The following is a 72,089-nucleotide window of genomic DNA, read 5'->3' as shown; positions in this document are numbered from 1 at the left end:
TTTTCCATGTACCATTACTAATCATTATTTTTATTGCCTTGTGATCTGAGAAGGCTGCATTCATTATTTCTGCTTTTCTGCATTTGTGTGCTATGTTTCTGTGCTATGTTTCTGTGTATGGTCAATTTTTGTGAATGTGCCATGTGGTGCTGAGAAGAAGGTGTATTCCTTTTTATCCCTATTTATTTTTCTCCATATGTCTATTAATTCTAATTTTTCTAAGATTTCATTCACTTCTTTTACCTCTTTCTTATTTATTTTTTGATTTGATTTATCTAAATTTGATAATGGTTGGTTTAAGTCTCCCACTAGTATGGTTTTATTGTCTATTTCTTCCTTCAATTCTCCTAGTTTCTCCATTAGAAATTTGGGTGCTATATTATTTGGTGCATACATGTTGATTAATGATATTTCCTCATTGTCTAGAGTCCCTTTTAACAAAATATAATTACCTTCCCTATCCCTTTTGATCAGGTCTATTTTTGCATTGGCTTTATCAGATATCATGATTACCACTCCTGCCTTCTTTCTATCAGTTGAGGCCCAGAAGGTCTTACTCCATCCTTTAATTCTGACCTTGTGGGTGTCAACCCGCCTCATGTGTGTTTCTTGAAGACAACATATGGTAGAGTTTTGGATTCTAATCCATTCTGCTATTCGTCTACGTTTTATGGGTGAGTTCATCCCATTCACGTTCAAAGTTATGATTGTCATTTGTGGACTCCCTGGCATTTTGATTGCCTTCCCTAATTCTAAACTTTTCTTCTTCGGCTCTACCTTTTAGTCCAGTGATTTACTTTGAATCAGTCCCCTTGTCCCCTCCCTTGATGTTTCCCTTTTTAGTCCCTCCCTTTTTCTTCCCTCCCCCTCCCCCCTCTCTTTCCCTCCCTTTTTGTTCTCCCTCTCCCCTTCCCCCCTCTCTTTCCCTCCCTTTTTGTTCTCCCTCTCCCCCTCCCCCCCTCGGTTTTCCCTTCTCCTTACCATTGTTGGGTAAGATAGAATTCAAGATCCCAATGGATCTGGATGTTTTTCCCTCTCAGAGTTGATTTCCCTGAGATTGAGGTTTAAGTAAAAAAAAAAAAACCCTCTCTTCCTCTCCTTCTTATAGGAGTTTTCTTCCCCTCCCCTTCCCATGTGAATCTTTGTGTGAGAACGATTATTCTATTTGGTCTTTCTTTACCCCCTATTTATACATTACATTTTCCCCACATATTAGTATACATAGATTGATATAAATGTAGTCCTTATAGAAGAGAGTTTGAGTAAAAGAAGAAGATAACATTTTTCCCCTTTCCTTAATATTTACCTTTTCAGGTATTCCTTGCTCTTTGATTTTCGGTATCAAACTTTCCACAGAGCTCTGGTCTTTTCTTTGCAAAAAGTTGGAAGTCTTCTATTTTGTTGAATGCCCATACTTTCCCTTGGAAGTATATAGTCAGTTTTGCTGGGTAGCTGATTCTTGGTTGGAGACCCAGCTCTCTTGCCTTTCTGAAGATCATGTTCCATGCCTTACGATCATTCAGAGTAGAACTTGCAAGGTCTTGTGTGACCCTGATTGGCATTCCTTTATATCTAAATTGTCTTTTTCTGGCTTCCTGTAGGATTTTTTCTTTTGTTTGATAGCTTTGGAATTTGGCAATTACATTCCTGGGAGTTGTCTTTTGGGGGTTTAGTGTAGAAGGTGTTCTGTGAGCTCTGTCAGTGGCTGTATTGCCCCCTTGTTCTAGAATCTCTGGGCAATTTTCTTTGATTATATCTTGTATCACCATGTCCAGTTTGGTGTTTATTTCTGGCTTTTCTGGGAGTCCAATTATTCTTAAATTTTCTCTTCTCCCTCTATTTTCCAGATCTATCACCTTGTCGGTGAGATATTTTATGTTCTCTTCTAATTTCTTGGTGTTTTGGCTTTGCTTTATTAGTTCTTGCTTTAAAGCCTGGTTTTCTTTTACAGTTTGGTCAAACTGGTTTTGTAGATGCGTGAATTTCTTTTGCATTATTTCCCACTTTTCCTCCCAGAGGGCTTCCATCTTTTTGGTCATTTCTGATTCAAATTCTTCATGGGTTTGTGGAGAGTTTCTATTTCCTTTGGAAGATTTTGGAGAATTTTCTTGTATATCTTCTTCTATCTGCTCTGTATTTTGTATTTTGGCTCCATAGAATGTGTCTAAAGTCGCCTCTTTCTTCTTATTTTTCTTGGTATTTTGGGGCTTCTGTGCTTCTGTGGAGTTTGCTGCCATCTCTGAATGTGGAGGATTAGCTGTTCTTATCTCTGTCTGGTGATCAGAGGCTTTAGTCCGTGGCAGATTGTCCCTTCTATGAGCTTTCCCTGGGTTAAACTGAATATGCCTCACTGGAACTGGAATGGAAGGGTCGGACCACGAGGTCACACTCTCCCCCCGGCTCGCTTTCCGGAAGTTGCCTTCAGAATCGCTGGCCGTGAGGCTGTTTCCTCGGCCTGCGGGGGGGATGGGCTGCAGCTAACCCAAGCTCTGAGGGCAAGGACTTTCACTGAGACTTGGATAGCAGGATCCAGCCCGTGAGGCTGTCTTGCCCGCCCTGAGGGTTGCTGTTGTTTCGACCAGCTCTCTGCAGCGGAAGCCCCAGGCAGTAACTTTCACCCGGACTGGGTAGAAGGCCCTGAGGGTTGTGGTTCGGAGGACTCTGCTCTCTGAGCCCGGCGGGGCTGCGGCTTCCCGGAGCCTTGGACTCTGCGCTCCCACCCCTGAGGTCCGAGTGATCTCGGGTTCTGGCTTTTGAGGGGAGCCGTACCTTTTGAACCGGGTCCAGGTCCAGGAGGAGCGTTCCCAGGGTCTGTGCTGTTGATCGTTTTGAATTTCGGTGCCTTAGGAGCTTTTGGTTTGAGATCGGTCGGGAAGGGTTTTCCGGAGATCTGAGCTTTAGCTTTCTCTAAGCCGCCATCTTAACCGGAACCGTTGTTCAACTCTTAACCCTGCCACCTTGCTTCCAGATTTACCTACTTCAGGAGAACCATTACACAGTTGTGAAACATTAGTGTCCATGTCAGAAAAGCCTCAAGATAATCTCTTGAACACTCCCTTAGACAATGCAGATCTGATTTTATTTACCAATGGTTCCTCTTTTATGAGGGATGGCATACTAACGTTACACTGGAGCTGCCATAGTCTCAGAATTTGCCACTGAATGGTCAGTTTCACTACCTTCTAACATTAGTGCTCAAGGAGCAGAACTCATAGCTCTAAAACAAGCTTGTATAATTGCCAAGGATAAAAAGGCAACAATTTAGACGGATTCTAGATATGCTTTTGGCATTTGTCACTCAGTCGGGATGCTATGGCTCCAGAGAAGATTTTTAACCTCAGCTGGAAAATCCATAGCTAATGCAGAAATTATTAATGAAGTTCTTTCTGCTCTCCAGCTGCCTGAAGCCCTAGCTGTAATTCATTGCTCTGCCCATACAGATGGCACTGACCTTGTCTCTAGGGGAAATGACTGAGCAGATGCTGCTGTAAAACTAGCAGCCAAAGAAGGACCTGGATTAATTTTAACATTAACAACCACTGATAATTTAAATTTATCACTTTCCTATAATGAAAAGGAAGTGGAAAAATGGAAACAAAAATTTAAAGCAAAACAGATTAATGGAGTATGGGTGTCATCTGAAGGAATACCCCTGCTCCCTAGAAGTTTCTATAACCAAATTTGCCAATCTATTCATAAAAATGGTCATTTTGGCACCCAGGGCATCGTGGACTCTGTCAAGAGAGTATGGATAGCCCCTGGTATAATAACTACTATAGCCTCTAAAGTATGTTCAGCCTGCTCCATTTGCCAGGCATATAACCAACATGCATATCATGGAAAAGCCTTTGGGGGACGTCCTCTGGCTTACACACCTTTTGAACATCTACAGATAGATTTCATAACGATGCCAAAGGCTGGACGTTATAAATTTTGTCTAGTAATTGTAGATCAACTAACCAGATGGCCGGAAGCATTTCCTATGACCCGAGCCACAACAGATTTTGTTGCAAAGATACTTTTAAAGGAAATTATTCCTCGTTTTGGCCTGACAGCATGTATTGACTCCAGTAGAGGGAGTCATTTTACCGATTCTGTCTTAAACCAAATATATTCTTGCTTGGGGATAACTCCAAAATTCCATGTTCCATATCACCCCCAGAGCTCAGGCCAAGTGGAGAGGATGAATAAAGAACTTAGGACTATGATTGGCAAATTATGCACTGAGACCCATTTAAAATGGCCTGAAATTCTCCCTCTGGCCCTATTTTATCTTAGAAGCAGGTCTAGAGGAGACTTGCATATTTCACCATTTGAGATGCTTTTTGGACATCCACCTATACAGGCTAAGCCTTTCTCCCTGGCTTATACATCACTATTAGGGGGAGATATTACTATTGCTTCCTATATACAGGAGTTACAGCACAAACTACGTGAACTTCATGAATCCGGAGCTGCAGTACAAGCCAGACCATTAGACTTTTCTCTGCATGACCTGAACCCAGGAGATAAAGTTTATATCAAGAATTTCAAGCAAACTGGAGCAACTCAACCTTCATGGGAAGGACCATTACAAATATTATTAACTACTCCAACATCTATAAATATTGGAGAAAGAGACTCTTGGATTCACTGCTCACATGTGAAGAAAGCATCTTCTGCTGAGACTGATTGACTCTATCCTATCATATGAATTGTGACTCTATCTTATATGAATTGGAGATAATAATCTATAGACAAATGGATGCTGCTTTTTCTAGAACACGTTGAATTACTGATTTTTTTCTTATTTTTCTTATTTCTTTTCTTTTATTTTTCGATCAGAATATTTGATTTTTTCTCATTTTTTTGTACTGAAGATACACATAATTAATATTAATATTATTTTTTTTCTGCAGTAATACAAGTTAATATATATACTCTTGCTATAATATCAATATATGCCTAAAAGCTTTAAACTATGGGAACCTGCCATTTATTGATAAAATATTATAGGACTGTGATTAATGTTTGTGTCTGATTCCAGGAAATGGGATAAAAACAAGGAGCACAGACTAAACCTGAATAGTGCCAATAGAGCACACAAGAAATATTAAAGTGAGACTCGAGGTTGCGACGCTTAACTTATGTTTAAGTCATAGGACTTCCTTGTATCTACACTCTTTACGAAGTACTCAAACAAGTACAAAGCTTGACTATCATGCTGGCTCCCTATATCCCTGAAAAAAAAATCAGACGAGGGAATGACATTTCCCCATCAAAATAGAATTCTAATTCTTTTCTTCTTATATTATGGCAACTTCCTGTAGTCTTGGCTACAAATGGCTAAGTGAAATATTACTGCATTCTGTCCTACATACTTGTGGGATAGAAATTACTTTAAACTGGACCTATACAAGGCCTATTTTGAATTTTTCTTATGTTTTTGATTATTTTTTTATTCTTTTGATAATTGACACATACACCCCCATAACTGAACATTACATTCTGAGCTAAACTTGATATTTTTTTTAATACTTACTTCAGGGGGGATTGTATTTTAATTTAAAATCTAAGGATTTTTTTATTTTTGAATTTTTTTTGTTTGAGATTGTATTTTTATAAAAATCCAAGAATTTTGAATTTTGTTTAAGATTTTACTGTTATAAAAAAAATCAAAGATTTTGATTCTGTTCGAGAAAAGATCTTCAAGAAAGAAGCTTGAAACTTTTATATCCAGAGAATGAACTGTTGCAGAAAGATGCCAAAAACCTACACTTCATCAAGAAGATCAAGAATGAACTTTGGATATGATTGATTGGACTGAACTTTTGATTGAACATTTATTGTAATTGTACACATTTATGCCAAAAGGAACTTCCCCTAATTTGGCTTTCTGTCAATGCGCCTAGCAAAACATTGGTTTTGCTTTCTTTTCTTTTCTATTTCCTCTCTCACTATTCTAAATTCTCTTAGAAAATTGAATATTGTGTATATCTATACTTAGAAGTGCATTTAGAACTACAAAATGATTATGTTAAATGATCAATGGGGAGACTAGGCTCCCAATGATCATCGGGGGGGATTGTAAACCTTAAAATTTCTTAGACTTATGAATGTTGGAAATTTCCCCATTTCCAACATTCATTAGGTAGGGAGGGTCCTTCCCCTCCCTCCCTAAGCCTACTTTAGGACAGAAACCTTTTGCTAAACAATGGAAAGGGCTTTGACCTATGCTTAAGCATAGAACAGGAAGTTCTTTGAGTCATGATTGATTTTAGAATTGATACAATAGAGATACTTGGAATGACAGAACCAGGTCTTGGAACTTACAATCTCCACCCTACTCAGTCCTAACAGGATTTAGGAAGGGTTGCCGCATAGATCAAAATTTAATTATTTGAGAATATGACCTTCAACAGACATGTGCAAAGGGGCAGACCTCTGGGCGGTCCTGGGTTAAGCTAGAGCCACCATTGGCACAGGGAAGACATGGACAGTGATTGGTAGATGTGAGAACTGAGGGGAGGGAACTGAGATGATTTCCTTAAAGATAGTGGGATCTGAGGACTGGCGGGGTGGTTGGAGAGGTTTGGCTCTGAGAGGTTGTGCTCTGAGAAGGCTTGCTCTGAAGGAGGCTGGAGGTGGAGGCCCCTGAGACTGTTTCTCCATTTTGGTCACATGAGTGATAGGGACTGATCTCTTTTCTTTGCCTCAGCTATCTAAGGCCTTGGGTCTTTTGGCCCAGCCTAAACAGAGGGGGTATTTAAGCCCTATTCCCTTCTCTCCCCTTTCTCTCTCTCTCTCTCTCTCTCAATACCTTTCTTCCTCCTGTTTGTAATTAAACTCCATAAAAGGTTGACTGCTGACTTGAGTTTTCATTTAGGAATTACATAGCTGAATTCCTTGGTGACCTTAAATTAATATATATCAGTCTTTTAAAGTGATTTCCTTGTCACAACCCAGAGCTAAGCAGAGGTTCAGACACATAAGAAGCAATTAGTAAATATCATTTTTCTTTCCATATGTATAAAGAAATGTGTTTATAATGATGTATAAATATACAGATATAAGTATATATACATATACATATATATATATATATGCCTTTGTGTGTATCTACCTCTATATATACATCTCTATCTAAGGCCAGGTTACTTATTCATCAAACCTCCTCAAACATCCTTCTAGTTACAAATGGGCTTGTCACTGTAATTTCTCAGCTCTTATGGCACTTCCATTGATTTTGTTTTTGAACATCTTTTCTAATCCAATAGACTTTACTAAATTATAATCCTCCTGGAAGCAGAAACTGTCTTTTCCCCTTCATATACAATACTACACATAAAGAGAGACTTCATTTTGTAGTATTAGAAAGGGAGACCTATATATTAAAGTCCTCCTTCTAATGTTCATACTTGACACTTGAAGCTTACTGAGTCAGTAAAATCTTAGTGCTCCGGACAAAACTCTTCAACTAAATAAATGGTAGTGAAGGTGCCACCTTACTTTGATAAAGGTAATTCTTCAGTGGGAGAGCTTTTCACCTTTGGATTCTTTTTAATTTTCAATTTTTTTTCTTTATTTTCATTAATCCCACATAAGTTTTTCAAAGTCAAATGATTTGTGTTGTCTCCTTTTCCCTCCTCAGGAATCCTTTTGGCAATTGTTTTTTGACATTTTAAAATTCAGATTTTCTCCCTACACTCTTTCCCTCTCCTTAAGGTGATGATTATTCTGATATAGATTATACACATACTTTCATGTAACACATATTTCTATATTTTTCCTGTCACATACAATAGAAATCTCATAAAGGACATATAGTAGATGATAGGTTTTGATTGGCACTCAGATCCTAATAGTTGCTTCTTTAGCTACATATACTGTTTTCTTCATGAGTGCCTTGTAGTTATCTGGGAGACTTTCTTTGTTAATAATGTTTTAGTCCTTCACAGTTAACCATTGTATACAATATTTCTGTTATTGTTGTTCTCCTACACTGTTCTCCTGGTCCCACTCACTTTTCCTAAAAGCATCCTGTTCATTGTTCCTTATGCCATAATAGAATTCCATTATAACTACATACCACAGCTTGTTCATTCAGTCCCCAAATGATCGACAAATACTCAGTTTCCAGTTCTTTGCCACTATAAAAGGAGTGACTAATAATATTTTGGTACAGGTAGGTACTTTATCCTATCTTTGATCTACTTGGGATACTGAGCCTATAGTGGGATTACTGGGGAAAAGGGTATGCATTGCTTATGGGACTTTTGGTATGGTTCTCTATAGCTCCAGAATGTTTGTATCAGTTCACTGTTGCACCAACAGTGTATTAGTGTTCTAATTTTCCCACATCAACTCCAACATTTATCATTTCACTTTTTTTGTGTATTAACCAATCTGAAAAATGTGAGATCATTTCTCAGAGTTGTTTTAATTTGCATTTCTCTCATTGGAAGTGATTTGGAGCTTTTTAAAAATATGGTAATGGATAGTTTAATTGCTTCCTCTGAGAACTGCCTGTTCCTATCCTTTGACCATTTTTTGATTGGGAAATGTTTTGTATTCTTATAAATTTGATTCAGTTGCTTTTGTCAAATACTTGCTATAATCCCCCTTTCCCTCCTGCAAATTTATTATTCCCTTTCTAATCTTATTTTCATTGGTTATATTTGTGCATTTTAAAAAAATTAATGAAATAAAAATTCTTTTTTTAATAAAGTATGCAAATGAGTTCTCTATTTCATTTATTTTTTCAACTTCCTTGTCTTATTTTATTAGTTGTACAGTTTCCTTACTTTAAAATCTATTCATCTCTTCCTAGATTTTCAGGATTTCCAATTTAGTGTTTAATTGGGATTTTTAATTTCTTCTTTTCTTAGGTTTTTTTAGTTCCATGTCCAATTCAGTCATGATCTGCTCTTTCTCTGTATAAGCAGTAAGATGTGAATTTCCATATGATTTGGATGCATCCCATAAATTTTGACATATTGTCTTATCATCATTTTCTTTAGTGAAATTGTTGATTGTTTCTACTTGTCCTTTGACCCATTTGCTTTTTAGGAAAAAAAATTATTTAGTTTTCAATTTAATTCTAGTTTTTTTCTTGCCCTTTGTTAAGTGTAATTTTTATTGCATTATGGTCTAAAAAGTATACATTTAATAATTTTGTTTTTGTGCATTTGAATATGAGGTTTTTATGTTCAATTGTATAATTGATTTTTGTGGAAGTGTCATGTACTTCTGAGAAAAAAATTGATTTCTTTTTAATCCTTTTTAGTTTTTCTAGAAGTCTATCATGTCCAGCTTTTCTAAAGTTCTATTTATCTCCGAGTTCTTTATTTTTTTATTTTTTTGGTTGAATTTATCTACATCTGAGAAGGGAAGTTTGAGGCTCCCCACTAGTAATTTTTATTATATATTTTCTCCTGCAACTTATATAACTCTTTCTTTAAGAATATGGATGCTATGCCATTTTGGTGTATAAATGTTTAATAGTGATACTGGTTTCATTGTCTATGGCGTCTTTTGAAACATCATGTAATTTCTTTACTTATCTTCTTTGATTGGGTCAGTTTTTAATTTTGCTTTGTCTGAAATCATGTTTGCTATCCTTGCTCTTATTACTTTAGCTGAGGCATAGTATATGTTGCTTCAGCTTCTGTTTAGTCTGTGTTTGTGTGCCCCTCTTTTAAATGTGTTTCTTAGAGACAGCATAATGTGGGGTTCTGGTTTTTAATCAACTCGTGATCCTTTTCTGTTTTTAAGGGTAAGTTTTTTCCTATTCACATCCACAATTATGATTACAAATTTTGATCCCCTCCACAGGAAAGGAAGAAGAAATAGTAGTAGATAAAGAGATTAAAAGTGCCAAATCTAAAAAGGGAAAGGATCAAAGAAGATTTTCCTGGTTCAGGTAAGAAATATGCTTTTTATATATGGATAACAAAATTCTTAATGGACAAAATAATTTATTTCTGCTAGATTTTACCTTATTGATTACCATTTTTATTTCTATTCCAGTTATACAATAGAACATCTTTATTTATATAAAGTTTCTCAGTTGTTCACCGCTTGCTCAAATGGGGCTGGCATAAAGGAGAGGAATCCAACTCACAGCTTATGGATGTGGACCAAAGAGATACATTTCATTTTGAGTTTGCAAACACCGACACAGAGGGAAAAGTACATAGAATCTAAGTATATGCATTCAAACTAGAGTCTTATCACAACTTATATGATTGAAGTAAAATATTTTCTGATCAATAGATTGCAGATTTCTCATCTATAAGATGTTACAAGTTGACGTCTAGCTTTACTACCAGCTCTAAATCAGTGACCCATCACTCCTTACAAGAAAAATCATATACTAGTTGTGGTTAATATAGAGGAGGAAGAAGTGGAGAGATATACCAGGCACACACACCTCTTAATCTTAATTGACTTCCATATATTGTTTTTTACACATAAGCTAGGTTAGGTTTATCCTTTCTTTTGTACATATGCCAACACAGAAATGTAGCCTACCAAAACCACAATTTCAGCCACATTTAACATGTGATGTTATCTTTGTTTTGAAATTGAAATTTCTTTAGGCTTTTTTGCATTATAACAGAATGTATTTTGTGCTTTCATAATTATTTCTCTCTAATCTTGTTGAGTTCTAGCAATATTAAGGTATGCAATTGGTGGAAAGTCTTTTGTTTTAAAAAGCATTACAAACAAGTAAAGAATGTGCAAAAGCAAGGAGAAACTGATCAAAAGGTAAATTTTCATTACATTAAATTTGCCATAGATACTTAAGTTTGTGTTTCCCCATTTTAATTACTAGATAATGAATTTTATATAACTTTAATTAGAAAACCATAGATTAACTTATATATGGGATTGATATTCTGTCATAATTACCTAATCAGTGTGCATAATAATAAAATTACCTAAAGCGTAAGGAGCAACACTACCATAGCGGCAACTGTTTGGCCAAATCTTGAAATCTCCTTTTTGTTTCCAGAGAGCATTCAAGATTTCTCTCAAGGAAAGGGAATGATTCAGAGCTCTTGAAACATTTAACTTTTAACTTGATGTATTTAGATGTTTTGAGATCAAGGGATAATTGATTAAACTTTTTACAAAATAATATCACCTCAGTATTGTTGGTTGAAAAATTTCTAAGATTATGGCACAGAATGTTGATACTTAAACTAAAGAAAAATGTAAATTGACTTGTTATGGACTGAATATGTTAATGAGGCATGGTGGAAGTGACAACCTATAAGGATAATTTTCCCTCTATGAGACAGAAAGGATCTCTAAAGGCTGTGCATTATCTAAAAAATAACAGGTAGGTAAAATGGTAAAAGTTTAGCAAGAAATGCCACTGTCAGTTGTTGGCAAAATAAGAGGAGACAATTCCTTGAGTTCTTTTAATGGAATTTAAGCAATTTTAGCTTCATGGTTTTATTTAAGATAATGTGTGTATGTGTAAGTATGTCTTGATTTGTTGGGCCTGTGTTAGTAAGAAAAAGGGGATGAGGGCCTATTGAGAAAATGTCCATTGATATTCATACACATATATATTTTACACAAACATAAGATTTACAAAAATATGTGTAAATATATATATACACACACAAAAATACATACACATGTACATATGAGAAGTCCAACTAAGGACTTCATAACCTACCAGGCATCAGGAGGTTATTTCTGATGTGCCCAATTTTTTTGTACTCTAGCAAGAATAAAATTCTGAAATGCCTCAGATTAGGAATTCCTTTGAATCCTCCAAGGATGGGCATATCTCTTAATAGAGACTGAAAACAGGATTCCCCAAACACTGTTTAATGGAGGTGGGCTCTTGTTTTTAATTTTCCTTTACTCATGAAATAATAAATGACAATAAAATACAAACTTTGCTCTAGTCCCAAAGTGGAGAATAGTAGAAATGATGGCCAACTTGTCAAAACTAGGGGGAAAATAGTATTTTGCCATTTACTTTCTGAAAACATGCTACATCAGTTGAAACAGACAAGAAACTAGGATAAATTTTACTAGTCCCTGACTGGTTTTTTATTTGATATGGTAGCTTTGGTCAGAGAGGTATGATATACCAGACACTGTAAGAAAGAATTGGGAAATGAGGGTTTTTTTTTGTGTGTGTTTTTTTGTCTTCCTAACAACCATCACTAGATTCTAAAGTAGCTAAAACTTCCCTCAACTTGCAACCTAATAATGACTCCTCCCCTGCCCAGAAAACTCAGAAGCATCTCCCCCCTTGCCCTGCCAAGCTGCCTCAACTTCCTTTCTGGGAAGATACTGGGTAAAGTGGCCTGTGCTCCTGATCTGAATCCACTGGAGAGGAGACAAGATTGGCTGCCTATTGGTAGATTTTAGATCAATCTATTTTGGCCAAGGAGAATTACTGAATATACTTTGGGATGTAAACAGTTTCCCTCTCTTCTTGTCTTGCTTAGCCTCTTGGAATAGATTGAAATAGTTTAGTATTAATACATTCCCTTACAAAGCCATAACTCTTTTCTCTGTGTGAAAATATATTAAATATTGCCTATTTTAGAGCAATGCTATTTTTTTAAAAGAATTCAAGTATTTTCACTGAGAAAATAAAGTTCCTCCTTGTTTGCAAAGCTCACTTCAAATCTCTTGTTCATATATGAATTATTGATATGCAGAGAGGCAAAAGAAAAGAGTGAGGAGAAAGAAAACATGCCACACGGCAGACTTGAAAACAAAATTTACAAAACACGTGTTGCCAAATGAGGGATCATTTTGAAACAAAGGATCTCTAAGACCCCTTTGAGCTTTTACTGTCTATGGTGATATTAACATTTGGGCATTTAATAAGCTTTTCAATATTGTGTCTCTGGACATCTAGGTATTGGATGATGCCTCTGCTCCTTTTGGTGTACCCCCAAAGCCATTGATGTCAGGGTGGACAGAAACTCAAGTTAGTGATTGGTTAAGGAGCATTGGAATCAGAAAGTATGTTATGCAGTTTTCTTTGAAAAGAATAAGTGGTCAAAAACTCCTTAAACTGGATAATGATGGGCTAAAAGTAAGCTTCAGAATTGCCTTTTTTTTTTTACAATGCAATACAAATAATGAGTTTCCTAAGTATGACCTATTTGACAATCTTATGGTTTTAAGGAAATCATCTAATCTCCTTTTTGAATTTAATGTCAAAAAGTGATTCTTTGTAAATGTGATTTGTTAAGTTCTCTCCCTTTTTTAGCATTCTGGCCATATGATAATTCCTTTTTATTTTTCTTTATGACTATTATTATTTTTAAAAATCCTTACCATTCCTCTTGGAATCAATGCCATGTATTAGGTCCATGAAAGAACTGGGTAATGTGGGGTGAGGGGGGAAAGGAATAAGTGATTTACTTGCCCAGGGTCATACTGCTAGGAAGTATGTGAGGTCACATTTGAAACCAGGACCTCTTGTCTCTAGCCCTGGCTCTCAATGCACTGAGCCACCTGTCATTCTTTTTTAGAACTCTGTGTATAAACAAATACTAGTAAGCAGAAAAACAGTATTGTAATTTTTGAAACAGTCAGTTTAACCTCCACTGAAACAGATTCAAAAACAGTAATCATGGCAAATGGCAAGATTTCATTTCAATTGTAGTAAATAAAATATTACTTTTTAAAATACATTTTTAATTTCAAGTCCTGGTTAGAATGACACCTTTGTCATTGACTAGAAGTAGTTGATACAAGGAATATGATAACTGACTATATAAAAAGGAAACAAAAAACCTCAACTTAGATTCAGTTGTTTCCTAAGAAAATAGGATTTTGAGGGGGTTTTTAAGTATAACTTTTCTCACAACATATTTCTAGAATTTTCCCAAAATACACTATATAAGTCCCTTTAAGCTGTACATCTCTGATATTCTGACCCTCCAATTTGAATTCAAATTTTAATTTAATTCAATTAATTAGATCACTTGATCATTAAGTTATTAATTATTTTATTAATATTTATTCACTTTAATTGATTAAATTAATTTTGGGGGAATTAATTCAATCAATTCAACTGTATTAATTTTCACTTAAAAATGAAAAAAATTTGATTGCTCCAAAAGCAATCATCATTGGACTCCCAATCAGATAAATAAATAATAATAATTAATGCATGATAAATTATACTTAAAAGTATAATTATTATATAAGTCCTAACACTTCTCAAAAGGGTTAACTTATTCTAGTTCCTTAATATAGTTTAGGAATGTACAAATATAATTTTTTACTTCATCCAGTATGGATGGAACATTTTCCTGATATTTCAAAATTGAGTTCTTCAGAAATGATCCTACAGCAGTTTCATTTTCAGGTTCACTATATAAAGAATTAGAAAATCTATTCATCTGAATCTGTACATGCAAAATAACACCTTTAATTTTCTTTCCAAAGAACATTGGTGTCAAGACAAAGGAAGACTGCCAGAAACTACTTAAGGATATGAAGGAAATTCAAATGTCAGAAAAAAATTCATACACTTTAAAAATGAAATTGATTGAAAGAAGAGACACAGCTAAAAGCTATGGCCAAAAAGAGAAAATGTAATTAGTTCTGTAATGTGTACTAATAATTTCAAATCTACATAAATATTATTTATAGAGGATAATAATTTTGCATAGAATAATAATCTTTAATATACATATAATATGTATTACACATACTATATTGTGTTTCTGAATAAAATGATTATAATGGACATGTATTTTCTCATGTTTGTGGAGACTAATATGGAATTTCCTCAATATTACTAAAGTGTAAAAAGAAATCCTACTAATCTAACAAATTCTTAGTCCTTTTCAGTTGTGTTCACCTTTCCATTGCCTCTGCTAAGATCAGTCATGGAGAATTTATCTCAAACACCAAATTGTTACTTGTTTATTGTCCCAGAGTCCTTAATAGTTATAGAGTCCAAATCAAGATGGTCTTCTCTTCAAATCCAGCCTTCTCTAAATTATGTTAATTTTGCTTCAGAATCCATTAATGAACAAAAGAAATGTATATAGAAGTCTGAACATATTATAGATTTCCTATATACATACATATATATTACCCATGAGGTCTCCTTACCTTCTCTCATTAACAACTGCTACTACATTAGGTTCTCTTTAGTTTTTTTGGCATAATACTCTCCAAATCATACCTTAAGAGCTACAAAATATTGTTTTATATTCATCACTCTGTTTTAGAATGTTGTTCAGTTTTTTTATCATTTTCAATAATAATGAAAATAACATCATGAAATTTCCCCCCCTAAAATTTCAGTTCATTCTCTCATAAATGTATAAAAACTCAGTGAGAAAAGGATACCTACTTAGGATTCATATATGGTAAGGCAGACAGCAAGCACTTATAGCAAGGAATCCTTTGGGAGATGACTTACATAAAAATGTGTGAACAGAACACATGTGAAAAGGCAGTGAAATAGTAGAAGTCTCAAAACTATCCTCTTTAACAATATTACAATATGTAGCATATCAATTGGTGGTGCATGATCAGTCTGGATGTAACCAGATATGACCTTTTTGTATTAATAATGAATATTTTTGGTGAGTCAAAAGCTGTCTCTACCACACACACATAAAAAAAGACTTTCAAAATATGTTTTCATGTATGTGTACCTTGATGCAAAGCAGGAAGTCATTTCTGGTTGACCAGGTTGAAAGAGTAAAATTTATAAGATGTTTTTGTAATAAATTGTCACTCCTTCAGGAAAGATAGACTTTGAAACATAGGTCAAGAGGAAAACCTATTACTAGGATACCATTATCAGATCAAAGAGAATTCTTAGCAGCAGAATCTAAGTGTCGAAAGGCATGAGGATTTTAATCATTTCATGTGCTTTCTCAAATGGTTGTACTGATTCCCTGATTCACTCATTCCCTGAGTTCCATCAACAATGCACCATAGTGCCCACAGTTCCACAATCTCTTTCATTTTAATTTTTCTCATATTTTGTCATCTTTGACAATTGGCTGAATGTGAAGTAAGACCTCAGTTTTATTTTTATTTGAATTTCTCATATTAATAATTTAGAGGAAATTTTCATACTTTTTTATATTTTATAATTCTTTTCAGAACTACTCATATCCTTTGATCATTATTTTGGGGGGAACTTGGTTTTTGGATTATATATATATGTATTCATGTTCATATATATGCATATGTTTATGTAAATTATATAGTTATTTAATATCTGGATGTATAAAAATATAGATATATAATATCTATGTGTGTTTGCATATACGTATCTTTGTATCTGTTGTATTAGATACAAAATTTGTATGTTTGGTTTCATGTATATATACAGATATTTTCAAATATGTATATATATGTATTGATATTCATATGTGTATATAAATCCAAAAACATACAATGGTGGTTTTTAAAATCTCTTTTATTTGCTTTCCTTCTTTTCATGGGTGGATCAATTTTATTTATGCAGAAGTTTTTAGCTTCATGTTTTCTGTTATTTTCTAGCACGTTTTGGTTAAAATATATCTCTTGCTCATAGCTGTGAAAGGTATATAATTTAAAAAAAATTTTTAATGATACTAAAGTCATATATTTATTTAGACTTCATTATTGAATGTGGTTTAAAATGTTATTCTTAAGTAACATTAGTTACTTAAACTAAGTTAATTTAATATCTACCAAATTATTTTCTGTTTTTTTCCCCAACAATTTTTACCAAATAATGGGGGTTTTTTGGGCTGGCTTTCCATTATAGTCACAATAAATAATTCTGTTATAAGTAAGAAAAGTACCACAAATGCATAAGATTAACCACTATTTCATAATGGAAAGTCATCAAAGGATTGAAACTACAGTTCTCGGAAGAAAAATTACAAGCTGTCAAATCATCCATATTAAACATTACTACAAATCATTAATACAATTGTATTCAAATAACACAAATCGGGGTTTTTATCTTACAGTAAAGAAAATATCGTAAGGATTATAAAAGGCCAGAATTGCCAATTTTAGAAAAGTGCGTAAATATGAGCAAAATATGTTGTTCTAATTTGATGTAGCATTTACATTTGGAAAAACAATTTGGAATTAAGATTTTTAAGAAGTGACTAAAAATATCTATGCCTTTTGGATATTCTACTTTCAAGCATACTTTCCTAGGGAACCAAGAACCAAAACAGTCCCCCTGGCATCTAAATATTCATTAAACCCTTTATGTTGCTAGAGGCAGTTAGGTTAAGAAGTAGATGGAGAGCTGGGCATGGTATCAGAAGATACAGGTTCATGTCCAGTCTCAGTTACTTACTAGTTGTATGATCCTGGGCAAATCACTTTTCAGTTCCCCTAATTGCAAAATGGGGATAACAGGACTTAGCATGCAGATAGGATCAAATGAAATATTTGTAAAATGCTTTGCACAGTGTTGGGCAAATAGTGGATGTTAAATAAATGCTCTCACTGTTACCAAGTCATAAATGCAAGTGTTTTTTGGTAACTTACTCTTGGTAAAGGACTTCTCTTATGCTCTATGGTACTGACATCTATATACAAGACAAAAAGCATTCCTAGATCTGTGGAGACTGTCACTGGCACAAATATGAGGTAACTGACCAAGCCTTTGAAAGGTTGTATATGTTAATGAGTTCATTAATCTCCAAATACCTCTACAAAATATTTAATGAATTGACATTTTTATGTATTTTTGCTTCTGATTTTCTTCAATCATCTACTTACAAGTGAGGTCATTCAGTGGTTTAGCAAGAACAGCAGTAATATGGTTCTAAACTATTCTAAAATATTATTCTCTCATCTTTGAACCTGGCTGTTGTGATCGGTAGATGCCATCATTCTCCACTATATATCAAATTCTAGCTGTAGTCTCTTTTCATTTTGCTTCTCACAATAGCCTTGCCAGATAAAATGCTGTCTCTGGCATATCCAAAGCCTACCTCCCCTCCATCCCTCTACTTTCCAATCTGGGAACCAATTCCATCGCTGCTCCCAGAAAAGCTATATATTCCATATATTCTTCTGCAATTCCTCTCAACATCCTTGCAAATTTCTAAACTAGAATATCCACTCTTAGCTAATACTGGCTAACATAGTTTATCTTACTCTCTTTGAATGTAAAACTCTTGAGTGCAAGGATTATCTTTGATTTCATATTTGTATTTCTGATCCTTAGAGAACCTTGGCAATGCTCCCAGAAAAGTAAGCCCTTTTTTAGTCATTCTTTCCTTAATGAATTGAAAAACAAAATCCTAGCAAAGTTTTATATATCTTGAATATACAATTACCATGAAAACTCAGGAGCACATCTGGATAGAGTCTTAGCAGAATATGAACTTGACCACTTATTTTAAGTTAATCTGTAGTTTTCAGTAGTCTTTCCTCATGTTCTAGCATCATTACAAAGGTTTGAGGTCATCTAGGGATACCAGCATATCATAGAATTCTTGTCAATAATACTTTTTTCCATTATACATTAACAATGGCAGTTGTCCTTGTCGTAGTCAGAACTATATAAAAAAGGTAAAAATTCACATGAAGTATGAAAAAAAGGCTTTGTCTGCTAATATCATAAGAATCTGATAGTATTCACATTTTGGTCCTAATACTGTGAACCACAGGCTGACAAGATATCCATGACCATCCAGGGCATCTTGACTTTTTTGAAATTATAGCCTAGTATTTTTTTAATTTCTTGTTTCTTTTTCACATTCTTCTTTGTACTACCTGTACCATATAAATTCTGTATATGATAATGCCACTGACAAGCAGTTTTTTTGGATGGACTTTTTTTTTTGATGAACTGTGAATGACGACCTAATTATTCTCAACAGTTTAGTAATCTAAGACAATCCCAGTCACAAAAATGCTATTTGCCTTCAGAAAAAGAATTGATAAAGTCTTAATGTAGACCAAAAAACACTATATTTTGTTTTCTTAATCTTTTTCCTTTTGTTTTTTGAAATCTCTTTTATGAAATTATTAATATGGAAATATATTTTACATAATTACACATTCAAAATCTATAACAGATTGCTGACCACTTCAGGGAAGGGGGAGAGAATAGAGTAAGATGGAGAAAATTTGAAACTCAATATTTAAAAGAAAATCTTATTTTAAAAAAGCATAATATAATATCTAGTAGTTTCATCTATCCAGAAAATAATGAATATATAATACTTTAGGGGGTGGAAGAAGGATACTTAATGAAAGTAAAGGACTTTCAAGCATTCCTGATAAAAAGATGAGAGCTGAAAATAACATTTGTCTAATACAAGATTCAAGAGAAGAATAAAAAGGCAAAGAGAAAAGAGAAATACTAAGGGATTCAATGAGGTTTAACCATTTACATTCTTACATGAGTACATGATACTTGTAACTCCTAAGAACTTTATCATCATTAGGGCAAGCAAGAGTGCACAATTATGAGTTGAACATGAGGAGATATCTTTTTAAAAACTTTTTAATCCCTTACCTTCTGTCTTAGATTGAATTCTAAGTACTGTTTTCATGGCAAAGAGTGGTAAAGGGGTTAAAAGACTTGCTCAGGGTCATGTGGCTAAAGAGTCTGAAGCCCAATTTGAACTCAAGACCTCCTATCTACAGGCTTGTTTCTCTGTCCAGTAAGCCTCCAATCTGCCTCTGAGGACATGATATTATATAAAAGTAAATTTTAAAAATTAATATTCAATACTCCGAATATTATATTTAATATTTATTAGTATTTAACTTGAAGCAAAGGGAAAATAAGTCAAGAGAGGTCACCAGCCTTCCACGTGGAAAAAGAGAACATGAGGGAGGAGCCACCTCCACTATATACAAAGAATGTAAGGATGCAGGTACACAAAAGGGAAAAGGGAAATTGAGGAGAAGGAAAGAGATGAAGTCCAAAGGATACAAAATTTCCACCTATACAGTATCTAAAAAAAGATATTAGGTGATTAGAGAGAAGAATAAATTGGAAAAAGGCAAAAGGGAGAAATAGAATACAGTAAATTATTTCACATAAAAATGGTTTGACAGGGATTTTACCAAGGAGGGGAATATGACGGGGAGGTTGGAAAGGGCAGGAGATAGCAAGCAATGGAATTTGTGTAAGGAGGGAATGAAATATACACTAAGTTGGGCATAAAAATCTAACTTCACCCCACAGGGAAGTAAGAGGGGAAGGGAGATAAGAGAATATGGGTGAGGGAGAACATGAGAAGGGAGGGAAGAATTCAGTGAAATTCACTTTAATAATTGTGAAAAAAAAATGTATACCAAGTTTCTCTGATAAATACCTTAGTTCTCAAAGAGAATTTAGTCAAGTTTAAAATAATACAAGCCATGTCCCCATTTGATAAACAGTCAAAGGATATGAACAGACAGGTGTCAGATGAAGAAATCAAAGCTATCTATTGTCATATGAAAGAATGCTACAAATCACAAGTCTAGCCTTTTTGGAGGGCAATTTTCAATTATGCCCAATGGGCTATAAAGCCATGTATACCATTTTACCCAACAGTACCATTACTAGGTCTGAATCTCAAAGAAAATTTTTTTAAAAAGAAAAGGAAAAAGATTTACATCTATAAAAATCTTTATAGCAGTTCTTTTTGTGGTGCCAAAGAATTGGAAATTGTGGGGATATCCATCAATTGAGGAATAGCAATGTAAGGTGTGCCATATGATAATGATGGAAAATTATGCTATAAAATTAAGGAATAGGATGCTTTCAGAAAAACATAAGATTTATGAGAACTGATTCAAAATGATTGAACCAGGAGAAGAGTGTACACAGTAAGAGCAATATTGTATGATGATCAATTTTGAATGACTTGGCTATTATCAACAACAACAATAAAGCAAGACAATTGGAAAATACTTCTGAGGAAAAATGCTTTCAACTTCCAGAGAAAGAAGGGGTCCATGCCAGGCTAAGAAAGGCTGAAGTTAACTGATAGACCTCAATCCTGTCAGTGACTCAGGGGAATGGCATGTCTACTACAAGCATGTAAAGAATACCCTGGAGGAAGAAGCAGATAAGAACAATTTGTTCCAATGGCTATGCAGTTGGGTAAAGCAGACACTGTGGATTAACTGGAGCTTGGTTAGACATTGAAGATGCCACTGCAACCTGAGCCACCTCCAGTCATCTTGGCCTTTTTCTTGCCACTGGACTTTGATGACTCTGAAAGGGAGTGAGGCTGACAATTTTTTTTTCAACACTGACTCCCTTAAATCCAATTAAAATGAAAATCCAGATATCACCTGTGATGTCATTGGTCCTATTTGGAAAGAGGAACAAACAAAAATTAATAGTATTTACTAAATTATCTTCCTCCAAATAGTCATGCCTATCAATGTACTACAAAAAAATTATTTAATCCAGAAACAAGTATGAAGATTGGATTTAGCTATTTCCTGATTGTAACAATGAAGATACTTAGTTTAACAAAATCAGGAATGTCTTGGGAACTCTAAATTACTCCATCCTACTTAGACCATACTTTAGGGGAAGATAAAGTTGTAATCTCCTGATTGAACAATGAAGGTACTTAACTCTTACCTCATAGTGAATCTAGAACTTTAAGCTAAGTCTATTTTAAGATCTTAATACAAAAAGGTGTTAGGTAACTATAAAGGTTAAATTAATCACAAAAAGGTTAAGTAACTTACAAAAGGTGAACTTAACAAAGAAGTGTTAAGTAACTCTAAAGATGTAATCAGATCAAAGAAGATGAGAACTAAAAATAATGGGCATTTAGAGGAGGAGACAAAAGAGTGAAAAGTCTATATATTGGCTCATTTTCTCTCCAGGTCTCCCTCACTCCAAATTAAGAGTAATCTAGGCAGTATTGTTAGTAAAGGTTGCCTAAAGTTGTTTGTTCCCTGAGGGAAAGGAAAACAGCTTCCCCAGTCCTGCTGCATATTGGTTTAAAAACCCCCAACAAAACAGCTGTGTTCAATTCAAATTAAGGAGAAATGAGAGAAATAAAAATGTTTTATACTCACCTGTTCTCACAGCTGTGTTTCAAACTTTAAAAGGCTGACGAGTAAGTAATAAAAAAAGAAAGGGATTTCACAGAAATTTGAGGGTCCTGGTCACAACTTTTGTGGATTAGCCAGACTGACTTGGGTATTTTATTTGGGATTTCCCCTGGTGGCCAATTAAATCTAGATTTTAAGTTGTTTTGACTAGTCTATTTTAAGATCTTAATAAGTCATTTTGACTAGTCTTTTAAGATCTTAATACAAAAAGGTGTTTTGACTTAAAATCTAGATTTAATTGGCCACCAGGGGAAATTCCAAATAAAATACCCAAGTCAGTCTGGAAATTTATGGTAATTTAATTATATTAATTAATATAATATATCTATATATATTATATATCTATATCTATATCTATATATCTATCTATATATCTATATATCTATATATATAATATATATAGATATCTATAATATAATAATCTAATAAATAGAGGGAAGGAATTTAAAGAGAAGGAGGGTAGAGGATATAGGATTTCTCCTGCCTGGTTTGTGCCAGGGGGAGTTTAAAACTCCCATCTCTAGGTCTCTGAAGAAAATTAGAGGCTTGTAAGAAGATAAAGTTGGAAAAGTAAAGGAGGGAAACTCAGCCAGAAACTCACCACCGAATTGGACAATAGCTTGTAGCCATACTAAGATGCTGAAAGGCCCAGCATGTTGCTATCAGCTAATGCAAAAGGTACTAGAGAGAGGAAATGAGCCAATATATAGACCTTTCACTCTTTTGTCTCCTCCTCTAAATGCCCATTATTTTTAGTTCTCATCTTCTTTGATTTGATTACATCTTTAGAGTTACTTAATACTTCTTTGTTAAGTTCACCTTTTGCGAGTTATTTAACCTTTTTGTGATTCATTTAACCTTTATAGTTACTTAACACCTTTTTTTGTATTAAGATCTTAAAATAGACTTAGCTTAAAGTTCTAGGTTCACTATAAGGTAAGAGTTAAGTATCTTCGTTGTTCAATCAGAAGATTACAACTTTATCTTCCCCTAAAGTATGGTCTAAGTAGGGTGGAGTAATTTAGAGTTCCCAAGACATTCCTGATTTTGTTAAACTAAGTATTTTCATTGTTATAATCAGGAAATAGCTAAATCCAATCTTCACACAAGGTCAGTGTTAAATTGGTCTGCAACAACAAATATTACAGTACTAAAAGCAAATATGTATATAATGAAGTTACAAATGTCTTGGCAAGAAAAATGTTTACTCCAAGGTGTAAATGGGGTAGAAAATTATTTAGAATACGATAAGGAAAATTAATCCAGTCCCACCCTAGTATATATACTCTTGATTCCTCTGGCATAAATAACTAAAATATAGGTTAATTTTAGCAACTGATAATTTGAAGTTTGTTTCTCTAACTAGGTCCTAGGGCTAGGAAGCTGACCTAGTTTGGAAAATTCAGAGGCCTTGAGGTCATGTGAAGCAATTAAAATGAAGAAAACTCAGAGATAATCATTTCATTCCCAAGCAAACATCTAAAATACTGCCTATTGCTGTATTATTCCATTTGAGATTTCAAATTGGCTCAAATCCCACACCATTGTTGGGGAATGCTATTGAATTAGGACTACTCCTAATTCTATAAGTATTTATGATCCATCTGATTTTTTAGTAGGCTCCAAGGAATTACAAACTTCTTTCACCCGAAGACTTATTAATAGAGGGGCAGCCCAGGTGGCTCAACCTGGGCCATTCACTTTGTTGGTTTAGACTACTCACAAATGATCACTGGGGTTTCTCACACCACACCCACACCCCTGCCTCTCTACCCTCTGCAGATTCTGGTTGGTTGGTTCTCCTGACAGTGGGGGAATGATATGGAAGCGGAGATAATAAAAATTCTGAGGTCAGGATTGACCACATATCAGATTCCTACCCAATTGGGAGTTCAGAGGAGCTCCAGTACTTTTTTCCCACAGCCAAAGACAGTTCTTCTCTACTTGCCCCCAGCATCCCCAGCAGGAATAGCCCCTGGGTGTGGGGGGGTCACTCATCTACAAGGGCCTTTATGAGAGGTTGGAGTGCCTGGCAGTACTGGCAGAACCACGGAACTGAAGTGGTGTGACTGCCCAGAAGCTGCTGGTGATGGGAGGCAGGAGCTTTTCTGCAAGGGTCCCAAAGGCCCCTTAAGGTGGTTGTTGGCTTTGGGTAAGAAATTGCAACTACTGTGGGCACATTGGACCACAAAAATGCCAATGTTCTTGTATGGGTGCCCTGGCACATTAATCATAACTTTTAATTATTCATTATTAATCACATTAATCATACCACTGGTCTGCCCAATCAGTACATAAATCCCATTATAATTTGGAGTACTTGGTCTGGTAGCTACTCAGAACTATCTCACTGTGATTCTTGACTCAAAAACAAGAGGTGGGCTGAGAAACTCTAAATCTTTGCAGGAGGGAAAAGGTATTTTCCAAACCTTATTCCTTTTTACCTCATTTTCCCTACAGGTACATAAAAAGAGACTTACCATTTTGTCATTTGTTGTGTGTATTTTGTTGTGGTCACTCTCTCAGTCTCCTGGGTACTTGACCCTACTTTGACCACTTCCTATGGGGTCCTTATCTTAATAATGAATTATTATTATTTTAGTTCTGGTTTGTGAGTGGACTGGATGCAAAATGAATCTAGTCTGATTCAGTGGCTCTAGTCTTAGACAAATGACTTACCCATTGTTCTCAGGCTATCTTGTTCATCGATTTTGGGGAAGCCAACTTCCAACTTGAAGTTTGTAGTTTTTTGCATCATCTCTTCTTTGCTGGGATGCAGGGCTTCACCTGGATCTTGGGCAGAACTCCAGGCCTCACTCTGGTCTTCCACTGTCTTTCCAGGCTGTAGATTGTTTTGTGCTAGGTTTCAGGTTTTCACTGCCGCCTTGGCCTGTGCCTCCCCTTGAGTTTACATCAGCCAGGCACACTGTGGACTACCTTGTGCTAGGGCTTGGAGGCTTACTGGTTAGGACTTGGAAATTCAAGGGGTGGGTAAAGGTATGCTCTTCTATTGGGTTAGGCGTGGTCTTGGGTCTCAATATTGGCTTGGGCCCAGCTTCAAAACCTTGAGCATTAGGGGTAGGTTAGGGGGATTGCAGTTGACATGCTGGTGATCCTTGGTGAGGTCTTGCTAAGGCTGTGATTCCTTGTCACCCCAATGAAACAGACTCCCTTCCTCTACATTCCATATTATTTTCTGAAGGGAAATTGCTTCATTGCTTCCCCTTGTTTGTTATATCACTCAAGTATTCATTGGAAAGTATTATTTTCAGGTTGGTTGGAGTGGATTCTCAGAGATGGTGGAGCTTTTTGTGGCTCTACTATGTCATCTTGACTCTACTACATTCATTCTTTCATTAATAAACCTGTTATAATAACCACCAAATCACAGAGAAGGGCTCATATCTTGAAGTTACTTTGGAGAGGGTGACATCTTTTATGAGTCAATGATTCTACTAGCTTTCAACAGCATAAGGAAGACCTGACAGTCCCAAAGAAATGGGAATTTGTACATTCACCATTGATTACTTTTCTTTTATTCAGTTCAGTCTATCCTCAAGTTCTAGTGTCTTTTCAAAGATTTGAAGGTCATTCTTTCAACTCATTCTCTTCTTAATTACTTATTATCTTGGATTCCAATCTTATCATTTCAATGAATCTGTTTCCTTCAAAGTTACCAGCAAATTCTTCATGGCCAAATCCAATTGAATTTTTTCTATCCTTTCTCTTTGACTTCTCTGCAGTCTTTGAAACTTTAAGTACACTGTTCTTTTTGATACTCTCTTTTCCTAAGGTTTTTGGAGCATCACCCTCTTCTTATTCTCCTCCTTAGCTATCTGACCACTCTCTGTCATCTTCAGTGGACCTCAATCCAGTCCACATTTTCTAATCCTAAATGTTCCAAAGGGCTCTGTCCTGGGTCCTCTTCTTATTTCTTATTATTTCACTTGATGATCTCATCAGATCCCATAGATTTAATCGCCATCTTTATGCTGATAATTCTCACATTACCTCTCCTGCCCTAACCTCTCCACTAATATCCAGTCTCACTTCTCCCAATTTCTTTTCCTATATATAAAAATACATGCCTACTATACATCTTAAACTTCATATATCCAATCTTTTTTTTTTGTTTTGCATTTGGTTTTTTTTTGTTTTTTTTTAATATATTTTATTTGATCATTTCCAAGCATTATTCGTTAAAGACATAGATCATTTTCTTTTCCTCCCCCCCACCCCCCATAGCCGACGCGTAAGTCCACTGGGCATTAGATGTTTTCTTGATTTGAACCCATTGCTTTGTTGATAGTATTTGCATTAGAGTGTTCATTTAAAGTCTATCCTCTGTCATGTCCCCTCAACCTCTGTATTCAGGCAGTTGCTTTTTCTCGGTGTTTCCACTCCCATAGTTTATCCTTTGCTTATGAATGGTGTTTTTTTTCTCCTGGATCCCTGAAAGTTGTTCAGGGACATTACACCGCCCCTAATGGAGGAGTCCATTACGTTCGATTATACCACAGTGTATTAGTCTCTGTGTACAATGTTCTCCTGGTTCTGCTCCTCTCGCTCTGCATCACTTCCTGGAGGTTGTTCCAGTCTCCATGGAACTTCTCCACTTTATTATTCCTTTGAGCACAATAGTATTCCATCACCAACATATACCACAGTTTGTTCAGCCATTCCCCAATTGATGGGCATCCCCTCGTTTTCCAGTTTTGGGCCACCACAAAGAGCGCAGCTATGAATATTTTTGTACAAGACTTTGTGTCCATTATCTCTTTGGGGTACAGACCCAGCAGTGCTATGGCTGGCTCAAAGGGTAGATATTCTTTTGTCGCCCTTTGGGCATAGTTCCAAATTGCCCTCCAGAATGGTTGGATCAGTTCACAACTCCACCAGCAATGAATTAATGTCCCTACTTTGCCACATCCCCTCCAGCATTCATTACTTTCCTTTGCTGTTATGTTAGCCAATCTGCTAGGTGTGAGGTGATACCTCAGAGTTGTTTTGATTTGCATCTCTCTGATTATAAGAGATGTAGAACACTTCTTCATGTGCTTGTTAATAGTTTTGATTTCTTTATCTGAGAACTGCCTATCCATTTCCCTTGCCCATTTATCAATTGGAGAATGGCTTGATTTTTTGTACAATTGATTTAGCTCATTATAAATATGAGTAATTAAACCTTTGTCAGAGGTTTCTATGAAGATTTTTTCCCAATTTGTTGTTTCCCTTCTGATTTTAGTTATATTGGTTTTGTTTGTACAAAAGCTTTTTAGTTTGATGTAGTCAAAATTATTTATTTTACATTTTGTGATTCTTTCTATATCTTGCTTGGTTTTAAAGCCTTTCCCCTCCCAAAGGTCTGACATGTATACTATTCTGTGTTTACCCAATTTACTTATGGTTTCCTTCTTTATGTTTAAGTCACTCACCCATTTTGAATTTATCTTGGTGTAGGGTGTGAGGTGTTGATCTATTCCTAGTCTCTCCCACACTGTCTTCCAATTTTCCCAGCAGTTTTTATCGAATAGTGGATTTTTGTCCCAAAAGCTGGGATCTTTGGGTTTATCGTATACTGTCTTGCTGAGGTCGTTTTCCCCCAGTCTATTCCACTGATCTTCCTTTCTGTTTCTTAGCCAGTACCAAATTGTTTTGATGACTGCTGCTTTGTAATATAGTTTGAGGTCTGGGACTGCAAGGCCCCCATCATATGTGTTTTTTTTCATTATTTCCCTGGATATCCTTGATCTTTTGTTCTTCCAAATGAACTTTGTTATGGTTTTTTCTAAATCAGTGAAGAAGTATTTTGGTAGTTCAATGGGTATGGCACTAAATAGATAAATAAGTTTGGGTAGGATGGTCATTTTTATTATATTGGCTCGTCCTATCCATGAGCAGTTAATGTTTTTCCAATTGTTCAAGTCTAGTTTTAGTTGTGTGGCGAGTGTTTTGTAGTTGTGTTCATATAGTTCCTGTGTTTGTCTTGGGAGATAGATTCCTAGGTATTTTATTTTGTCTAAGGTGATTTTGAATGGGATTTCTCTTTCTAGTTCTTGCTGCTGAGCTGTGTTGGAGATATATAGAAAAGCTGATGATTTATGTGGGTTTATTTTGTATCCTGCAACTTTGCTAAAGTTGTTGATTATTTCAATTAGCTTTTTGGTTGAATCTCTAGGATTCTTTAAGTAGACCATCATGTCATCCGCAAAGAGTGATAACTTGGTCTCCTCCTTGCCTATTCTGATACCTTCAATTTCTTTATCTTCTCTAATTGCTACTGCTAGTGTTTCTAGTACAATGTCAAATAGTAGAGGTGATAATGGGCATCCTTGTTTCACTCCTGATCTTATTGGGAATGCATCTAGTTTATCCCCATTGCAGATGATATTAGCTGTTGGTTTTAGATATATACTGTTTATTATTTTTAGGAATGACCCTTCTATTCCTATGCTTTCTAGTGTTTTTAATAGGAATGGGTGTTGTATTTTATCAAAGGCTTTTTCTGCATCTATTGAGATAATCATGTGGTTCTTGCTAGTTTGCTTGTTGATGTGGTCAATTATGTGGATGGTTTTCCTAATGTTGAACCAGCCCTGCATCCCTGGTATGAATCCTACTTGATTATTGTGAATGATCCTTCTGATCACTTGCTGGAGTCTTTTTGCTAGTATCCTATTTAAAATTTTTGCATCTATATTCATTAGGGAGATTGGTCTATAGTTTTCTTTCTCTGTTTTTGACCTGCCTGGTTTTGGAATCAGTACCATGTTTGTGTCGTAAAAGGAGTTTGGTAGAACTCCCTCTTTGCTTATTATGTCAAATAGTTTGTATAGTATTGGGGTTAACTGTTCTCTGAATGTTTGATAGAATTCACAGGTGAATCCATCAGGCCCTGGGGATTTTTTCTTAGGAAGTTCTTTGATGGCTTGATGGATTTCAATTTCTGATATGGGATTATTTAAGAATTCTATTTCCTCTTCTGTTAGTCTAGGCAGTTTGTATTTTTGTATATATTCATCCATTTCTCCTAAATTGGTGTATTTATTGCCATATAATTGGGCAAAGTAATTTCTAATGATTGCCTTAATTTCCTCCTCATTGGAGGTGCTGTCCCCCTTTTCATCTTTAATGCTGTGAATTTGCTTTTCTTCCTTCCTTTTTTTAATTAGATTGACCAGTACTTTGTCTATTTTGTTTGTTTTTTCAAAGTACCAGCTTCTTGTCTTATTTATTAAATCAATAGTTCTATCACTTTCGATTTTATTAATTTCTCCCTTAATTTTTAGGATTTCTAATTTGGTTTTCTCCTGGGGATTTTTAATTTGATCGCTTTCGAGTTTTTTCAATTGCATTTCCAATTGATTGATCTCTGCTCTCCCTTGTTTGTTAATATGAGCTTTCAGGAATATGAATTTGCCTCTGATTACCGCTTTGGCTGCATCCCAAAAGGTTTGAAAGGATGTTTCGCCATTGTCATTTTCCTTGATGAAATTATTAATTGTTTCTATGATTTCTTCTTTAGCTAAACGGTTTTGGAGTATCATATTGTTTAATTTCCAATTGGTTTTAGATTTGGTTTTCCATGTACCATTACTAATCATTATTTTTATTGCCTTGTGATCTGAGAAGGCTGCATTCATTATTTCTGCTTTTTTGCATTTGTGTGCTATGTTTCTGTGACCTAATGTATGGTCAATTTTTGTGAATGTGCCATGTGGTGCTGAGAAGAAGGTGTATTCCTTTTTATCCCTATTTATTTTTCTCCATATGTCTATTAATTCTAATTTTTCTAAGATTTCATTCACTTCTTTTACCTCTTTCTTATTTATTTTTTGATTCGATTTATCTAAATTTGATAATGGTTGGTTTAAGTCTCCCACTAGTATGGTTTTATTGTCTATTTCTTCCTTCAATTCTCCTAGTTTCTCCATTAGAAATTTGGGTGCTATATTATTTGGTGCATACATGTTGATTAATGATATTTCCTCATTGTCTAGAGTCCCTTTTAACAAAATATAATTACCTTCCCTATCCCTTTTGATCAGGTCTATTTTTGCATTGGCTTTATCAGATATCATGATTACCACTCCTGCCTTCTTTCTATCAGTTGAGGCCCAGAAGGTCTTACTCCATCCTTTAATTCTGACCTTGTGGGTGTCAACCCGCCTCATGTGTGTTTCTTGAAGACAACATATGGTAGGGTTTTGGATTCTAATCCATTCTGCTATTCGTCTACGTTTTATGGGTGAATTCATCCCATTCACGTTCAAAGTTATGATTGTCATTTGTGAACTCCCTGGCATTTTGATTGCCTTCCCTAATTCTAACCTTTTCTTCTTCGGCTCTGCCTTTTAGTCCAGTGATTTACTTTGAATCAGTCCCCCTTGTCCCCTCCCTTGATGTTTCCCTTTTTAGTCCCTCCCTTTTTGTTCCCTCCCCCTCCCCCCTCTCTTTCCCTCCCTTTTTGTTCTCCCTCTCCCCCTCCCCCCCTTGGTTTTCCCTTCTCCTTACCCTTGTTGGGTAAGATAGAATTCAAGATCCCAATGGATCTGGATGTTTTTCCCTCTCAGAGTTGATTTCCCTGAGATTGAGGTTTAAGTAAGCCCCCCCCCTCTTCCTCTCCTTCTTATAGGAGTTTTCTTCCCCTCCCCTTCCCCTGTGAATCTTTGTGTGAGAACCATTATTCTATTTGGTCTTTCTTTACCCCCTATTTATACATTACATTTTCCCCACATATTAGTATACATAGGTTGATATAAATGTAGTCCTTATAGAAGAGAGTTTGAGTAAAAGAAGATAACATTTTTCCCCTTTCCTTAATATTTACCTTTTCAGGTATTCCTTGCTCTTTGATTTTCGGTATCAAACTTTCCACAGAGCTCTGGTCTTTTCTTTGCAAAAAGTTGGAAGTCTTCTATTTTGTTGAATGCCCATACTTTCCCTTGGAAGTATATAGTCAGTTTTGCTGGGTAGCTGATTCTTGGTTGGAGACCCAGCTCTCTTGCCTTTCTGAAGATCATGTTCCATGCCTTACGATCATTCAGCGTAGAACTTGCAAGGTCTTGTGTGACCCTGATTGGCATTCCTTTATATCTAAATTGTCTTTTTCTGGCTTCCTGTAGGATTTTTTCTTTTGTTTGATAGCTTTGGAATTTGGCAATTACATTCCTGGGAGTTGTCTTTTGGGGGTTTAGTGTAGAAGGTGTTCTGTGAGCTCTGTCAGTGGCTGTATTGCCCCCTTGTTCTAGAATCTCTGGGCAATTTTCTTTGATTATATCTTGTATCACCATGTCCAGTTTGGTGTTTATTTCTGGCTTTTCTGGGAGTCCAATTATTCTTAAATTTTCTCTTCTCCCCCTGTTTTCCAGATCTATCACCTTGTCGGTGAGATATTTTATGTTCTCTTCTAATTTCTTGGTGTTTTGGCTTTGCTTTATTAGTTCTTGCTTTAAAGCCTGGTTTTCTTTTACAGTTTGGTCAAACTGGTTTTGTAGATGCGTGAATTTCTTTTGCATCATTTCCCACTTTTCCTCCCAGAGGGCTTCCATCTTTTTGGTCCTTTCTGATTCAAATTCTTCATGGGTTTGTGGAGAGTTTCTATTTCCTTTGGAAGATTTTGGAGAATTTTCTTGTATATCTTCTTCTATCTGCTCTGTATTTTGTATTTTGGCTCCATAGAATGTGTCCAGAGTTGCCCCTTTCTTCTTATTTTTCTTGGTATTTTGGGGCTTCTGTGCTTCTGTGGAGTTTGTCATCTCTGAACGTGGAGGATTGGCTTTTCTTGTCTCTGTCTGGTGTTCAGAGGCAGTCCTGGGCAGATGTTGGTTCTATGAGTTTTCCCTGGGTTAAACTGAATATGCCTCACTGGAACTGGAATGGAAGGGTCGGACCACGAGGCCACACTCTCCCCCCGGCTCGATTTCCGGAAGTTGCCTTCAGAATCCCTGGCCGTGAGGCTGTTTCGTCGGCCTGCGGAGGGATGGGCTGCCACTTCCCCAAGCTCCGAGAGCACAGACTTTCACTGAGACTTGGATAGCAGGATCCAGCCCGTGAGGCTGTCTTGCCCGCCCTGAGGGTTGCTGTTGTTTTGACCAGCTCTCTGCAGCGGAGGCCCCAGGCAGTAACTTTCACCCGGACCGACCAGCTCTTTGCAGCGGAGGCCCCAGGCAGTAACTTTCACCCGGACCAACCGGCTCTCTGCAGTGGAAGCCCCAGGCAGTAACTTTCACCCGGACTGGGACTTGGGTAGAAGACCCTGAGGGTTGTTGTTCCTCAGACCCTGCTCTCTGAGCCCGGCGCGGCTGCCGCTTCCGGGAGCCTTGGACTCTGCGCTCCTACCCCTGAGGTCCGAGGGATCTCGGGTTCTGGCTTTTAAGGGGAGCCGTACCTTTTGAACCGGGTCCAGGTCCAGGAGGAGGGTTCCCAGGGTCTGTGCTGTTGATCGTTTTGAATTTCGGCGCCTTAGGAGCTTCTAGTTTGAGATCGGTCGGGAAGGGTTTTCCGGAGATCTGAACTTCAGCTTTCTCTAAGCCGCCATCTTAACCGGAAGTCATATATCCAATCTTTCCCCTAAATTCTCCTTCCTCCAACTTCCTTATTGCTTTAGAAGGCAAAATCCTCCTCCCAATCCTTCAGACTTACAATCTAGGAGTCATTTTGAATTCCTTATTATTAGCATTTCCCCCTCTCTCATCCATATCTACTATTCTGCCAAAGACTTTTGATTTCACCTTTGCAAAATCTCTCAAATATACTCCCTTCTCTCTTCTGACACTTCCACCACTCTAATGTAGGCCCTCATTATCTCCTACCTGAATTAGTACAATAGCCTCTTGGTAGGCCAGCTTGCCTAAAATTTCTCCTTAATCTATCTCTGTTTAGCTTCTAAAGTAAAGGTCCAATCATCTGACCTCCTAAATAAATCAAGTCCTAAATAAATCAACAGGTCCTGACAAGACGTTTGACTCCTCTCATAATCCTGTATAATGGAATGAAAAGAAAAGAAAATTGAGTTAAGTTTCATGAGTCTAGCTTAAGCTCCCTTTCCCCACATTCACATTAGAAGGACATAAGAAGGAACACATGATAGGTTATTCCTTTAAGAGGCTAACAGGTGAAGTTGCTTTATTTTAATGTGAATGATTGGGGTTGCAAATTGCATTCTGAACAGCTGGCTCTTGCAACTAGCTTATAGCTCTCTAGAAACTAGTCAATGGTGAATAAAGGGAAGGACTGACTCATATTAATAGAAGGAATTCTGTGTGCTCCCAATCTTTGTACTTGATTGCTGGCTTTAACACCTATAAAATTGGTTCATAAGTGCTCATTCTCTTGAGAATGAAATAAAAAAAAAGTCTTTGCCACCTTAACTCTGAATTCAAGAATCTTTTGAGTACGTCCAGGTGGTCATTCCTTTCATTAAATCCAAAATGTTCTCTTTGGCACTGGAAACCCTTTATAACTTAGCCACTCATCTTTGCAGTCTTCCTACTCTTTACTCTAACATATAATCTTTGATTTGGTGACACTGTCCTCCTAGCTAACTCTAACTTTCACAACTTAACTGTCTCCCATGCCTAGAGTTTTCTACTTCCTAAGCCCTTGCTGGCTTCATGTCCTAAATAAAATCTCACCTTCTATAGGAAGTCTTCCATAATTTCTCTTCATTCCAGTGCTTTCTCTCTGTTATTTATTTATTATTTATCTTCTATAAAGCTTGATATAGAGGATCTGTTTGTATGCTGTGTCTCCACTAGAATATAAGCTCCTTGAGGGCAGGGACTGTATTTTGCCTTTTTTTCTATCCCAATTAACAAAAATGTCTGGCATGTCGTAGGTGCTTGATAAATATTGATTGATTGATTGGTAGTCTTTCATGGTCCTGGCACAACTCTATTATACTTGAATTGTTTCAAAATGCTTGCTATATTTTCTCCTTGACCTAGGAGTTTTGACCATGATATTCCTGGTAGTTTACATTTTATAATTTCTTTCAGAAGGTAATTGATGAATTCTTCCATATTGCATTATGCCTTCCAGTTCTAAGATACCTTTGTTATGCAATTTTCCCCTTATGATTTCTTGAAATGATCTTTAAGCTTTTTTTTTCCTGATCATGGCTTTCATCTAGTCCAATAATTATTAAATTCTCTCTTCTTGATTTATTTTCTATATCAGTTGTCTTTCCCAGATGTTTCTCATTTTTATTTTTTTCATGCTTTCAACTTTGTTTCATTGTTTCTTGATGGATTGTGGAGTCATTAGCTTTCACTGGACCAATTCTCATTTTTGAGGAATTATTTTCTTCAAGAAAATTTTTCTTCTACTTTTATCATTAGGTGATTTCTGATGTTTTAAAGAATTCTTCCATTATTTATTTTGTGGATCCTTTAACAAGTTGTTAATTCTCTTTTCATTATGTTCTTGGATTGTTCTCATATTTTTTCTCACTTTTGCCTCCTGCTCATTTAATTTTTAAAATAATTTTTTTTGTTTCTTCTTTAATCTATTTTTTAGCTTTTCTGGGAATTAATGTTGAGTTTCTGTCCAATCTCCACTTTTCTTTGAGGCTTTTTTTTGTGTGGAGTCATTGTCTTCTTCTGAGTTTATATCTTGAACTTTCCAAGTAGCTATTTATAATTAGATTCTTTTGGTTTGCTCATTTTCCTAGCTCATTTCTTGACTTTTTATTCTTCATGTTAAAGTTGGTCTCTGTTCATATCTGGGAGGGTATGAAATACCTGGCTTGAGCTTCCATTTTCTATGAGCATCAGCTCTTTTCACAGGTCAATGAGGACTTGTAAGTTTTGGGGGTTTCCAAAAAGTTGTGATCTGGAGAACGGTATTGACTGTGTTCTGTTCCTTACAGAGACAGGGCTCTTGTTCTCTCCTGATTGTGACCACTCCTCTCTATCCTGAAACTGAGCCTCAGATATTGATAATGAGGGATAGAGTTGCCAAACAGCACCCACTTTCTTACTAGGTATACAGTTCCCTTATTTCCTCTTGGAGATGAGCTGCTCACTATGACTGTAACTTCCACTATAGTCCAATACTGCCCCCAACACCCACTGCTGCTTCTGCTGAGCTGCATTCCTGTCCAACTCCCACTCTTTGTCCAAAGACCTCTTTTTAGGTCTTTTTAAGCTGCCTTCAGTTTGAAAAATGACTACTTGAAAAATGACTTAAAAATGTGACTTTTTGTTGGCTTTTTCACTCACTATTTGGTTTAGCATTTTTCTTAGTTGTTGTAGAAGAACTCAGCAAAAACCATTGTTCATTCTACCATCTTAACTGGGTCTTGTTTTTCTTTCATCTTCATTGCGAATTCAACTTTTCAATTTTTAACATTGGCATTTTGGTTTCTTTCCTTTTTAAAATCAAATTAGTATAAGGTTTATCTATCTTTTGGGTTAGCTTCAATTTGACGGCTTATAATTTTTTATGTTATTTTATTCATTGAGATTTTGTACTTCTTCTACCATGATGTTATTTCTCTTTTCCTATCTTTATTTTATAGCTCTTATTCAGTTTCTAAAATCAGTTTTGAATCCTTTACCTTATTCTTTAAGACTTCAAGACTTTTTGTTTGGCCTTTCCTTTGAGGCTTTGATCTAGATATTTTCAAGCTGTTGACTTCTGCATTTGAATATTGAGCTTTCTTGTCACCATAGTAGCCCTTTATGATTAGGTCCTTCTTTTTTTGTTTGTTTGCTCATTATTTCAACCTACTTGTTTATTTGGGAGTTTTATAAGATTATTTACTTACAGAAATGAATAATAAGAAAAATTTTTGTGTGATATTACCTGTATAACCTAGATTTCATTGCTTGCCAGTTCCAGGAGGAGAAAGAGAAACAATTTAGATCATAAAGCTTTGGAAAACTTATTGTAATTGGTAAAAAATAATAATTCATTAATTAAAATAAAATAAAACAACAATGGCATCATTTTAGAGACCAGCAGTCCTTGTTCTTTCTCTATTGGTAGAACAAAAAAATTAGAAGATACAAGTGATAAGGTCAAAAGCAAGAGTGTAGAAGAGAGCAAGAGGAGAGAAAGTGGATGAAGCTATTATAGACAACATTTAAGAGGGATGGCCACAAAGGGTAGAATCAATATAGGATGATGGGAGATGGAAGAAATAAATGAGGAGTTTCTGAGAATAGAGCTGAAATGTATTTTTTTGGGGGGGGGGCGGTATGCAGTAGGGAATGAGTTAGTAGATAGAGACTGAGAATTAGTGATACTGTGGATATAGATTCCAGGTCCATTGCTGTGTGGAATTTCAACTACTTTAGATCCTGAACTGTGGCTCTCAGTCTCCCAATAAGAATTACATTACCTGACTGTTTTCTTATTACTGGTTTTTGTCACTGAACCAGACCTCAGATCTATAAAAAAATAAGTCTTTTCATGTCTTTTCTTTCTTGTCTAAATTGGACTTCTGAATCTAAAATAAGGGGTATCTGATGCAGTTTTTGTCACTTCTCTCCACCATGGTGTTGAACCTTTTTTTTTTTAGTGTCAATAGGATAAGGTCAGGGGTTCAACCAAAGGGGTGTTAAAAGCATAGCATTCCTGGGCAAAAAGGAAGGTGTTGGGTTGTTGTGGCTCTAACAGGAGCACCAACTGCATAATTTCCCAAGCTAGAGAAATCCAGGATTCATCTACTCATCCCTGCTCAATCTAGATAACTTCCTTTTGGAATTTGAAGGCAAACTTTTTGTTGATCTTTTTACTTCCTCCTTTGCTAACATCTGGCAAATGTACAATCTATAGACAGAAATTGGGATTGAATACAAACATTCCACAGCCTCATTGTTTTATTGTCCGTCCAAGATTCATCAGGGCTTTCATCCTCAGGAATCCAGATTCTATCTAGCCTAATAGTCTTTCTATTGAGAACCATGATCCTGCTTTCTATGGAAATGTAGTATATTGACCCATCAAGCAAAGTTTTGCTGTCAAAATAAAAGAAAAGCAATCGAAAAGAGTACATGCCAGTTCTCACTTAGGATCCTTAAATGAATTAATGGTTCAGTCCAAGTACCAGTTGCACTATGAAATGTTTCTTCATCCCTCAACTTTCCCCTAGAATTCCCCTGTATTTATTTTGTAGCTCATATTTTCATAAGAAGACAATGCTTCTTGTCTAAATCAGTGGTATTAAACAGAAATAGAAATAGAAACCATTAAACGATACAGAAGGATCCCTGTGGACATCATGTTGACTAAGAGAACCCTAAATTATTATTATCTATATTTCACTTTTTTATATTTTCTTAAATATTTCCCAATTACATTTTAATCTGGTCCAGCATGCAGCTTCTGGCACTGGTTTTTGATACCTCTGGACTAAACCATATTATTCTCCTTGACGGCTGGGACTGGTTGCACTGTGGTTTGTCTTGAGCTTGGTGCCTACCTGACTAATATTACTTTATTACTAATATTAGTTGACTAATAATACTTGTTGATTGACTGGATTGAGAGGTGGAATTGGATACAGGCTTATTGCAAGGGATGCTTGTTCTGAAACTTAGGAAGTGAAATTATAGAAGTCTAAACTGAAAGAAAAGGAAGTCTGCATATCAAATGCATAGGGAAAGACGAGGTTGGACTGGGCTGAAGTATGTGTCAATTTTTGCTAGTATTTTTTGAGCGCTGGCTGACCATTATAGGTTTTAAAGCAAATGAAGAGAGTTTATTCAGGATAAAGAATCTGTTGTTCCCTCATAGGGCCAAACACTCAACAGCCAGACTACATCACAGAGCACTTATGATGTTATGTCCCATCTCCAGGGTAGCAGGAAGGATGATGATAAATATGGGGAGAGCACTGGGGAGATGATTTCTGAAAAGGAAAAACGAGGTAGGATGTGTTACGGTTTGGAAGGGTGCCAGTTTGATAAATTGTGGAATTGTGTGTTGTACAGAAGTTTGTTGAGAATTATTTTGTTGTGAAGTGAGAATTGATGCTCTGTTATAGAATTTTTTCTTAAAGTCTTGAGGAACTCATTAATGCTTTGCAATAGTAGTCTAAGATTATAGAATTCTAAAGGCGATCTCTGAGGATTTATATAGTTTCAAAAAGACTTATCATTGAAAAATCTATAAATATTTTAAATTGCTAAAGCAGGTTCTAGGAAAGCAAAATATAACCAACATCTATTAATGTTTTTTTAGTTTCATATGATTTTCACTCATTTTGGTCTTTTTATCTAGTAAACAGATCTAATAAGGTCATTGGGGAATGAAGGAGTGGGTAAGTAATGGAAATATCTTTTTCTCTATATAAATATTTCTAAAAATAAATGAATATTTGTATATGTAATATATACATATGTACATGTATCAATATAGATACTGAGATTCATATACACATCAAGATATATACTATATTTTTAATAATATTTTATTTGATCATTTCCAAGCATTATTCATTAAAGACAAAGATCATTTTCTTTTCCTCCCCCCCACCCCCCATAGCCGACGCATGATTCCACTGGGTGTCACATGTGTTCTTGATTCAAACCCATTTCTATGTTGTCAATATTTGCATTAGAGTTTCGTTTAGAGTCTCTCCTCTGTCATGTCCCCTCAACTGCTGTAGTCAGGCAATTGCTTTTCCTTGGTGTTTCCACTCCCATAGTTTATCCTTTGCTTATGAATAGTGTTTTTTCTTCTAGATCCCTGCAGATTGTTCCGGGACATTACACGACCACCAATGGAGAAGTCCATTACATTGGATTATACCACAGTGTATTAGTCCCTGTATACAATGTTCTGGTTCTGCTCCTCTTGCTCTGCATCACTTCCTGGAGGTTATTCCAGTCTCCATGGAATTCCTCCACTTTATTATTCCTTTTAGCACAATAGTATTCCATCACCAACATATAACACAATTTGCTCAGCCATTCCCCAATTGATGGGCATACCCTCGTTTTCCAGTTTTTGGCCACCACAAAGAGCGCAGCTATGAATATTTTTGTACAAGTCTTTTTGTCCATTATCTCTTTGGGGTACAGACCCAGCAGTGCTATGGCTGGATCAAAGGGCAGATATTCTTTTATCGCCCTTTGGGCATAGTTCCAAATTGCCCTCCAGAATGGTTGGATCAGTTCACAACTCCACCAGCAATGAATTAATGTCCCTACTTTTCCATATCCCCTCCAGCATTCATTACTTTCCTTTGCTATCATGCTAGCCAGTCTGCTTGGTGTGAGGTGATACCTCAGAGTTGTTTTGATTTGCATCTCTCTGGTTATAAGAAATTTAGAACACTTCTTCATGTGCTTATTAATAGTTTTGATTTGTTTATCTGAAAACTGCCTATCCATGTCCCTTGCCCATTTATCAATTGGAGAATGGCTTGATTTTTTGTACAACTGATTAAGCTCTTTATAAATTTGAGTAATTAAACCTTTGTCAGAGGTTTCTATGAAGATTTTTTCCCAGTTTGTTGTTTCCCTTCTGATTTTAGTTACATTGGTTTTGTTTGTACAAAAGCTTTTTAATTTGATGTAGTCAAAATTATTTATTTTACATTTTGTGATTCTTTCTATGTCTTGCTTGGTTTTAAAGCCTTTCCCCTCCCAAAGGTCTGACATGTATACTATTCTGTGTTTACCCAATTTACTTATGGTTTCCTTCTTTATGTTTAAGTCATTCACCCATTTTGAATTTATCTTGGTGTAGGGTGTGAGGTGTTGATCTATTCCTAATCTCTCCCATACTGTCTTCCAATTTTCCCAGCAGTTTTTATCGAATAGTGGATTTTTGTCCCAAAAGCTGGAATCTTTGGGGTTATCGTATACTGTCTTGCTGAGGTCTCTTTCCCCTAGTCTAATCCACTGATCTTCCTTTCTGTTTCTTAGCCAGTACCAAATTGTTTTGATGACTGCTGCTTTGTAATATAGTTTAAGGTCTGGGAATGCAAGGCCCTCATCATATGTGTTTTTTTCATTATTTCCCTGGATATCCTTGATCTTTTGTTATTCCAAATGAATTTTGTTATGGTTTTTTCTAAATCAGTAAAGAAATATTTTGGGAGTTCAATGGGTATGGCACTAAATAGATAAATAAGTTTGGGTAGGATGGTCATTTTTATTATATTGGCTTGTCCGATCCATGAGCAGTTAATGTTTTTCCAATTGTTAAAGTCTAGTTTTAGTTGTGTGGAGAGTGTTTTGTAGTTGTGTTCATATAGTTCCTGTGTTTGTCTTGGGAGATAGATTCCTAGGTATTTTATTTTGTCTAAGGTGATTTTGAATGGGATTTCTCTTTCTAGTTTTTGTTGCTGAGCTGTGTTGGAGATATATAGAAATGCTGATGATTTATGTGGGTTTATTTTGTATCCTGCAACTTTGCTAAAGTTGTTGATTATTTCAATTAGCTTTTTGGTTGAATCTCTAGGATTCTTTAAGTAGACCATCATGTCATCTGCAAAGAGTGATAACTTGGTCTTCTCCTTGCCTATTTTGATGCCTTCAATTTCTTTTTCTTCTCTAATTGCTACTGCTAGTGTTTCTAGTACAATGTCAAATAGTAGAGGTGATAATGGGCATCCTTGTTTCACTCCTGATCTTATTGGGAATGCATCTAGTTTATCCCCATTGCAGATGATATTGGCTGATGGTTTTAGATATATACTGTTTATTATTTTTTGGAACAACCCTTCTATTCCTATGCTTTCTAGTGTTTTTAATAGGAATGGGTGTTGTATTTTATCAAAGGCTTTTTCTGCGTCTATTGAGATAATCATGTGATTCTTGTTGGTTTGTTTGTTGATGTCAATTATGTGGATGGTTTTCCTAATATTGAACCAGTCCTGCATTCCTGGTATAAATCCTACTTGATCATGGTGGATGACCCTTCTGATCACTTGCTGGAGTCTTTTTGCCAGTATCCTATTTAAGATTTTTGCATCTATATTCATTAGGGAGATTGGTCTATAGTTTTCTTTCTCTGTTTTTGACCTGCCTGGTTTTGGAATCAGTACCATGTTTGTGTCATAAAAGGAGTTTGGTAGAACTCACTCTTTTCTTATTATGTCAAATAGTTTGTATAGTATTGGGATTAACTGTTCTCTGAATGTTTGATAGAATTCACAGGTGAATCCATCAGGCCCTGGGGATTTTTTCTTAGGAAGTTCTTTGATGGCTTGTTGGATTTCATTTTCTGATATGGGATTATTTAAGAATTCTATTTCCTCTTCTGTTAGTCTAGGCAGTTTGTATTTTTGTATATATTCATCCATATCACTTAAATTGGTATATTTATTGCCATATAATTGGGCAAAGTAATTTCTAATGATTGCCTTAATTTCCTCTTCCTCAGAGGTGATGTCCCCCTTTTCATATTTGATGCTGTTAATTTGCTTTTCTTCCTTCCTTTTTTTAATTAGATTGACCAGTACTTTGTCTATTTTGTTTGTTTTTTCAAAGTACCAGCTTCTTGTCTCATTTATTAAATCAATAGTTCTATCACTTTCGATTTTATTAATTTCTCCCTTAATTTTTAGGATTTCTAATTTGGTTTTCTGCTGGGGGTTTTTAATTTGATCGCTTTCGAGTTTTTTCAATTGCATTTCCAATTGATTGATCTCTGCTCTCCCTTGTTTGTTAATATAAGCATTCAGGGATATGAATTTACCTCTGATTACTGCTTTGGCTGCATTGTCATTTTCCTCGATGAAATTATTAATTGTTTCTATGATTTCTTCTCTAACTAAACAATTTTGGAGTATCATATTGTTTAATTTCCAATTAGTTTTTGATTTGGTTTTCCATGTACCTTTACTGATCATTATTTTTATTGCCTTGTGATCTGAGAAGGCTGCATTTATTATTTCTGCTTTTCTGCATTTGTGTGCTATGTTTCTGTGACTGAATGGATGGTCAATTTTGTGAATGTGCCATGTGGTGCTGAGAAGAAGGTGTATTCCTTTTTATCCCTATTTATTTTTCTCCATATGTCTATTAATTCTAATTTTTCTAAGATTTCATTCACTTCTTTCACCTCTTTCTTATTTATTTTTTGGTTTGATTTATCTAAATTTGATAATGGTTGGTTTAAGTCTCCCACTAATATAGTTTTACTGTCTATTTCTTCCTTCAATTCTCCTAGTTTCTCCATTAGAAATTTGGGTGCTAAATTATTTGGTGCATACATGTTGATTAGTGATATTTCCTCATTATCTAACGTCCCTTTTAACAAAATATAATTACCTTCCCTATCCCTTTTGATCAGGTCTATTTTTGCTTTGGCTTTATCAGATATCATGATTACCACTCCTGCCTTCTTTCTGTCTGTTGAGGCCCAGAAGGTCTTACTCCATCCTTTAATTCTGACCTTGTGGGTGTCAACCCGCCTCATGTGTATTTCTTGAAGACCACATATGGTAGGGTTTTGGATTCTAATCCATTCTGCTATTCGTCTATGTTTTATGGGTGAGTTCATCCCATTCATGTTCAAAGTTATGACTGTCATTTGTGGACTCCCTGGCATTTTGATATCCTTCCCTGGTTCTAACCTTTTCTTCTTCAGCTCCTCCTTTTAGTCCAGTGATTTACTTTAAATTGGTCCCCCTTGTCCCCTCCCTTGATATGTTTCCCTTTTTAGTCCCTCCCTTTTTGTTCCCTCCCCTTCTCCCCTCTCTTTCCCTCCCCTTTTGTTTTCCCTCTCCCCCTCCCCCCCTTGGTTTTCCCTTCTCCCTGCCCTTGTTGGGTAAGATAGAATTCAAGATCCCAATGGATCTGGATGTTTTTCCCTCTCAGAGTTGATTCCCCTGAGAGTAAGGTTTAAGTAAAAACTCTCTTCCTCTCCTTCTTATAGGAGTTTTCTTCCCCTACCCTTCCCATGTGAATCTTTGTGTGAGAACGATTATTGTATTTGGTCTTTCTTTTCCCCCTATTTACACATTACATTTTCCCCACATGTTAGTATACATAGATTGATATAAATGTAGTCCTTATAGAAGAGAGTTTGAGTAAAAGAAGAAGATAACATTTTTCTCCTTTTCCCTTTCCTTCATATTTACCTTTTCAGGTATTCCATGCTCTTTGATTTTCGATATCCAATTTTCCACAGAGCTCTGGTCTTTTCATTGCAAAAACTTGGAAATCTTCTATTTTGTTGAATGCCCATACTTTTCCTTGGAAGTATATAGTCAGTTTTGCTGGATAGCTGATTCTTGGTTGAAGACCCAGCTCTCTTGTCTTTGTGAAGATCATGTTCCATGCCTTATGATCATTTAGAGTAGAACTTGCAAGGTCTTGTGTGACCCTGATTGGCATTCCTTTATATCTAAGTTGTCTTTTTCTGGCTTCTTGCAGGATTTTTTCTTTTGTTTGAGATTTTTGGAATTTGGCAATTACATTCCTGGGAGTTGTCTTTTGGGGGCTTAGTGTAGAGGGTGTTCTGTGAGCTCTGTCAGTGGCTATATTGCCCCCTTGTTCTAGAATCTCTGGGCAATTTTCTTTGATTATCTCTTGTTTTACGATGTCGAGTTTGGTGTTTATTTCTGGCTTTTCTGGAAGTCCAATTATTCTTAAATTATCTCTTCTCCCTCTATTTTCCAAATCTGTCACTTTGTCAGTGAGCTATTTTATGTTCTCTTCTAATTTCTTGCTCTTTTGACTTTGCTTTATTAGTTCTTGCTTTAAAGCCTGGTTTTCTTTTACAGTTTGGTCAAACTGGTTTTGTAGATGCGTGGATTTCTTTTGCATTATTTCCCACTTTTCCTCCCAGAAGGCTTCCATCTTTTTGATCATTTCAGATTCAAATTCTTCATGGGTTTGTGGAGAGTTTCCATTTCCTTTGGAAGTTTTCGGAGCATTTGCTTGTGTTTCCTCTTCTATCTCCTCTGTGTTTTGTATTTTTGCTCCATAAAATGTGTCCAAAGTCACCCCCTTCTTCTTGTTTTTTTTTTTTTTAATTTTGGGACTTTTGTGCTTCTGTGGAGTTTGCCATCTCTATCTGAGTGGGGGGATTAGCTTGTCTTATCTCTGTCTGTTATTCAGAGGTTTTAGCCCTAGGCAGATTGTCCGTTATATGCAGTTGTTGTTCTGTCTTCCCGGGAAGCCAGGAGTTGCTGGTGTGTCCCTGTTACTGCCCTCCTCTTCTCGGCACCCTCCTGATGCTTCTCTGTTGCCTTACTTCCACACTCTAAGCCTAGCTTGGCCCTTGTCCCTGTGCCTTAGCCGGCCAGCGCCTACACTCTGAAGGGGGAGGGGCCGCGGCTTCTGGGAGCTCTGAGGGCTCCTAATGAGATTAGCTTTCCCTGGGTTGAATTTAGTATGCCTTGAGGCAGGATCCAGCCAGGGGGTTACAATCTCCCCCCTCTCTCTCTGTTTCCCTGCTGTCTGGGTGCCCCCTCGACTGGGTTAGGTTGTTTTCAGGATGTGGCCTTCAGAATAGCCAGCTCCAGAGGCCCTTTTGCCAGTCCTGAGGGTTGCTGTTGTTTCAGAAGACCCTGCTCTCTGAGGGGGAGGGGCCGCAGCTTCCCTGAGCTCAGGGCAAGGGCTCCTGATAAGAAGATTAGCTTTCCCTGGGTTGAATTGAGTGTGCCCTGAGGCAGGGACTTGAGACTTTGATGGAGGGATCCAGCCAGGGGGTTACAAGCTCCCCCTGTCTTTCTGTTTCCCTACTGTCTGGGTGCCCCCTCGACTGGGTCAGGTTGTTTTCAGGATGTGGCCTTCAAAATAGCCAGCTCCCGAGGCCCTTTTGCGAGTCCTGAGGGTTGCTGTTGTTGCAGAAGACCCTGCTCTCAGAGGGGGAGGGGCCGCGGCTTCCCAGAACTCCGAGGGCTCCTCCCAGGGGGTTACGAGCTCCCCCGTCTCTCTCTGTTTCCCTGCTGTCTGGGTGACCCCTCGACTGGGTTAGGTTGTTTTCAGGAAGCGGACTTCAGAATAGCAGGCCGTGGGACTCTGAGGTTGCCTCTGCTGCCTCGGACTCGGACTTGGAGCTCTGGGTTGGGGGGGATGGGTCCTAGGACCTTCCTTCTGCCTACCCTTTAGGTCCGAGTGGTCTCGGGTTCTGGCTTTTGGGGGGGGCGTACCCTTTGATCCAGGTCCAGGTCCAGGAGGAGGAGTCCCGGGGTCTATGTTGTTGATCATTTTGAATTTCGGTGTCCTAGGAGCATTTGGTTTGAGATCGGTAAGGAAGGGTTTCAGGAGATCTGAACTTTAGCTTTCTCTTAGCTGCCATCTTGACCAGAAGTCTCCTTGAGGATATATACTATATTTAATAGAAACTTATATAATTATATATAGACATATATTTATGTATTTTGGTTGTTTTTATTTTTCAGCCATTTCATTTGTCTGACAATTCATGACCCCATTTAGAGTTGAGGGGTTTTTTTCTGGCCAAAGAATGAATCGTTTTTTCCATTTGCTTCTCCAGTCCATTTCACAGATGAAGAAACTGAACAAAACAGGTTTGAATGACTTGCTCATGGTCACTCAGAGTAAATATCTGAAACTCTATTCACTGAATGATTTATCCAATCCTATATTTATATATACTTTCATATATTTATATCTTCATCTATGTTTATTTATGTGCTTATGTCTATGTAGATGCTTATGCACACACACACACACACACACACAGAAACTACTCCCAGGGCAGTTTTCCAGAGTTCATTTTAATATCACCAGGAAGTACCTTTCTATTCTCAAAAATTTTTGATCACTTATTCTTTCACTCAAATTTTCTATGCCTTGCTTCTAAGTTCAATGATAAAATTAGGCTAGAAAAGTGTTTATTAACCTTTGTTCAGTGAGTTTGCCTTGTTTTACATTCTGATACCTGTATTTCAGTGTAATTAATTCCTTTGTAATTATTTGTATTTTGTTTTGTGCATTTAAAAACATTATTCTTGGAAAAGATATACATCAAATTACTACATGAGATGATAACAGAAAATAGTTTAAGAACTTCTAGAATAAAAGACCTCTTAAGTTCCTCCTAGCTATAAAGTTTTTTATCTTTGATGTTATAATTTTTTCTGATTTAACAAATCAGAGTATCTTATTCATTCCTGTCTTTTTCTCTACATATATTTTGTGCTTACTATTGATAGCCTGTAATATTACATATTATTAAAAAATATTCATAGACATATTAGTATATCTGAAAAGTTGGTCAACCTCAGCTTTCACTCCTTCTATAGCTATAAATTAAAGAACAAGAAATATTAGAGGAAAGAATGTGATGATTCAATTGTGAATATATTCATCAAATGAGAGACCAAATGGAGCAGTTTCAAAACCAGAAGAAGCAAAGCAATAAACAAGTACTGAATTGCATATGTGATGAAATCTAAGTAGTAGGAAGTTTTTTGAAAGGAATAAAACTTATGGCTTCAGATATCTAAGTACTTGGGGTATGAATATCTTCTGTAGCATAAGAACCCTATCCCCTTGTATTCCTGTGAGAGGCTATGCCTACTATATTGCTACACCAATTTCCCTGGATCCCATCATCATTGCTATGTATTCTGTGATTATTTCCATGTATTAGGACAGTTGAAGAAAACTGAAAAAGACAACAAGTTTTTTGGGGGGGTGGGCTTTGATCTCTAATATAACAGGCAGAGAAGGCTACATAACAATAAGTTTCTACAATGCTGGAATTCTTTTGTCTGGATTAAACTGGAAAAGGAAACAGGATGCCAGGCAGGATAAGAGGACATAGGGTCAGATTCTTAGATGAAGTCTAAGTCTAAAAATAATAATTTTTTTTGTAGAATATAAAGGATGAAGTTACACTGGAAAGAACCTTATTAAATGACCATAAACATTACTTGGGTTATAGCTACATTGTGTAGACTTCCTACCCTTACATTAGAAACAATGCTGATTTTTTTATCTCAAATTTAATGAGTATAGAGGAGCAAATTTATACCTATGAGATACATTATGAAAGGGAAAATTATTCTTGGATATATTTTAGCTTACAATAAGATAAAAGGAATTTTTTTTAGGGATGGTATTTCATGTCAAGAGGCTGATCATGAAAACTAATTTTTCAAAATAAAATTAATGCACCTTTGTAATTTAAAATTATATTTTTATATTTTGTTGATTACACTTCTTTAAAAAGTTTTTATTTTCCATTCTAGTAAAGACCAGAATTTCCCTGTGCAAGGAACTTGATCCCTTTTAATCTTCTTTGGAAAAAGAGGATGCAAAGAAGAGTCCAAAAATTAGATTTGTTTTCTTGTCAAATAGATAAAGGTAAGCATTAACTTGCTCATTTCATACTGTGACATGGAAATCACTTTAAAAGACTGATATATATTAATTTAAGGTCGCTATTCATATGCTATTCTTCAAGCAGTTCTATTTTTGTTAAATATATTTTATTATGGGGTGGAGGCAAGATGGTGTCTTAGGATCAACAAAAGCCAAAACCTCTCTGACTATCCTTCCATACCAATCTTTAAAAATTGTTTCAAAACCAAAAGAATCCAAACCCAACAACAAGACAGAGTCATGGGGCTCCCCTGCTGAACATAACTTGAAAGGTAGGCAGAAAAAGTCAATTTCACTGATAGATAAACCTGCCCCCCCCCACCACATACACCTCTCTGAGAACTGAAATTAGATGTGGGCTGACATTAGGATCCTTGGGCAGAGGCTGCAACCTCTAAGGGGCTGCAACCTCTAAGGGGCTCCTTAGACTCACAACTTGAGTTCCAGAATTCTGACAGTGGCTGGCAGGGAGGAATGGGGTGGGTGGGACTTCTGGCTGAGCACATTGACATTGACACTGCTCAAGATGCTCAACTGGCCTAATCCAGTGTACCAGCAGAGGAGAGAGAAGATTCAGCCTCAGGGCAGAGCAGCTCCAGTAAACCAGCAGAAAGAATAGCTTAAAGTCCACAGAGGGAAATTTAAAAATAACAACAAAAAACCCAGTATATTTTATTAAATCAACAAACATCTACTCTGGAGAATATTTTAAACATAAAATATTAAGAATAACAACTCCCAGGAGATGAATGCAATTATAACTAGTAAAGATTTTTGCTATCACCACAACTATTTCCAAATGGTGTCAAAAATGTGAGTTATAGCAATAAGTCAAGAAAAAAGAAATTGAGGGAATAATAAAAGAAGAGTGAGATCAAAATTATAGTATATAATAATTTATTTTAGAAAACCCTAGAGAGTCAAATAAAATAAAATAAAATAACAACTCCAGGAAAATGTAGGATAATAAATAAATCCATAGGTATTAGTATTTCTATACATTACTCCCAAATGCCTTAGCAGGAACAGAAATTCCATTTTAAATGACACTGTAAAATACTTATAAGGCTATCCGTCAAAAGAAAGGATTGATGGATGGAAAGGACTGATAGAAGGATAGAGTCAAGATGGTGGAGAAGGTACACAGATTCACCTGATCTCTATCAAATGAAACTATGATATAATGTCTCAAAAAATATCGGGGCAACAATAAAATAGGGTGAAATAATTTTTCAGCCTAAAACTATATAAAAGGCCAAAAGGAAAGATCTACTATGGGGGCAACTGGGTGGCTCAGTGTATTGAGAGACAGATGTAGAGACGGGAGGTTCTGGATTCAAAACTGACCTCACCCACTTTCTAACAATGAGACCCTGGGCAAGTCACTTCACCCCAATTGCCTGGCCCTTACCACTCTTCTGCCTTGAAACCAATACACAGTATTGATTGCAAGATGGAAGGTAAGGATTTAAAAAAAAAGATCTATTGTACTGTATTGTACTGAAGTGGAGTGCAAAAGTAACAGAACAAGGTTTAGCTTCACTGAGGAAACAGGTCTTGGACACAACTGAATCAGCAACAAGGGCTTCCAGCCACATATGGTAAAGGGGAGTCAGACAACTGCTCAGAAGATTACCCGGGTCCCTTTGCTGACTTGAGGGCAAGACTTTTGACACATTGCCCATAACAGATCCAGGCAACAGTTGTGGTATACCATCTCAGGGTGGGAAGGAGCACAAAGTACACACCAGTGCTTATGGCTTCAGGGACAAGGGGACTCTGTGCACAATTCCAAGGTGGAAAAGAGTGCATGTGGTTTACTCACTGACCTCACCACAAGACAAGAGAATATTAAACAAACCTCTCATTAAATTATACCATCTTGGAAGAACTGAAAGTGGATCAGTCATCAGAACTAGCTCTGAAGGAGGCTACAGAAAGAACCTAAAGCTTTCAATAGTTCTCCCTTCAACACAATTACAAAAAAATGAGCAAAGAAAAAAAAAAGTTTTTTGGTGACAAGAAACACATAGCTTCCTAGAAAAATAGTAATTTCTAAAGCCAAAAGAGAATTAATGGAAGATCATAAAAAAGAATTTTTAAAATCAAATGAGAGGTAGAAGAAAAATTGGGAAAAGAAATGAGAGTGGCACATGAAAATCATGAATAAAGAGTCAATGCCTTGTTAAAGGAGGCACCAAAAAAAAAGAAATTAATATCTTAAAAAACAGTATAGGCCAATTAGAAAAAGGTGAACAGAAATTGAATGAAGAGACCATCTTAAAAAGCAGAATTGGCTCTATGGGAAAAGAAGTATAAAAATTTACTGAGGAAATGAACTCTTTATGAAGAAGATTTGTCCAAATAGAAAAGTAGGCACAAAAGGTCACTCAAGAAAATCATGCCTTAAAAATTAGAATTGGGCAAGTGGATGCTAAAAACTCCATGAGATTTAAAGAAATAATCATAGTCAAACAAATGAAAAAAGGAGAAGAAAATATGAAATAATATTATTGAAAAAACAAATAAGCTGTAAAATAAAGCCAGGAAAAATAATCCTAGAATTAGACTACCTGAAAGCCTTGATTAAAAAATGTCTTTTTTGCCTATTTTTTAAAATATAGGATTGAAATTAGTAGTTCTTTAAATATATTTGGTACGATTCACTTTGAGCAATTGAAATTTATACCAGGAATGTAGGGGTGGCACAATTAGAAAAAGTATCAGCATCATTTATATCAATAAGAAAACCACCAAAAATTATGATTCTTTCTACAGATACAGATAAAGCTTTTGACCAAATAAAACCCCCATTTGCATTAAAAAACTCTAGAAATCAATGGAATAAATGTAGTTTTCCTTAAAATGATAAGTAGTATTTTATCTCAAACCAACTGCAAGTATTATGTGTATGGAGAATAAGTTAGAAGCCTTCCCAGAAAGATCAGGGGTAAACTAAGGATGGCCATTATCACCACTGTCATTCAACATTATGTGAAAAATGCTAGATATAAAAAGAAGGGAAGGAAAAAGAAATTGAAGAAATTAAAATAGGCAATAAGAAATCAGTCTTTGCAGAAGATATGATGGTACACACAGAGAACCTCAGAACCAACCAAATAAATTGAAATAATGTAGCAAAGTTGCAGGATGAAAATATAAACTAAACATATATGAATCACTGACATTTCTATATATTATCAACAAAGTCTAATAACATGATAGAGAGAGAAATTCCATTTAAAATAATTTTAGAAACTATAAAATACTGTGGGAGTTTACCTACCAGGACAAACCCAGTATAGACAGAAAGACAGACAGATAGATGGATGGATAGATAGATAGAGAGATAGATAGATAGATAGATAGATAGATAGATAGATAGATAGATAGATAGATAGATAAACAGTTATAAAACACTTCTGAGACAGTCACACCTGAACAACTGGAAAAATATTAATTGCTCATAGGTATGTTGAGGCAATATCATACAAATGACAATTCTATACTTATTCAGTGCTATAACCATTAAACTGCCAACAAAATATTTATTATAGCTAGAAATAATAAATGTAGTAATATAAACAAATAATAATCATCTGGAAGAACTAATTGTCAAGAATATTAGTGAAATTAATGAAAAAATGTCAATGAAGATGACCAAGTCATACCAAATTTCAAAGGGTATTACTAATCATCAAACTAATCTACTACTAGTGAATCAAGATCAGTGGAATAGATTAGTTATACAATACACACAGTAGGAAATGGTTTTAGAAATGTTGTGTTTCATGATTGAAAAATCCAAACTGTGGGGACAAAAACCTACTGGAACAAAAAATGCCAGGAAAATTGGAAAGAATTTTGGCCCAAACTAGGAATAGATCAATACTTTATACCATATACCAAGATAAGGTCAAACTTTTTTTTACTTTATTTTACTTTTCCTGGTATGTTTTCTTTCTCAACATGACTAATATGGAAATGTGCTTTGCATGACTGCATATGTATAATCTTTATCAATTTCTTTGCCTTTTCAGTGAGGCAGGTAATGAGGAAAAGTGGGAAAGAATTTATAACTTTATATAGTTTTACATGTAATTAGAAAAATTTAAATGCTAAAACAATTTTAAATGGGCTTATATGCTTTAAAAGGCAGGACATTCAGCAAAAATCATTGATCTAGGGAGAATATAAGGGAGTCAGTTATTATTACTAATGATTACAGAAAAGATTCAGGGAAAGCATTAGTGAATGGATTATAATTCCAGTGCAAAGCTATAGAGTGATCTAACCAACTGTCCTGGGTGGGAATTTTATTCTTACTGTTGCTTTAAGTGCTTTATGCCTTCATTATCATCATCTTCTTCATCATTGTCATTATTATTATTATTTATAGGCAAAAATGAACTAGGGCTTTGTACTCGTATATTCTTTGATCAGCAGATGAGGATGAAAAGGAACCAGGTGTTTTTATTACTGAAATTATTGAAGGAGGTGCAATCCACAAACTTGGATGGTGAGTTTGGATTCATAATTTCATAAGAATTAAATTGTAGGGTGGAATTAAATCATTATAAATGTGATTAATATTGTAAGCATGACAATATTGTTGTCACAAAAAAGTGACAACACAAATAAAATCTTTGAAAAATCAGGAATATCATCTTTTAAAATGATTGCTATGACCAAACTAGCATGGAAATGGAATTGGCCCAGAAACAAAGATTCTATAATTTTACATCTGTAATATATGTAATACATCTGTAATAAATAGTTATTCTTGATCACTTAGAAGTCCTTCAGTAATTGCCATAAGGAGCTTGTTATAAATATGTGTCCAACTATTTCCAAGACAAGTCAATTCAACAACTATTTATAAGCCTACACTGTTCCAGGGACTGTGCTATCACATGAAAGGACATAAAGTAAGAGAAATAGTTCTTGATCTGGAGAATCTAATAATCAAATTGGCTAGGCCACTAACAAATTACTATTATGCACAGAAAAGATCTATATGTGATAAATGAGAGGCAATCTAAGAGGGGAATAGTTCACATTGATTTCAATGGAAAAAATGAAAGCCATGAGGTCATTAGAACTATCTTCAGAGATCATTGAAATTTGATTATACAATAAACCAACTCCTGAATCAAGATAAGGCTTCCTAGATAGAGAAATGTAGGAATGTACATTCAAAATATTATTGTAAACTGCTCCAACATAGGTCCCTGAGAGAAGAAAAAATAAAAAATGTCAAAAGAGTGTCAAACCATCATAAATTTAAGCTTGTGAGAATTTTATATACAACTAAAATTAAATTATGCATTCTGTGTCCTTGTTCATGATAAAATTTTTGAATTCTAAAGTGAAATTCTCCCAGAGATTATACTCTTTTATATATAAAATTGAAAGCAAAAGCACAATCAAAAACCTTAAAACAGAACCTCACCTTTAGTTAACTTCATATGAAGGAAAACTTAAGCATTCTGTTTCTAAGGCTCATGCTTATTGCTTCTTGACCCCGAATGAACTAGCCCACATGTTTTTAGAACTTTTCCTGCCTCCTAGACTGTAACAAAACTGATTTCTTTTAGCTGCCCATTCTGAATATCCCAAATACATGGTGGAATTTTTCTCACCCCAACCTCCCAACATTGTTGTCTTTTCCTCAGTTTCTATGATAGCATTTATTTGTTTATTATCACCTCAAACCTCTATAATTAATGTAGCAAGAGGAAGTCTGTTTCATCTTGTCTCCTGACCCAGTCCCCAAATTCTCAATGAGATATTGTCTGACACCTGAGCTGAATTGTTTAATCTAGTTTCTGAAGAATCTATTGGCTATTTCTTAAAAAACATTAAATTTGAAAGAACACACTGATTTTTGATTGGAGGAGGGCTTCTATATTTGTGGATGATTTCTCCTGGATCCTTCTCCCCATTTTCCAAATTCTGCCAAAGTCCTTTCCTTTTTCAATCTGATTTCCTCATGCTTCATTGTAGAACGGAGATGTCCTTTAGGTGGGCAAGTCCTACCCGGTAGAAAAGGCAGAGAATATGAACACAGTGGTGAACAACATCGATCATCCTGCAAGCCTATATAAAAAGTCCAGGGAAGAAAAGCAAACAGGCTGCAGGGTGATGAATTTATTCAGACACAACAATCCTCTAAATCTTCTTGTCAATTTGTAGAGATATAATGACTATAGTGTTTGTAAGGGGTAGCAATTATACTAAATGGTATGATAGGTAATTGAAGTTGGTTTTTTGAGTACCATATCTTCTAATCTAATGTTTGCCTTGATCTCTTAGGTCATAAAAAAATCTTCAATTGTAATTTTAATTACTCTGCACTTCTATTTTTCAGCATCCAAGTATTTGACCAGATTATTAAAATAGGTGACTCCAATCTAATTGGATTAGATGAACAAGGAATCTTTACTTTAAAAAAAAATGGAAAATTGTGTTTTCCAGTAAGTAGATTTTCCCATATTTCTTTAACAAGCAATGATTGATAAAAATAGGGGAAGAAAGAATGCCTAATTAAAAAAATTAATTTCCCTTTTCACCTTCTCTTACTAGATAATGATTCTCTTTTTTTCTGGTCAGCATTTCACAAGATGTTTTAGGATCAATTTGCACCTTCCCTTCTGAATGCCCTATCACATCTCAAGTCAACCCCTGACATTCATTTGAAAATATTTTTATTTAATTAGCATTTTCTTGCCAAATGAACCTACTTAAAACTAAAGAGATTTTTTTGGAAGAGTGAAAGCTTAGGTGTATTTGTCCATTCATCTTATTTGCATGACTATGTCTTATCCAAAGTACATAAATTAAAGGTAGATATTTTGAACCTAGGATTGAAATTGGACGAGAACCACCTCAAGTCAAGTCAGAACTCATCATACTCCTCCAGTTGTCAGAGGAAAGGAAGAAATATTTTATGGATTCATTCATAGTTAAGGTATATGAACCAAATCCAAAGATTCAAAAAATCAAAATTCTTTTTTCATCACAAGATATTAAAATAAAACATTAATTTATTCTTTTTAAGTTTCCTTTCCTAGTCTGAACAATCTTAATCACTAATAAGTGACTTTATCTTAATTTATTACATATTTTTATTGTTTCTACTTTTTTACAATTTTATCAATTCCTTTGGGATTTACATTCTTGTCTGATATGTACTCCAACTTCTGATATGTACTCCAACCTTCACCATTGAACTGTCATTTGTAATACAGGAACTGAATTAAGCAAAACTGACCAATACAGCAACTGAACCTGATAACTTATACTCCTTCCTGTAACTCCTATCTTGTTCTCTATCTACCAAAAGGAACAAGATATGCATCACCATTCCAGAATAATATTTTTCATTACAAATAATCAGATTATGGCAGCCTTTTATTGCTGCTTTAATTTACATTAGTTTTAAAGAGGCTTCTGCTTTATCTCACTTTACATTAATGAGGGACTTTTTCATGCATCTTAGAATTTTTCTTATTGTTAATATCTTATAGGACAATAATATCTCATTGTACTTTATATCATATTATTTGTTCAGGTTTTCCCAAATTAATGGATACTTTGTATTCAGACAAGAATATGTGAATGTACATACATAGTCTTGATATGTCTTTAATGACTTGGGGGTTTCTCTTCTTATGCTAGTTGTATTGATTTTATTCATGTTAAATCTTTCTTAGTAATTCAAGATTTCTATTTTTTTTAACATGACCACTAATTCCCTATTTTTAAATCAATTTGCCTCAAAAATATAGGTCTAAGAAGTCTAATTCCTAATTTTTTTCTAATTTTGAATGCTGTATGGATATCTTGATATTAAGATTGTATATTCAACTTGAATTAATTGTGGTAAATAATAAAACTTTTTCCTGTTCAAACCCTAATTTCTGTCATGCTGATTTCCACTTTTCCTCAAAGTCCTAGATTATAGAATCTTTCCTCTCAGTTTTGTTTTTGGGTTTTTGAACCCTAGACTGCTGAGTTCAGTTTCTTCTGGGACTTCCTTATATAGACTATTCCATGAATTTACTTTTTAACTATTGCAAGTAAACTTGAATAATTATTAATTTTTGAAGGTTCAATTTGAGACCTGTTAATGGTATAGGCCTCTTTTATCCTTGTTTTTAATATTTCTATTTACATGTTCACAATAATCTTTTACCAACAATCTTTTTTATGTTTCTATCCTATCCCTAATTCTATCCCCACAGATCTCTCTACAGTGTAAGTGTAGTCAGTGAATGTACAGTGTAAGTGACTAAAGGTCAGGGAGTGTTTTATCTTTATATCTCAAGTACAACATGCAGGACTTTGCACTTGATGGATTCTTTTTTTTTTTAAATATATTTTATTTGATCATTTCCAAGCATTATTCGTTAAAGACATAGATCATTTTCTTTTCCTCCCCCCCCACCCCCCATAGCCGATGCGTAAGTCCACTGGGCATTAGATGTTTTCTTGATTTGAACCCATTGCTTTGTTGATAGTATTTGCATTAGAGTGTTCATTTAGAGTCTATCCTCTGTCATGTCCCCTCAACCTCTGTATTCAGGCAGTTGCTTTTTCTCGGTGTTTCCACTCCCATAGTTTATCCTTTGCTTATGAATGGTGTTTTTTTCTCCTGGATCCCTGCAAGTTGTTCAGGGATATTACACCGCCACTAATGGAGAAGTCCATTATGTTCGATTATACCACAGTGTATTAGTATCTGTGTACAATGTTCTCCTGGTTCTGCTCCTCTCGCTCTGCATCACTTCCTGGAGGTTGTTCCAGTCTCCATGGAACTTCTCCACTTTATTATTCCTTTTAGCACAATAGTATTCCATCACCAACATATACCACAGTTTGTTCAGCCATTCCCCAATTGATGGGCATCCCCTCATTTTCCAGTTTGGGGCCACCACAAAGAGCGCAGCTATGAATATTTTTGTACAAGTCTTTTTGTCCATTATCTCTTTGGGGTACAGACCCAGCAGTGCTATGGCTGGGTCAAAGGGTAGATATTCTTTTAGCACCCTTTGGGCATAGTGCACTTGATGGATTCTTAAGAAACTCTGGTTTAATTAATTGCATTGGTTTATATACTTATGCAGATGCATAATCAAGCTCTTGCTTTTTTTTCTTACCTGTGCTATTTAGCCCTGTATTTCTGTGAGCTCTTTAAAATGTTTACTGTCATTTTGAAATGACCATCCTTTATATCATAGATTGTAGTGTTAATGTCTTTGAAAGGAAAGGATGAAAGTTTATCTTTCAAATATGTGCATATACATACATATACATATGTAGCTAAGTAGATAGCTATGGGTATATATGTATATATTTCAACTTGGAAAAAACTTGTAAAAGAATTGACTCTTGCCTCCTTAAAACATCTTTCCTATTCAATTATGTAATCATTGAACATTAGCAGATGAGGAGAGAAGATTTTGTTTACTGATTTTATGATTTTAAGCTAATTATTTTAATAGCTTTGGGTCTATATTGTAATTACACTTTCTAAACATTTTCTCCATTTAAAGGAAAAAGTTGGAGATATCCATATTGTGAAAGGAGAAGCAAGAAACTATAAGACTTCACCAATAGCATGGCTCTGGATCATCAGGTATATATATATATATATATATATATATATATATATATATATATATATATAAGCTTCTAATGGGAATGTAAACTAGTGAGATTTTTAGACAAAACAGTGAAAGTTTATGAATAAAATATTCATATGCTTTAACCCCTGTAATCCAATTACTGGAAATGTTTCCATATTGTAAAGTAACATTTTAAAAATAGCTACATGTTCAGTGGTATTTATTGTATAATATTTTTCTCTTATTGATCCTGGGTAAGTCATTTAAGTTTTGTTTGCCTTAGTTTCCTCATCTGTAAAATAGGGATAATACTAGCACTCCAAGGATTGTGAGGATCAAATGAGATAATTGTAAAGCACCTCAGACAGTGCCTGGCATATATTAAGAACAATATAAATATTAGTTATTGTTATTGACATTTTAAAATAGTGTAACAAATGAGGAATGACTGAATCATTTATGGCTGATAAATGCAATGAGATAATATCATGTTTTAAAAATCTGTAAATATCATGAATAGAAGAAATCTAGAAATAACTTGCTAAACTTTGATGTAAAGAAAAAAGAGCAGAACAAGACAAAAAATAATCACACTACACAAGAGAATTTTTTTTCTTTAACCTTACCTTCTGTTCTAGAATTGATGGTAAGTATCAATTTCAAGGCAGAAGAGCAATAAGAATTGGACAAATGGGATTAAGTGACTTGCCTAGGTCACATTGTATTTAAGGTCAGATTTGAACTCAGGACCTCCCATCTCCAACCTCTCTCTATCCACTGAGCCACCTACCTGCTCTTAAGAATATATTTTCATGAATTAAAAAGAAAAGTATAGAGAAAGTAATGGATGATAAAAAAAAAGTTAGGCAGAAAAGAATACTCAAATGTCATTTTTGAGTATGTTGAACTGACTTTGCTAATAATATGTAATTTTGTTTTCAAAATTAATAGCATAAAAAGACTATAGACTCTCTAAATTTGTTCCTTAGTACTGAACCAAGTTTGAACTTATCTAGATTTCTTCAAATGGCCAATATATTTAAGGCTATTCATATCTAGTTATAGTGTCCAATTCTGATTGTATCTCTTTGGGACATCTTAAATCATGATACTGTTTTATTGGAGAATTCAGAGTTCTTTGAACTCATTACTTTCTAGAACTATAGAGATCCTGAAGGCAAATATTTTGTTCAAACAATCATGGTCACTACAAGACAGATGCAAAATTAAGGCTGTTTAGTTTCCTGGTTGCCACCAATTGTTGTATATTATGAATCTGAGAACTTTTAGTGGATCACCATCATTGCTAACAGTAGGCAATTTGGTTCAACCTTTTGAATCTGGGATCTAGAAGAGTGAGTAATTGGAAAGTGTATGATGCATTTCAAGGGCTGATACTTTGGCTGCTAAATGCCATTATAGTGATGTGTTAAGTTGGTGTTTTGGGAGGATTAGAACCTCTAGTATGAGGGCTTGCTGAACAATTTTCAAGGCTGCTTATCCACATTTGGTTTCTACTTGCCACCCAGCTCTCACCTGTGTCTCCAAGAAGCTATTGCATGTGGAGTTGCCTGCTGATGAGTTAAACTAGCTTGATGTCTACTGCAGATTTGTGAAAACTTTTTCTGCCCAAAAGGTGAATGAGACATTGTTTTTTCACTAGCCAATGGAGGTGGCTAAAGCAAGCACTGTAGAGTGCTTACAGCTTGGTTGGACATTGGAGACACTAAAGTCATTCAGTTATCCTAACTTAGATGACTCTGGAAGAAAGAGTGAAGCTGACAACTCTGTGCAACTCACTTAAATCCAATTCACACATAAGTTATTACCCTGTGATGTCATTAATATTCTTCAAAACAATACCACCACCACTACCACCAACATTTTTGTTGACTGAATCATCCTTTTATGTTCATAAATCTAACTTTGTTTTAAAACTGCCTTTGCAGGTGACTAATATTTTCTTAGTAGACATCACAGATTATCAGCCTTAGGAGGAACCTCAAAGATAATTTATTTAATCCATTCATTTTGTAGGTGAGAAAAATGAGACGCAGAGAAGACATACAGAAAAAGCTATGACTTCAGGTCTTCTGGCTCTAAATTCAAGGCTCTAGATTCTTCACTATGCAGTATGTTTAGGATTTGATCAGCAATGGGAACCAATTAAAGGTTGCTGTTGTCTCTTGCTAATCCTAGTAAAACACTTGTATAGCTCTAATTGAATCATTCATATTCTTAGATACAAGAATCAAAAAGGAAGAAAAAGCAGAAGAAATAGTATTAGAAGAAGAGATTAGCAGTGCCAAACTTAACAAGGAAAAGGCTCAAAGGAGATTTTTCTGGTAAGATAAGTGTTTTTTACTTATGGAAAACAAAATTCTCAAGGGACAAAATAATTGATTTCTGCTGAATTTTACCTCCTTGGCTACCATTTTACTGTTTTTTCCCCATTATATAAAAGAACTTCATTATTTATATTAAAATTCTCAGTTCATATCTTCCTCAAATGGGTGCTGGCATAGAGTAGAGGCAGCCAACTCACAGTCAATGGATGTGGCCTAAAGAGATGAGATCCATTTCTTTTTGAGTTTGATAACACCAGCATAGTAGAAAAAGTAAAGGACATAGAATCTTAGTATCTGGGTTCAAATTGTCATATCATTTTAACTTATGTCATTGAAGTCAAGTAATTTCAGATCAATAGACTTCATATTTCTCATTTATAAATTGAGGGGGTGGTACAAGTTGATATATAGTGTTACTTCCAACATTAAATCAGTGATCCTTTACTCCATACAAGACAAATCATATATCACTTGTGGTAAACGTAGAGGAGGAAGGAAGAGGTAGATATACTATGCCAGATGCATACATCTTAATTGGCTTCCCTATCTTGTTTATTGCACATAAGCCAATTTGGGTTTTACTCCTTCTCTTAAACACTTGCTGACATCAACATGTATCCTACAAAAATCCACAACTTCAGCCTTCTTTAACATGTGGATTTGTATTTCTTTCAGGATTGAAATTCATAAATTTTTTTGTTTGCTTCTCCTTAGGCAACTTTTTTGCATCATAATATAATGTATTTTATGCTTTCATAATTATTTCCCTCTTGGATCATTCTAGCAATGGCAAAGAACACAATTGGTGGAACTCCTTTTATTTTAAAAAAATATAAGCAAATAAAGAATGTGTATAAGCTCGAAAAAACTGATCAAAAGGTAAGTTTTCATTATGTTAAATTTGTCATAAAATGCATGTGGGGTTTTTTGTGTGTTTGCCCACTTTAATTACTAGATATTAAGTGTGTGTTTTCTGATTTTAATTGTTTTCCCTTTTTAATTACTATGTTTTGAGCTTTTTTTAAAAATAAAAATCCCTTACCTTCTGTCTTAGAATCAATACTGTGTTTTGGTTCCAAGGCAGAAGAGTGGTAAGGGCTAGGCAATAGGGATTAAGTGACTTGTTCAGAATCGCACAGCTAGGAAGTGTCTGAGACCAGATTTGAACCCTGGTCCTCCTAGCTCTAGGCCTGGCTCTCAGTCCACTGAACCACCCAGATGCCCCCATACTGAGCTTTTTTATAACTTGAATTTAGTAAACTATAGTTTAACTTTAATATGGGTTTGATATTCTGTCACAATTACTAATCAGTACAGCTAATATAATTATCTAAAGAGTAAGGAGCAACAGTACCATAAAGGCAACTGTTTGACCAAATTTGAAGTCTCCTTTTTTTCCCCTGGGAATATTCAAGACCTCTCTCAATAAAAGGGAATGATTCAGAGCTCTTTAAACATTTAACTTGTCTTTATTTGATATTCTAAGGTCAAGGAATAGTTGATTAAATGATGTACTTTTTACAAAATAATATCACCTCAGAATACTGTTGGGTGAAAAATTTAAAAGATTATGTCACCGAGTATTGGCACTTAAACTAATGAAAAGTGTAAATTGAATTGTATGGGCACAGGCAGGGCAGAAGTGACAACATGGTTTTCCCTCTATGAGACAGAAAGGATCTCTGAAGGGGCTGTGCATTATTTTAAAAATAAGAGTTATGTAAAATGGTAAAAGTTTACCAAGAAGTACCACTGTCAGTTGTTGGCAGAACAGTTGGAGATATTCCTTGATTTCTTTTAATGAAATTTAAGCAATTTTGGCCTCAACTTTTTTTTTTTAAACCCTTACCTTCCGTCTTGGAGTCAATACTCTGTATTGGCTCCAAGGCAGAAGAGTGGTAAGGGCTAGGCAATGGGGGTCAAGTGACTTGCCCAGGGTCACACAGCTAGGAAGTGTCTGAGGCCGGATTTGAACCTAGGACCTCCCGTCTCTAGGCCTGGTTCTCAATCCACTGAGCTACCCAGCTGTCCCCTTGGCCTCAACTTTTTATTAAAATCAATGTGTTTGTGTGGATCTGTGTACATGTCTTGATTTACTGTGCCTGTGTAAGTAAGGAAAAGAGGATGAAAGCCTATTGAGAAAATGTCCATTGATACTTCACATATGTATGTATTTGTACACATACATAACATTTACAAGTAAATGAGTGAATATACATAAACATGTACATATGAGAAGTCCAACTAAGGACTTCATAACATACCATGCATTAAGGGGCATTTCTGACCTGCCCAATTTTCTTTGGCAAGAATAAAAACCTGAATTGCCTCAGACTAGAAATTCCTTTGAATCCTCTAGGATGGTCACATCTCTTAATAGATGCTGAAACAGCATTCACAGCACACTGACTACCAGAGATGGATTTTTTCTATTTCCCTTTATTCATAAAAATCTAAATGAAAATAAACACAAGCTTTCATCTAAATCTAAAATTGACGATATTGAATATTCTTATCACTTGTGTAGGCATGATGGCCAATTTGCCAAAATCTTGTGAAAGAAGTTAGATTTTGCCCTTTACTTTCCAGAAATACTACTGATCAGCAGAAATAGACACAAAACTAGGAAGCATTTTAATAGTTCCTCACCAATTTTTCAACTGATATTGTAGCCTCAGTCAGAGAGTTATGATCTACCAAACACTGATAGATAGAACTGGGGACAGAGGGTTTTTTGCCTTCCTAAACAACCATCACTAGATTCTAAAGTAGTTAAAACTTCACTGGACTATCTATCCTCACTATGAGGCTTAGAGTCTAATGATGATTCCTTCCCTGCCCAGAAAACCCAGAAGCATTTCCCCGCTTTGCCCTGCCAAGCTGCCTTAACTTCCTCTCTGGGTGGATATATTGAGTAAAGTAGCCTGTGCTCTTGGCTTGAACCCACCAGAGAGGATTCACATATGGGGCAGAAGGGAAGCACTTATTGTAAGGAATCCTTTGGTTCCTTTGGGTTGTGTGAACAGAACACATGTGGGAAAGCAATGAAATAGAATAATAGAAATTCCCAAACACAATCCTGTTAAGGATATTTCAATAGATAGACGATCAATTGTGGTACCTGATCAGCCTGGATATAACCAGAAAGCCAACTGGACATGATCCTTCTGTACAGATAGTGAATATTTTTGATGACATGAGTCAAAAGCTGTCTTTATCACACATACAAAAAAAAACTTTGAAAATATGTTTTCACATGTATGTTACTTTTTGCAAAACATGCTGGTTAACCAAAAGCTCAGGAAAGATAAAGACTTTGTAACAAAGGTCAAGAGATGAAAGCCTGTTGCTAGGGTACCATTAGGAGAGCAAAAAGAATTCCTGGTAGCAGAATCTCAATATCAAAGGACATGACGATTTTAATTATTTTATGTACTTTCCCAAATGGCTGTTCTGATTCACAGTTCCATCAACAAAGCACCAGAGTGCCTGTGGTCCCACAATCCTTTCAAATTTAATTATTCCCCTATCATCCCATCTTTGACAATTGATTTGGGTGTGAAGTAAGACTCCAGGATAATTTTATTTGAATTTCTGTTATATTAATGACTTAGAGCAATTTTTCATCTATTTGTTTATATTTTACAGGGGTTTTTTGAGAACCATTTGACCATTATCTTTGGGGGAATTTGGCTTTGGAATCACATATATATATATATATATATTCATTCTATACATATATATAATTATTATATAGTTATATATAACATCTGAATGTATATAAAGATAGGCATATAACATCTGGAGATGTATGTGTGTGTGTGTGTGTATATATATATATATATATATACATATATATATATATATATATATATATCTTTGTGTCCATCGTATTAGATAAAAGCTGTACCTGTTTTGTTTCATATATATACATTTACATGTATATATATATATTCATAAATGAATATTTTTATATATCTGGAAAACAACTTAGATACAAAGTTTTTAAATCTCTTTCAATTGCTTTCCTTTTTGTCATGGGTGAATCAATTTTATTTATACAATTTTTTTTCAGTTTTTGTAATCATTTTCTGTATTTGCTTTTTCAGTAATTTGTCTCAAATAAATAATTTAAATTTATTAAGTTTATTAAAATTATTAAAAGTAGAAAATTAAATTAAAAAGTAATTGCTTCTAGCAACTGTTTAAGAATATATCTCTTGCTCATACCTGTGAATGGTATTTAATATTTTTCTCTAACGTTTCATGAATTGAAGGCCATATGTTCATTTAGACTTCATTGTGGAATATGGTTTAAGATGTTACTCTTAAAACTAATTTCAAATTACTTTTCAGTTTTCCACAATTTTTATCAAATAAATTCTTTTCCTCTAAGTAATTTGTTTCCTAGTTTTTCACACACTGGGTTATTAAGTTTCATCATTTCTGATTCTCCATTTTCTGTCTCTTCCACTGATCTTCCTCTCTATTTTTAACCAATAGTATATAGCTTTGATGACTGCTACCTTGTAAAATAATATGAGGTCTAGACACAATATTTCACTTAGAGATATGATTTTTTCCCTATCCTTCATTATTTCCCTTGATTATATAGGAATTTTGTTTTTCCATATAGAGTTGTTATTCTACTCAATTTTATAAAATTTCATTGACATGGCACTATAACTAATTAACTACAGTAGCACTGATAATTTCATTATATTATCATGCCCAGTCATGAATAATGAATATTTCTCCAGCTATTTATACTTTTTCTTTATTTCCTCCAGGAATACTTTAAAATATTATTTATAAAAGCATTTTCTATATTGTGGTAGATTGAGCCCAAGGTGTCATTTGTAACCATTTTGTAGATATTTAAAATGTGATTTTCACTTCTATTATTGCCTATTGGGTCTTTAGAGTTATTATATAGAAATGCTATTGATTTTGCAAGGATTTATTTTATAGGATGTAGTTTTCCTGGAAGCGATCATCTCGATTACTATTTCTACTGATTTCCTAGGATTTTCTAAGTCACCTATTATGTCATAAACAAATAAGAAGAGCTAGATATTACTGTTTTTCCTATATTTAGGCCTTTGCTTTGTTTTTCTTAACTTATTGCTATTTTTAATATTTCCAGAAGGATTTAAATTAAAACTGGGCATATTTCTTGGGATAACTGCTAGTATGTTTCATATGATGCTTATTTTTATTTTAGATATTTATTTTGAATATAAGTATACATACATGTATATGTATGTATCTGTTTTTAAGTTCCCTCCATTTCTATACTATGAAGAGTATTTTAGCACAAATGTTTCTTGTATTTTGAAAAAAGGTTTTTTCTATATTTGGACACCAATGACTAGCCAGAGCATATTGACTTTTTAAAATTATAGACTAGTACCTAGTACTCTTTGGATTTTCTGTTCAAAATATCATGGTCTGTGTCCACAAGTATCTTCACATGCTGCCTTTGTAGTACCTCTATATATGATGATGGCACTGACTAACATTTTTTGGATGGATTTTGACTAATTTCTTCTCAGGAAAAAGAATTTCCTTAGATTATTCTTGGGGGTGTATGGGGTGTTCAGAGAGGGGTAGTATCTCTGGTATGGAAGGCTTTTCATGCCCTCCTAGGGCAGCTCTCCAACCTCTGACCCCCACCTGACACCCAGCTCTCACTTGTGGCTCCCAGTAGCTGCTAGCATGCGACAGTGGCCACACCACGGGCAACGGCTTTGACAGGCCGGCTAAACCTTGTGAGAGTAGCCATCAGGGTCGTCGACCCCTGGTGAACCAGGGCTTTGCTCACCCAGCATGTGAAGACTGCTTCAGCAGAACAGGAGGAAGAAACCAACAAGAAGGCTCAATGGCTGAGAAGGCGACGCAGCAAAGCACTGTGGAGTGCTTAGGGCATGTTGGAGCACAAAGGACATCACAGCCATCCAATGCAGCTGAGGAAGTCTCCAGGTGTAACAATTTTTCATGCCCCTGGACCCAGGCTTCCAACGCCAAGAGAGTGGGACTGTCTCTGCATTGACTTTTCCACTTAAATCTCCTTCACGCACTTTTGTACCCACTCATCTATCCTAACCCTGTCTACCCTCTTCAAGACCTGCAGCGATGGGGGAGTGGTGACACAACAGGTGGAGGTGACCACTGGCAGTTGTAGTCACGATCCTGCACGTAGGCGGCCCACGGACCAGTGGTAGATAGGCCCTGTAGGGCAGCAGGGATGTTCGGCAGCATCCTGGACGACTGAGCAGCCCTCTCTAGGACAACACTGCTCACCCTAATCAAGGGAGGGTTCTAGAAAAGGTGTCCCGAGCATTGCCTGCCCTACAAACACCAGGTCAGCACACCATGGCTGGAGGGTCATCCCTTTAAAGTGGTTGAAAACAGAAAACATCATACAAAGAAACTCCTACTAGGAGTATGGAACATCAGAACATTACTTGATAGAGAGAATACCCCAAGACCTGAGAGAAGAACGGCTCTAATCAGCAAAGGACTGGCACAATATAACATCGACATGGCAGCCTTAAGCGAAACACGCTTACCAGAAGAGGGTTCAGCAAACCTGCCACTGGATACACCTTCTTCTGGAAAGGTAGAGCCTCAAATGAAGACAGACTCCACGGTGTTGGCCTGGCTATCAAGACCAGTTTTATCAAACAGCTGCCAGACTTGCCTGTGGGCATCAGCAAAAGGCTCATGAAGATCTGCCTACCTCTCAGCAAAGACCCTTATGCCACAATCATCAGCGCATATGCCCCAACACTGACCAACACAGAGGAGACCATCGAGCAGTTCTACTCTTACCTGAGTGCCGTCCTGCACTCAGTGCCCACAAATCACAAGCTGATACTACTGGGAGACTTCAATGCCTGCGTTGGCCAGGACCATGAAAGATGGAAAGGAGTGCTCGGCAACCACGGCATGGGCAAAATGAACAACGGCCTACTACTACTCAGCAAATGCTCAGAGTTTGAACTCACCATCATGAACACTGTGTTCAGAATGGCAAACAAATATAAAACAACATGGATGCACCCACGATCAAAACAGTGGCATCTCATTGACTACATCATTGTGTATGCCAGCGAGACATCCAGGATGTACAGATCACCAGAGCCATGAGAGGAGCTGAATGCTGGACAGACCACTGATTGGTTAGAGAGACTCTTCAAATGCGCATTGCGCCTCACCATCCAAAACGCGCCCAGACATTTCGCTCATTTTACAACGTGAGTCATCTTAGAGATCCATCTTATTTGCAAACATTCCAGTCCTGCCTGGATGACAAGCTGTCTGCCAAGGGACCACTCACTGGAAGCTCAACTGAGAAATGGAACCAGTTCAGAGACGTAGTGAAGGAAACATCAAAGGCAGTCCTAGGCCCAAAACAACGCAACCACCAGGGAGAACAACACTGCTGTTGAAGACCTATTGAGCAAAAAGAACAAAGCCTTTATGGAGTAGCAAAATAACCCAAACTCTGCTCCTAAAAAGGACAGATTCAAGTCTCTCCAAGCCAAGGCACACTGTGAGATCAGGAAGATGCAAGACCGAAGGTGGGAAAAAAAGGCAGAAGAAATCCAGTGCTTTGCTGATACAAAAAACTACAAACAATTTTTCAGTGCTCTCAAGACTCTCTATGGGCCATTAAAACCCACCACCACTCCCTTGCTATCCTCTGATGGTGACACTCCTTCAATAGAGGTGACCTCCTTCAATAGAGGAAGTCCAAAAAGCCATTAAACAAATGAGTGCAGGCAAGGCACCCTGTAAAGAGGGGATCCCAACCAAGGTGTACAAGGCCTTAAATGGAAAGGCACTCCAGGCATTCCACATAGTGTTGACCATCATATGGGAAGAGGAAGACATGCCCCCAGAACCCAGAGATGCTTCCATTGTAGCCCTATACAAGAACAAAGGCACACGAGCAGCCTGTAACAACTACAGAGGCATCTCACTACTCTCCACTGCCGGAAAGATCCTCGCTCGTGTTATACTCAACAGACTCCTGTCTTCTATTTCAGAGCAGAACCTGCCTGAATCACAATGTGGCTTCCGACCAGATTGCAGCACCATCGACATGGTCTTCACCATGAGGCAAATGCAGGAAAAATGCCTTGAGCAGAACCTGAGTCTCTACATTGTCTTCATAGACCTGACGAAGGTGTTCGACACAGTGAACAGGGACGCATTGTGGGTGATCCTTAGCAAGCTGGGTTGCCCAGCAAAATTCGACAAACTGATCCAGCTCTTTCATGTCGACATGACAGGGGAAGTCCTATCTGGTGGAGAGACTTCTGATCGCTTCAACATCTCCAATGGCGTGAAACAAGGCTGTGTCCTCGCTCTGGTACTATTCAACCTATAGTTCACCCAAGTATTACGACATGCTGTGATGGATCTAGACCTGGATCAAATACCGACTGGATGGCTCATTATTCGACCTTTGCCACCTGACTGCAAAAACAAAGACAACAGAGAGACTCATCCTGGAAGCTCTCTTCACAGATGACTGTGCTCTCATGGCCCACAGAGAAAATCATCTCCAAACCATTGTGGACAGGTTCTCTACAGCAACAAAACTGTTTGGCCTGACTATCAGCCTCAGCAAAACAGAGGTACTGTTCCAACCTGCACCAGGGAGGCCAACTAACCAGCCGTGCATTACAATCGACGGCACGCAGCTTTCTAATATCAACATTTTCAAGTACCTGGGCAGCACCATTGCCAACAACGGGTCCCTAGACCACGAGATTAATGCCAAGGATCCAAAAGGCCAGCCAGGCACTTGGGCAGCTGCACTCCAAAGTCCTCCAACACAGAGGTGTAAGCACTGTGACAAAGCTCAAAGTGTATAACACAGTGGTCCTCAGCTCGCTCCTGTACGGTTGCGAGACATGGACACTGTACCGGAAGCACATGAAACAGCTGGAGCAATTCCACCAACGCTCTCTCCAGTCAATCATGAGGATCCGATGGCAGGACCGTATCACCAACCAGGAAGTCCTCGACAGAGCCAACTCCACCACCATAGAAGTAATGGTCCTCAAAACCCAGCTACGATGGTCTGGACACGTCATCCGCATGGACCCACAGCAAATACCAAGACAGGTATTCTATGGTGAACTGTCAGCTGGACTCAGGAAACAAGGTTGACCAAAAAAAAGATTCAAGGATCAGCTAAAGTCAAACTTGAAGTGAGCTGGCATTACACCAAAGCAACTAGAACTTGCTGCCTCTGTCAGAAGCAGCTGGCGTACCCAGATTAACCATGCCGCCACCACCTTTGAAGACAAATGACATTGACATCTTGCCTCTGTGTGTGAACGCCGACACCAGGCCACAACCGCACCTCCCGTAACAACTGGAGTCCCATGCCCCATGTGCCACAAACTTTGCGCCTCAGTCTTTGGACTCCAAAGCCACATGAGGGTACATCAATAGGTGATAATGCACAAAGACAATTGTCATTCTCAGTCACCAAGAGACTATCACTATTCTTGGAATTGGCAGTGGACAGTGAATTGGATTTTATGTATATTTCCAAAATTTGTTTTTTGCAATGCCAACATATCTTTGCTTCTGCTGAGATTCTATCTCAATGAAGCCTTCATTCTTCTGGTCATCAGGAATAATAAACTTAAATTTTCATGAGAGTGAAAAGACAGTGCTTTTTTTCTAATCAATGAAGTGTTTCATGTTTTCCTCAATTTTTTCAATTCTTTTGATTTTATTTTATAGGCTCTTGCTGCCTTATAAAGTCATTTGCTTCTAGTTGTTGGATTCTAATTTTTAAAGACTGAATTTCATCCCTGGCTTTTTGGTCATTCTTTTCCTTTTGATCCGTTTTTCTTTGTAGGCCATCTTTCACTTTCTTTGCCTCATTTTCAAGCTGGTTAATTCTGAGTTTATAGACACTATTTTCTTGTTTTACTTCATGTGCCTCTGTTTCCAGATGACCTATTTTACTTTTTAAGCTCTTTTCCCAATTTTCTTTGGCCTCTCTTAATTGTTTTTTTTTTTTTGTTTTGTTTTATTTTGTTTTTGAATTGTGTGTTGAGTTCTTCCAAAGCATGTGTCCAATTCTCTGGAGTTCCAGAGTTTTTGCTTGGCATTCCTAGGTCCTTCTTTGTTCCATTTGCTCTTTGTTCATTACCTGGATAGATGCTATGGATTGAAATTTTTTTTCTGAGGTTTACTCATATTTTTTTTCTTTCTTTCCCCCTTCTTATTGGCTGCATTCTTGCTCCTCTGTTTACTTGCTGGATCTGTGGGTTTGAGCTATTCTGTCCTGAAGGGGCTTCTTCTCTGCTCTGCTAATTAACTAGATTAGGCTGATGGAGTATTAATGAGCCTTGAGACCACATCGTCTTCCCCAGCTGCCAGCAGAAACTGAAGGTGAAGGTGAAAGTGTAGAGGCTGAAGGTAGTTATCCTCATCCTCCTCTCTACTCCTTTCTGTCAGCCACTTCCCTGTCAGCTGCCAGGTCAGAGCCCTGAACTTCCCATGGTGGTACCAAGATACTCTATCTTGGTTGTAGCCTTCTCTCTGGGATCCAAGTCAGCCAGATTCTTATCAAGGGTCTCAGTGCTGTAGATGGGGGGAGGGGGTTGTTGGAGTTTGAGCTTCCCTGCCCTCTAAAGGCTTCTTATCTGCACTATTGATAGACAGGATAAAGCTAGGCAAGCTGATCTGCAGAGTCGGATGTGCGCTGAGGCTGAAATCTCTAGAGGCAGAGGTCTAAGATGGATAGTCCTGGCTGAAGACTTGGGACCAAACTGCCCTCCTCTCTGCCCCTTTCCTCCAGCTGCCTCTACAAGCTGTCCTTAGACCCCTGAGCCTCACATAGCTGTGGTAGCAATGCACTCCCTCAGTCCTCACCTGCTGGGGCTTTATTTCTTTTCCTTAAACCAGAGAATTCAGCCTTTTTTGTGTAATTTTTAAGTCGAATGGAGCAGGAGGGTCCCCTGGCTCTATCTTGTTGTTGGATTTGGTTTTTGGTACCCACTTGAATGGTTAAAGTGATGTAAAAAATTTTTAAGAAAAACAATCAAGTCTCCAGTGTGATTCAAGTGCTTGGTTAAAAACTCCAGTTTACAAATTGGGGCAATATTGAAAAGTTATTCATTATAACTTCAAACCATTTAAAATAGGTATTTTATATCTTATTTTGTGGACCGTTCTTAATGGGGGATTGATTTTTTTTCATTTGAGGTCTCTGATAATAATAATAGCTTATGGATAGAATATTCATTTTATGTACAGGATTGGTTTCCGGTAAAGACAAAAAGGACAAGTGGTATGTGAAGACTGAATTTTCCAAACTTTTAGATTAATTAGAGATAGCTCAATTTGATGTTCTTCCTATACCTTTTATTTATATAGTTAACTCCATAAAGTTTGAGCTGATTTTCTCTGCATTAATTAGATCAGTATGATCTATTTTTTTTAGACTTAATGAAATTATATTGAACCTTAATGCTAGTGGAGTAAGAGGGTAGTTAGCATACAGGTCAAGAGAATGAGTTCTGATTAGAATATTAAAATTGTGTGAGATAAAAATGACTCACTCAAACAAAGCCTGGAATCAGAAGGTAGGAATAAAAAGAGGCAGTTGTTTATTTCCTTCATGAAAGAGAGCACTTCAGTGATGGGCTGAATAGTCAGCAAACAGGCAATATATACAAGTTCCCAATACAAGACTCCTCTCCTCTCCTCTGTTAGGCCCCTACACTAGGCCCTGATCTACAATCCAAAACATTGTGACTGGGTTATAGATTCTTCCAACCCAGTCCAGGGGAGATAAGGAGAGCAAGGAAGTTATTTATTGCCCTTACTGTCTTTCATTAGTCTCCCTCATAAACTTGTCTCAGAATCCTCAATCAACAAAAGATGACTAGCCTTCTTTGTAAACTGAATTCTCATTCTGAGAATAGCACACTCAATTTTTTTTAATTTTCAGAGATGTGCTATTTTCACTTGCCTCAGTTTCCCCTTCTAGGTACAATATGAAAACAATACAACAAACAACACAAAAGTCCACAAATTCCCAGTCCAAATATATGCAGCCCAATCTCATTACAAGTCACCAGTGTCCTTCTGAATGTCACCTTCAGGGCTGTTCCTCCAAAGCATCAGCCATCCAGGAGACAAGTGGAGTTATTGGCCCTTTCCCTCACGTGTAGTGGGTCCATCCTTCTTCAACCATTCTTAAAGTTGTGTAAACTGCTAGGAGAAACCTGGAAGGGCATCTCTCAGACTGTGGTCATTCCATTTTCTTTATTAGGACCCACTCCTCTAGTCAGAGAGTTCCCTTCCTTCTAAGGACCACTTTCTGCTCATCTTCACCAAGATGGCAGGGGCAGCCATAGCCTGGAGGCATGTAGGCCATCCTCTAGTCACTGGATTCAGGATCTTGGATAAGGGAAGCCACTGGTCTCATTTGTCCTCCAAACATCCCCTGATATTCAGAAATGCAGAGAAAGAGAGACAAAAGAGCTGAAAACATAAAACAGGAAAAATCAATTAAAACACACAAAATAGGCCTACAGCACTGGACTTAAAAAGCAAACAAACATGAGTTAAACAACTTTGCCTCAGATTCTGAGTCTGCTCCAACCCAACCTCCAAGGTCTACAGGAGGGGGAGAGAAGCCCTTTTGCAACCCTTTGGATTCCCCTGGCCCAAGTCAAGGTGCCTAGAACTCTGTCAAATTCCCACCAGCAAGCATTAGGCTTCTCAGTCCTAACGCCTGCCAGCCAACTTCCCTGATT

The 72,089-nt window shown here is 36.3% G+C and overlaps 1 long non-coding RNA gene across 3 annotated transcripts; it reads left to right on the top strand.

Annotated features, from left to right (window-relative positions):
- The first annotated feature begins 37,908 nt into the window (after positions 1-37,908).
- On the top strand, positions 37,909-62,974 carry LOC103101013 (uncharacterized). 3 transcript variants are annotated; one of them, XR_008911068.1, is made up of 10 exons: positions 37,910-38,311; positions 45,359-45,487; positions 47,177-47,291; positions 51,709-51,828; positions 53,680-53,785; positions 54,174-54,279; positions 56,867-56,949; positions 58,976-59,070; positions 59,181-59,283; positions 60,071-62,974. It is a non-coding gene; the product is annotated as an uncharacterized LOC103101013 (long non-coding RNA). The 3 variants fall into 3 exon arrangements; XR_008911070.1 differs by lacking the exon at positions 53,680-53,785 and having other exon boundaries at positions 37,909-38,311; XR_008911069.1 differs by lacking the exon at positions 58,976-59,070 and having other exon boundaries at positions 37,913-38,311.
- Positions 62,975-72,089: the final 9,115 nt, after the last annotated feature.

Source organism: Monodelphis domestica, chromosome 4 (genome assembly GCF_027887165.1).
Source record: "Monodelphis domestica isolate mMonDom1 chromosome 4, mMonDom1.pri, whole genome shotgun sequence".
NCBI lineage: Eukaryota > Metazoa > Chordata > Mammalia > Didelphimorphia > Didelphidae > Monodelphis > Monodelphis domestica.
Note: the sequence above shows the minus strand (reverse complement) of the source record. Positions and strands in the feature narration are given on the sequence as shown.